The 72089-nt window shown below is 33.2% G+C and overlaps 4 protein-coding genes and 1 long non-coding RNA gene across 10 annotated transcripts; 1 reads left to right on the top strand and 4 right to left on the bottom strand.

Annotated features, from left to right (window-relative positions):
- The first annotated feature begins 17292 nt into the window (after nt 1-17292).
- Nucleotides 17293-38022, top strand: LOC128164174 (sodium- and chloride-dependent glycine transporter 2-like). The gene is made up of 14 exons (XM_052827931.1): nt 17293-17450; nt 25936-26134; nt 29334-29465; nt 29789-30095; nt 30559-30691; nt 31084-31218; nt 31533-31636; nt 31719-31843; nt 32462-32574; nt 34121-34249; nt 34356-34455; nt 34580-34680; nt 35824-35994; nt 37639-38022. Exons 1-14 carry the CDS (start codon nt 17430-17432, stop codon nt 37780-37782), a joined length of 1914 nt encoding a protein of 637 aa, XP_052683891.1. The 5' UTR covers nt 17293-17429; the 3' UTR covers nt 37783-38022.
- Nucleotides 38023-38674: 652 nt separating this feature from the next.
- LOC128164223 (myeloid differentiation primary response protein MyD88-like) lies at nt 38675-44839 on the bottom strand. Of its 2 annotated transcripts, none has more exons than XM_052827986.1 (7): nt 44683-44839; nt 43877-44370; nt 43627-43701; nt 42672-42761; nt 40463-40646; nt 40263-40354; nt 38675-40165 (listed from the first exon to the last, which is right to left on the bottom strand). In XM_052827986.1, exons 2-7 carry the CDS (start codon nt 44208-44210, stop codon nt 39864-39866), a joined length of 1077 nt encoding a protein of 358 aa, XP_052683946.1. In that variant the 5' UTR covers nt 44211-44370; nt 44683-44839; the 3' UTR covers nt 38675-39863. The 2 variants fall into 2 exon arrangements, with proteins under 2 accessions (XP_052683946.1, XP_052683955.1); XM_052827995.1 differs by having other exon boundaries at nt 43877-44283; nt 44683-44833.
- A 2253-nt stretch (nt 44840-47092) lies between these two features.
- Nucleotides 47093-50213, bottom strand: LOC128164348 (uncharacterized). The gene is made up of 3 exons (XR_008240931.1): nt 50006-50213; nt 48876-49017; nt 47093-47727 (listed from the first exon to the last, which is right to left on the bottom strand). It is a non-coding gene; the product is annotated as an uncharacterized LOC128164348 (long non-coding RNA).
- A 3960-nt stretch (nt 50214-54173) lies between these two features.
- On the bottom strand, nt 54174-60366 carry LOC128164235 (myeloid differentiation primary response protein MyD88-like). Of its 2 annotated transcripts, none has more exons than XM_052828015.1 (7): nt 60079-60366; nt 59308-59617; nt 56922-56996; nt 56517-56606; nt 54873-55056; nt 54703-54794; nt 54174-54606 (listed from the first exon to the last, which is right to left on the bottom strand). In XM_052828015.1, the coding sequence occupies exons 2-7, from the start codon at nt 59573-59575 to the stop codon at nt 54314-54316; spliced, it is 1002 nt and encodes a 333-aa protein (XP_052683975.1). In that variant the 5' UTR covers nt 59576-59617; nt 60079-60366; the 3' UTR covers nt 54174-54313. The 2 variants fall into 2 exon arrangements, with proteins under 2 accessions (XP_052683975.1, XP_052683967.1); XM_052828007.1 differs by having other exon boundaries at nt 59308-59720; nt 60079-60365.
- A 6777-nt stretch (nt 60367-67143) lies between these two features.
- Nucleotides 67144-70995, bottom strand: LOC128164305 (myeloid differentiation primary response protein MyD88-like). 4 transcript variants are annotated; one of them, XM_052828103.1, is made up of 4 exons: nt 70840-70995; nt 68716-68928; nt 67870-67961; nt 67144-67666 (listed from the first exon to the last, which is right to left on the bottom strand). In XM_052828103.1, the coding sequence occupies exons 2-4, from the start codon at nt 68892-68894 to the stop codon at nt 67419-67421; spliced, it is 519 nt and encodes a 172-aa protein (XP_052684063.1). In that variant the 5' UTR covers nt 68895-68928; nt 70840-70995; the 3' UTR covers nt 67144-67418. The 4 variants fall into 4 exon arrangements, with proteins under 4 accessions (XP_052684063.1, XP_052684070.1, XP_052684076.1 ...); XM_052828110.1 differs by lacking the exon at nt 70840-70995 and adding an exon at nt 70333-70474; XM_052828116.1 differs by lacking the exon at nt 70840-70995 and adding an exon at nt 69208-69347.
- Nucleotides 70996-72089: the final 1094 nt, after the last annotated feature.

The following is a 72089-nucleotide window of genomic DNA, read 5'->3' as shown; positions in this document are numbered from 1 at the left end:
TCGATGTTCCAACTTGTTTAAGCTCAAAAAATGTATAGATTATGAATAATCTTGGAAAGTATATAAATAACTTTAGTTTAAAATTATGAAATAAATTTTTTCCATAATTCAAGTATATAGTATGTTCTCCTGTTCCAATTGCTTATTTGTGTAAAATATTGATGGTACATACATTAATACTTAAGGGCTGTAAACCTTAAAGTACGTATATAAAGAATGGATGCAAAAGTAATGGCCATGATTTTAATTTCTCGATTTCTTTTTCATATCTTGTTTCATTTTTCTTGTTATATTGCTTAATTGTGTTTTAAAGATAAATATAATTAAAAGATAAATACATTATTTTTGATATATCAAAAAAACACTTAATGCAATATTCTTAATTTAGCTTTATTCTAATTAATTGCAAAAATGACGCTCTTTTTAAAAGTATATCATTTGCAACAAACGTTTGTTCGATTTTTAAAGAAAAATGTTTGAGAAAATTAAAAGCTTTTATTGATGTTTTATCTACCGTGAAATCATATACTAGTATACCCTAAAAAGCGAGATTACAGCATTAGTGTCTACTGGCATGGAGCACCAGAATATAGAAATTTGACAAATACAATAATCAAAATGATGAAAAATTTTATGATTCAAAATTGATATTTGTGAATTAGGTTCAGAATAAGTCTAGACATATAACGATTTTCTTTTGTTTCCTGTTCCTCAATGCTAAAGAAACTTGGTTTCTTTTGAATCAAAGAATCTTCAAGATTTTAATCGAGATACTGTTAACCACTTCTCTCAAGACATTCTCAAGTGTCTTAAAATTATCAATCCATTGTAAAAACTAGCTGTGTGAAAGCCAATGGTCAGCTGAGTGGGAGTAAACCGGAACCCTACGGAACCTCTGAAAAATAAAGGCTTGATAGCAAACCAAACCACACTGGGTAAACATAAAGACAGTGCCAGGGTGGGGTCATTGACCGAGAGTTGACGGCGTGCCTAACATTTCGACTATATCGACCCACTGATTAAATACGTGAAATACGTTGAACAAAATTTAACAAATATCAACTTGATTATTTCATATCATGAACGGACATTTCAGGTGCACTTTTATGATGAACAATTAGAGCTAAAAAAAATTTTTGTAGTTTTCAAAACGAAATCAAGTGTTTCTAAATCTTGCTAAGAACGATCTAGTAGATATCTCTGAACAGGGCATTAAGTATTCCCTTGACAATGTGATGGCTATTTAATGGCTTTAAAAAAGGAATTAACACCGCATTCATTTATAGCAAACCTCGAGGATACTGAATTTTTCCACATATACACACGTGCATTCGCCGCCAGCATAGGCTAGTAAGAGTTATATTTCGTAGAGTAAATGAAGCATTATCCGGTGGGTAAGAAAATAAGGGTCACAATAAAACAGAAAATCTCTCTGTAACAGAAGGAATATTTTGAGCTAGTTTTGATCTATATATGTTTGAAAAATTAAAAAGTATGTGACACATCTGTAGATAGAGCCAGAATCATTGTAAACTTTGATTAACTTACGCCATTGACCACTCGAGTAAGAATCATATTTGTTACATTCTACATATCTTTTTGATGGCCTCAATTCTGTTTATAACCTCAAAGTAAACACAGTACAGTCTAAAAGTATAAGACTACAAGTATACTGATCGTTCGGCGCTGTTAGATCGCACTGTTTATTCTAACTAAGGGTAAGTATATTACGTATATATGTTTTATATATATTTATTAACATTATGTATATATGTTTTGTAAAACATCACAATTTATAAGTTATTCAAATCATTGATCAAAGTAGTTATATACATTTTATTATATTTACAGTCCTAGATGAATTTCGTTTTACACTTCCCCTCGGATAAAAGCAATCACTAGCTTAATATCGTGGCTTGAAAAGATTTTAGTTTTAAAAATAATATGTTTAATGATTTTTACCTTCTCTCCTGGTCCCTTACATTGTTTTTTAAATGAGGGGGAGGGAAAGTAGACGGACCTTTGCATAATTTTGACAAGCAACAACTGAAAAGTTATAATTTTTACAGTGTACAACATAAGTGTGAGGGATGGCAGTTTGTTCAAAATTCAATAATTTTCTATACAGGGTATGTGAATTTAAGAAAAAAGAAAAGAATGTTCTGAATTAAGTGTCCCCCCGCGATGTTACGTGTCTGCTCGCTCTCTCTCTCTCTCTCTCTATCAGCGTGATGTCAGGCTATCAGACCCCCTACTGGTACTTGACTCACTAAACTTAACTCACTAATTTAGACTTTATTTACTCATTAAGAGCACTTAAAACAAGAGAATGAGATTGTTCTGATCAATGTCAACTGGAATCTGATGCCGTTTCTTGGAGTGTGTATGTGGACAGTCGGTTTAAAGAGGATGTGCGGCCATCTTGTATATTTGAGGATAAGAATGTTTAAAATTTCTTGAACTAGCTTGTTTCTGCCCGAAACTGGCCGAAAATGTTGCCAGAAGATGTAAAAGCAATAGCTATGAATTCTTACATGTCATTTTGTTTGAAAAACATGCATACAAGAACAGGACAATTTTTTAATCACTCAGAACAGCTGTCGAACTGCGCAACTACAGACTTATTTTGAAGATTTAAAAATCTGAAAAAATCTGAATAGGGTTTTTTGGTTTCCTCTCTACAACCATGAGAAAAATGTTTGCTTATTTAGGTAGTAACTTTGTCGCAAAGTTAGGTACCCTATTCTTAAAATGGGCCCCCAAAACAACAAGATATATTTGTCTGTGTCTATGGAGGTTCATTGCAGATATATTTTCATTGAAAGATGATGTATACTTTTTTAATTTAAGACTATCACTTTTTTTGGACCCCTATCCCACTTCTAAAAAGAATTTACTATAATTTATACCTTTAGAACTAAAAAAAATCCCCTTTAATGAAACATGGGACAGGTAGAGAGATGGATATCAAATTCAAAAAGGGTTGTTTTGAATTGACATTTATTTATTTTTTCTATGAAAATATAACGTCAATGTGTCTCCATAGAGCCATAAGTATAGACTGGATTTTTCTTTTTTCTAAAAATGGATCCCATGCCGACTGATAAAAATATGGTACCCTATTTTGGGTCAAAGTTACAACTTAAATGAGCAAAAATCAAACTTGTTCTCAACAATTGTTGTAGAGAGGACACCAGTGAACCTTATTCATATTTTTTCAGATTTTTAAATCCTCAAAATAAGTCTGTAGCTGCGCAGTTCGACAGCTGTTTTGAGTGATTAAAAAGCATTGTCCTGTTCTTGTATGCATGCTTTTAAAACAAAATGACAAGTAGGACTTCATATTTTTTGCTTTTATATCTTTTGGCACCATTTTTGGCCAGTTTCGGGCAGAAACAAGCCAGTTCAAGAAATGTTTACACTCATCCTCAAATGTTCAAAATGGCCGCACACCCCCTTTAAAACATAACAACTACACTGGTATTGCATACATTAACACCAGGCTGACTAGCAGCCACTACCAGCAGCCACTAACCCCGTAGAATATAGCAGCCAATAAGGAAATTCATCAAAGTACTGAGAGTACTCGAACAGAAAATTATATTACTAGATTATCGACATATTTTAATTAATATCAAAATGATTAATGTTTAATAATTTGTACGAGCATTGACGACCTCCGGAGCAGTAAAGCTCGCCTGGACAAGAGTTATAAATGCGACTTTGTTTGATAGAAATGAAATACGTCTATACGGGTCATTAGTTATGAAAATAATGTTATCCTAAGTGAATAGTCTTATTGATACAAATAGAAAAACTGTATGAAACGTATAAAGTGATATGCAAACGTATTATGATAAAAAACACATGATAAATTAAAAGGCATAAAACGATACAAATACAATAAAAACTCAAGACAATCCATTGTGGCAAGACAATTTGTTTACATCGGAGTTGAACATGTGCATGTTAAAAATTTATACCAGGGCCTTTTCACTCCCCCGGAAACAAAACAACTGAAAATTAAAAAGACATCGTATTATTACGAATATAAGACAATAAAACACTCAGCATTGTGATTTATTCTCATAAAAAAAATTATGATATGTCGCAGTCAAAAATAGCGAAAATCATCAGGTGAAATTAAGATTATTTTGTCTCAGCCATGTTTTGACGTGAACCTTCGAAGAATACAACAATGACAATGAAAAGGGTCGGTTTAGCTCACCCGAACTTTGTCATATTTTCGTTGTGAAATGCTAAAATATGACAAAGTTCGGGTTAGCTAACCGAATCCTTGTAGGTTTAATAGGTGCCCTTTTAGGCTTATTATGAATACCTCTTGAGGTCCTCTACCTAATCCAAGTGTTTTCAAGTTCTTGTGGTCAATATTAAGTCAGATATAAACCCCTGAAATGAGCCAGAACTCCTGGGAGCCACTTAGTGGTACCCCTATAGCCCAAATTAGAGACCGGGAAAAAGTAGCCCCATACGCCCCTACACTGCCCTAGTATTCGTTTGATGCACACTTCAAAGATAAGGTAGATAATGGACCACTTTTTCCCCTATATTTTTGTGAAATGCTAAAAAATGCAAATTTCGGGTGAGCTAACTGGACCCTTGCAGGGGTCATAGGTGCCCTCTTACGCTTATTATGAATACCTCCTGAGGCCCTCTACCCAATACTAGTGTTTCCAAGTTATTGTAATCACAATCAAGTCAGATATAAACTCCTGAAATGAGCCAGTAGCCCCATACCCCCTACACTGCCCTGGTATTCGTTTGATGCACATTTTAAAGATAAATTAGATAATGGACCACCTTTTACCCCTATATCATTGTGAAATGCTTAAAAAGGCAAAGTTCGGGTGAGGTAAATAGTCTCTTGTGATTTTTCTCGAAGGTTCACATGGCTGACATAAAAATAATCCTAAATTCCTCTTTGGATTTCTAACGTTTTGGTTTTCGATTGAGGGTAATTTTTTTTTATTTTTATGATTTTTGATACATGTTATTTTTTTTTTTTTAGAAAAGTAAACAGACTTGTGGATTAATTTTTAAGCATTCGAATAGACAAACACTAATATTCAATTGAATTCATTAGACACAAACGCATTGATAATTTTATCCAGGAGAGCTTTACTGCCTCTGAAGTTGTTCATGCTCAGAAAAATTATTCATGCATAAACCTTTTTGGTATTTATTAAAATAAGCCGATAATAAAGTAAAATATAATTTTCTGTTCGAGTACTCTCAGTACTTTGATGAATTTCCTTATTGGCTGCTAGGTTCTACGGGCTTGGTGTCTGCTAGCTTCAGCCTGGTAACATTAACGTCTCAATGAATATGGATAAAATATCCCCCCCCCCAAAAAAAAAAAATATTTCAATCCACGGAAAAATATATTTTTTTTTGTTCTTCTAAATATACTTAAGGATGACGTTTACTCAAAACGAAAAAAAAATCCACTGATGATAATGAAAAACCATCTATTGTGTGTTATAGACCTTTGCTTGTATTGTTATTTTTCACTTTCAGAAAAGTAGATCAATGACCTACTTTTTGAGTTAATGGCTATTGAATATTTATTGAAAAATCAAGAAAAATCCCATAAATATTAACACCATGATTGAGATTTTTTTAATTATAAAAATATTACAAATAATTAAACACTTTAAACAATAAGATACAGTTTACGAATGGTAGTGGCACTAAATAAGTACACAACATTAAGATTTCAGCATCAATTTTTTTTAAATAATTCAGTCCGAATTTCCTCTATCAGTTTTCAAATCACTACCCATTTTTGATTCAATTTTACAAAAAATTGAATGATGATAATACAAAAACACTTATGATATTGAACTACTTATATTGACCTTATTCTGTTGGCATAAAATTTATATGAGGTGAATGATCAAAATTTTGAGATATGATGTCTTTTATCGTTTTTAAGCATTTTTCAATATTATTATTATTCGTGCCATAAGATTATTTTAATGAATAAGTGAGATAAAACCAACGGAAAATATGCAAAATTACGTAGACTTAAATATAAAATCCTAACTCTTAATATTAGACTACTGCCAAAAAAACTTTTAGCAGAAGACAACATCTGCAAAATTTAGTCCGAATTTCCTCTGTTTGGCTAAAAGTCAATTTTTGTTTGAGCATAATTCCATAATAAAGTAAAACTATTGAATGTTTTTTCAATAATAATTCATTTCATAAATACTTTTTGTGTTTAGAACAAATTTTACTCATTACATTGAACTTTTTAACAATCGGAATTTGAGAACTCAAACCCTGAGTAAATAACACCCTTAATGCTGTTTTCAGATGATAACGTAATGAAACGTCTTGTTAATGGTGGATATTTGAGGAACAGTGGGGCTGGTCCTAGAAGAACTATAGAAACTGATGACGGACAAAGTACTCTCCATACTGTATTCCTCAGAATAGAAAGGTCCGTTATTCTCTCTACGTCGACTCCAAGTTAAGAAAGTTCTTCCTCTCTACAAGCAGTGTTACCATCCTTTTGTCTAGCTGTGGGAAGACAAATTATTTCGGGCCTTGTGAAATAATTGCTCTCATCCTAAAAAAACTATACTAAAGTGATTTAAACCAACCCAAAAATTGTGTCAAGGTTTTACTGATGCGGTAATTACCGACTTTGTCCATGTGTTGGAGACTCATAGATATGAGGACCATGGAGTCAATTTGTGAGATCTAGATAGCAGAGTGGAAAGCACTACATTTGTGGACCTATTTTAAGCTCTGCTAAACCTCGCACAATGACACAACCGATTTACTCTTTGCAGGAATGAATTTGTCTGTTGGGGTCATTGTAAGACATAAGAAAAATATTTGAATTGATGCAGTATCAGACTGACCTTTCATTTGCAAACTTAGAACCATTTTTACAAGACCATGAACTTTCAGTGGGACGTGGCTATCTATTTCTGGCGTCAAAACAAGTTACAACACAAGCGGTTTTAAGCGAATTATGCACCGATTGTGTAGTCTTAGCTCAAAAGCCAGACATATCGTGTTGATTTTAAAGAGCCACGTCACATTTCTGTTTGTCACAGCTACCTTCTTGTTTAAATTGTTCTGGATGTAAGCGCTGCTTCACATTCCCATACCATCACCAATTAACAGGATACCTCATTGGGTTCCGATTTTAACCGGGTTTCCCAAAGGAATAATCCAGTTGCCCAAAGGGTGTCTAATTTGTACGGATAACTCCTTCTACAGTTTTCAAGATGAAAAAAATTGTTGTTTTGTAGATGAACTGTACCAGTACATACATGTATATCAGAGAATTGCATGATAAAAAATCAAAGTACTGATAGTAGTGAAAAGCAAACCCAGCTTCTGTATGTATGTAACAGATATATGTATATAACATTTCAGCTTCTGTATATTTCCTCATCACTGCGTGGCAGCCCCAGCAATGATGCATGTAAGCCCCCTACATTAAATGCACAATACCCCGTACATTAGATTCACAATAGCCCATGCAGTTATGTGCATAAACCCCTGAAACTGGTTCCCTAACCAGTTTAAATGATGTACACTTCTGCTCATAGGAGCGATTATTCGATCCCCCGGAAGTAGAAGTCTAACGACAATAAAGGGCTGAGCTATGCTTAGCGCTTTAAAAATATCAGTTGTTTTTAAATAAAATATTGTATATTGAATAACCCATTACTGTGGATGCGTAGTTTTTATCAATTCAGGGTTGACAAATACTGTTTACACAAAAGAAAACCTGTTTTTGTTTTGTCACATTTATGGCTTTTTTATTCCTAATTACTAAATTTAGATTTTCAATAGTTTAAACGTTTTATCCATTACACGATTCGATCTTCCAATCAAATAAACCAAACCTTGGTAGCTTTAGATGGAGGTTTAGTTTTGCATTAGACGTCAACAGTCACGAGGAAAAAATGAAACAATAGTTCATCAATATGTTCATATGAAAAAAAGTACTGTTAACTTTCAAGGGTCAGAATATAGGGTTCTCTCCAACTCCGAATCTTGCTGCCTGGTGAATGTGGAGAATCATAAGATTATTGACAGGGTTCTGTGTTCAAATCTAGAGGTCAAGTGTATCTAGGTTCTCTTTTCACAGACCAAAAGATCAGTGATTGGGAAGAAAATTGGAGTGGTTAAAAAAAATGAAAGGTCTTTGCTCTGAGCGAAGATAAGGATAGCTAAGAGGGAGAACGATTAAGCTACAGTGTGAAAAGATTATTGTGTCACAGCCTTCCCCCTAATAAAAATGATGTTTACGTCTGCATTCTAAGCGAGCAACTTTAAATGAGCGATAGACGTACCCCACTTCTCCTATAAAAAGGTCGTGGAATCCTGACATCGACCTATAGCTGGAATACAAAGAATTCCTGGAAGCTTTCTTGCCTCATATAACACTTTTTTAACTTTTTCAAAATAAAATTTTATGTATTTAGACCAAATTTAAAGCATTTTGTAGATGTATTTTTAACGACGTCTTGCAAACAAAACTACATATCTGCAGTGCGTTATAGTTTAAACATATTTTATTGAATACAATTGAATACAATCAAAACTAATTGATAAAAACACACGTGTAGACCAGTGTAGAACACTGGTGCGTAAATAAACAAATAAAAGTAAATCAACAGTCATAGAATCAGTGATTATACAAAAATAAATAGTTTCATAGTTACATTACTCAATCCAAGTATACAATTCTTAAAGAACTTTGAGAAAGAAATATAGATTTATCTTTTGGGAAGTAAATTTAAAAAAACCCAACATAATACTAGACTATAATTTTTTCGTCTGAAAATAATAGACTATAATTAATAATATTTACATTTGCAGATGTTTCCCTTACATAGCACTAGTACTGTTTACGCAATCCGCTATTATTCCTGCATAACATCATTATGGGTCAACAGGTCAAAGTAGCGCATGAATAATCTAGGTCACTACTTTTTCTATGTGCTCAAACTAACCGACTTACCCCTATTGAAACAGACCTATTAGATATCGTAATGAAAACATAATTTTGGCATAAAAAAATAAACGTATTTGTATTTCGTATTTTATTCATTCATCGTCTTAAAAAATATAACATTTATTGCGGGGGATAAATGATTTATGTTAGATAGGCATGTAAACAGAATAATGTTATGGATCGACATCAATTTGAGGCGTTCTTGAAAATTACAGTCGCAATTTGTCAAAGGAGTTAATTAAAAATGCATTTCGGGCTTTATTACAAGCCTCGATCAAATCGCAAACGCAATATCACAGACCTTTCGTGTTTAGTTCATTCATGGATCACGGTCAAAATTCCTTGTGCTTCTCTGTCCATTTTATTCCATAAAAAGATCTAGAACTTAGAAGTTAAAATTGCTTTCCTCTATATAATGTCAGAGGAAAATTATCATGCTCTTGAATCTGATTCTGCGATATAGTTTGCCTTGAATATGAATAAATAGACTCTAACTCAGTTTTGTTTTCAAATTTCCAACCGCTCTGCGACTTCAGCATAAGTGGAACTATTCCGCAAAGCTTCAATCTTTTTTTCCACTTGTACAAACGAATTTTCTTTTCTGATTCACTTTATCATAATAAAAAAAATGTCGTCTTGTACAAAGTAGTGTCATATATATTTATCATCATAATCAAATACTTGCAACATTGTTGTCCTTTTTTTCGTTACGTCATCTTAATCGAAGCAGTTTCTGGGTCATCACAAAAAAGAAAGTATGGAGCATTGTTATTGTCATAACTTGCAACAAATGTTAATATAAGAAATAAGGTATCATTTTTGGAGTTCTTAAATAAAGTTATTCTTGCCGTGAAGTCAAGGAGGGAAAGAAGACTTTCTAATGGATGAGTTTGTTAAGGACTAGTTTAGATGTAACAGTAAAAAATCTATGGCCTCGAAAAACATACGGTATACGAAACGCAATTGTGGGGCTTTGAATCTCTCAATATCTTAAATGTAAAAGAAACTTCTTGAATGTGGGAAAAAACAATCTACTGTCAATTTTCATGTTTTTTTTTCACCTTCAAAACACTAGGCCAATGACCTGCTTTTTGAGTTTTTGACCTTTTAAAAAAAATATTAATCCCTCACAATTTTACACGTTGTTTTAAATTTTCTTGAATAATTAACTCTTTGAAATTGAAAAAAAAAGCAGTTGATGAAGTGTAAAAATATTTCAGTCCGAATTTCCTCTGCCAATTTTTCAAATTCATTTTTTATTCCATTTAACAAAAATGTAATTGATAATGATTGTAGAACTAAATCATTTATCTTCATTAACTATTTTCATTGACCTTATTCTTTTTGCATTAAATACATAAAATTTTAATGATCAAACGTTTGAGATTTGGTGTCTATACTATTAATCATATTTTTGAGCATTTTAAAATCTTTGCATTGCGTGCCTTCTAATAACCATAATGTATAAATGAGATAAAACAAACAAAAAATATGCAATTTTCAAAAACTGTATTGATTGACAGATAAAATCATTACTTTTATTATTTTAGAGCTGCTCAAAATGATTTCGTGGAAAACAGATTCAGAACAATGGTCCGATTTTCCTCTGTTTTTCTACAAGTATATTTTTTTGTCTGAGCCCAATCTCATAATATCATAACGGATATCGAATGTTAGGTCAAATATTATTTTGATATTATTATAAATACGTATTGTGTTTAGAAAAATTTACTCCTGACATTGACATTTATAATAATCCTATTTGACAACTCAAACCCTGAGTAAATAACATCCTAAAAGTACAAGCACATGTACCAAATGTTTTGAGTGTTTACAAAGGTTGCAAAAGACCTGAACAGTTTATCAAAGAACTAACTAGAGCAGTGTAAAATGAAAAGAAGGCTACATACTTTGTTACTCTGACCAAGTAAAACCTTTGTCGTTTTGAACTCCCATTTAATATTACAAAGGAGTTCAAGTGTCAATTGCGACCACTTCAGATATTTAAAGAATCATCCCAACAAATTACTATAAAGCAACATTAAATTTAACCTCTCGGCTATGTATAGTTTACAACATAAAAAGTATTTTTTAATGTGAAGATGCTATAAGGGCTATTTGATACAGTATGCAATGTGTATTGTAGCACAGCGTCAAAACTCTTATAGTTAGAGATATTAAGTAAAGTTTACGCGATTATGAAGGGAGCAGAGGGAGCGAAGCGACCGAGACCCTTCATAATAGCGTAAACTTTACTTAATGTGATCTAACTTACTTAGAACATAACCCACTTTTCATTGGCTGATCAAAAGTTCTACGCCAATCAGATATTATCTCTCTTTTGTTTACGGCTGCCTTAGCTGTCAAACGAAATGTGACGTCGCTTTGAATCACGAACATCACTAAGTAGAATATTTAGCGACTGCTGATTGGATGAAAAAGTGTGTTGTGTTCTAATTTTGATTAGCAACATCCAATATCTTTCAAACGATATAAACATAAGACATTAGACCTACATAGTTTCAAACGTAGAGCCAGTCGTTGACCTCTGTAAAAATGGTTGGGAAACGGGTTAAGAAATGGGTTAAGAAAAAAAAAAACAACCACAGTCATTCGGTATGAGACAGTTTGTAGGTGGAGAAAGACTTTTTCACTGACAAAGAGTCCGTCAAAGATCCAGCAAAATCTGAGCGACATGTGACCGTACCATGCCAGGCAAAAGTCTGGTAGTCAAGGAAATAACTGAACGTGATGGCACATACATGATCCATGATATGATAAAGATCGTATCATACCGTCATCGCTGGTGCATTTCATTTTGAAACGTATTTTGAAAGTATGCATCTGTTTTATTGAAACCCCTCTGTTCGGCATCACATGAAGCTATTAATAATGAAACTGTGACGAAGTAAAATTATCGAAAATATGCCTTTGGTCCCCCACTCCATCGCCGGCAAACTCAAATAATCCTCAGACCCCTCCTCCCCCGAAAAAAAAATTCTGGATCTGCACATTCACAGGTCAATTGTTTTCTGTGAATTATTTCCTGTAAGCGGGGATGCTGATTTTTGTTAAAATAGTGTTTACATCAAAACAAAGAGAAAGCAAATTAAGTGACTACATAAAAGAGTTCATTTTCATCAAATTAACTCTGAAGGTATTATTTAGTCTGCATTGAATATGTATGAACATGTAGACGACAAAGATGTTGCCTGTGCTTCTAATACACGTACATGTAGGACAAAATTGTAAATTCTGTTATATATTAGGATACTATTATTCATATATCTATTTTGCATCAAAGGAAATATGGAACGTACATTACAAGTACCAAGTGCAGACATTTAAAATTTAAAACGTTACAGTAAATAATGGGGCATATATTATTATTTTGAAATCGTAGTGCTAGGATAAAAACTTTCCTACACGCATAGACCTAAACCTTAATTATAGTATGCAATGAAATACGTAATACAATTGTGAATGTCATACTAGACTTGCTGGCTGTTGTGAATTTGCAAACAGGTGACCAAAGCAAAGCTTCAAACATATCACAGGCACGTAGCATCAGGGGGGGCCAGGAGGGGCCTGGCCCACCCACTTTTTCTCGCAGCAACAATTTTTTTAAAATTTACATAAAAAAAATGGAAATATCATAGAGTTGGCCCCCCCACTTTTTTGGGAGTATGTAAAAAATTGATATGAAAATAAGGAAATGAGAAGTGAAATTGAAGTTATATAGTAAGCCAGCTCCCCCCCCCCCCCCCCCCCCCCCCCCCCCCCCCACGGATTAGGATTTTGAAGATTTTGGAAACATAACATTTTTTTTTTTTTTTTTTTTTTTTTTTCATATTTGCTTGTCAAGATTTTTTGGATGAGTCTGGCCCCCCCACCTTCAAAAACGATGCTACGTGCCTGTATCAAACTAAATATTGTAGTTTACGGTGCGAAATAAAATCCGTGAAATTTCAAATTTGAATTCATTAAAAAGTTTCCTTTATTTATATGTGTACTCTTTAGTAATTCAAGTTCATGAACAAGACGTGCACTGGATACAATAATTTTCCTAAAGACGATCGTCCAATTGATTTCCGTTTCTCCTCTTGGATGAACATGAGTTGTTATTCTTGTGTAATGACGCTTCAGTTTTTAAGGATATTTCATAATAACCGCTTGACCACCAGATTATCGTTAACTGTTGGTCATCCTTCAAGGAAATAAGAAGTTCTTAATCTTATCAATGGGATTATTGAGTGTGATTATTACGGACTCTATATTATGGCGAATGGTGATATTACATTGGTATTATTTTGTGACCTTTTGGGGACATTTTAACTGAAAAACAAAAATCAAATTTTCATCAAACAGTTCAGTTCAGAAAAAAACAAACAACACCTCAGAAAACGATAGCAAAGGATACAGTATGTTTTGGGAATATTACAGAAAAAATTCTTCACGAAAATGCGATAAATAAACGCTCTTTTATCACATTGTCATACACAGGCAAGTGCGCGAAAAAAAATTAAATTTTAAAAATTACCAGATACTTGTTGGTAACCAATATAGATCAATTTTATTTGACTTCATTAGAAGTATTCTGCAAAAAAGATAAAAGAAAGACAATATGACAATAACAAACCGTCAACCATCTAAAAAATACATAAATCGAAATACAAATTCAAAGCAGAACAATACGGACCTTCAAATAGATAGATGTAGGATCAGGTGCCATGGAGGAGTGAGCATCCTTTGCTGACCGGTCACACCCGCCGTGTGCTCTTTGTCGTAATCGGGAAAAAAACCCGGAAAAGTTTGTACACAATTAGGTGATTAGTTATGGTCTAACAATTAGCATGAAAAACGTCAGTCAGCATTCGACCCAGAGGAAGATTGTATTTGCTGACAAGGTCGCTGTATCGACCATACAGCTTACGAAAAGATGACTTCAAACGAGACTGTTGATAGTCCTGTTTTATCAACTTGTTTGTCAGTAGCTTGCCTCGCCTTAGAAACTGTTCATACTAAGAGCATGCCCTAGTGTATCGAGTTAACTGAGAGTCAAAAACACAAAGTGTTTCTATATTCAAATTATGAATACTGTTTACATGTAGTTTGTTACTTCTGTTGTTTTTTTTGCGCAAAAACTTCAACAGCAAAACTCTTTATTTTTTTAAACACATGTAATATACTCAAACTCTAATACATTTTTGAAGTTTCAGGAAAATCTACCATCTAGTTCCTTTTGGGGGCCATTTCAATATAAAGGTATAGTTTCTATAGGAATATACAAAAAATTGACATTTTCCGCACTTGAATCAGATTAAAAGAATACTACAGTAGTATTTTTCCTCAAATTGTAATTGTGATTAGTAATATCATTTTCTACCATATATGTTAAAAAAGTAAATTATACCGTCTGGTTTTTAGTGGGGGGCATCTCATAATATGAATGAATATGCACCATAATTTGCTATACATTGCTAGTATTACAAGTGTAGATTGGTACAATAAATTCATTCAAAATTATGAAAAATAACTCTGAGGATAGCATTATTTTGTGTGTAAAAATTTCAAAGCCGTACACTTTTTACTTTTCCTTTTATATTAATTCTTATAAGGAACACCTACAAATAAAGCTTCGTTTTATCATAATATCATAAAATCACGATAGCACCACTCCCCTGAAATTTTCTTTAAAAATTCTTTGTTTTGCAAACAAGGCTCGTGCCATATTATTGTTTACATTGGCTCAGTATACCAATATACCGGTAAAAGCTCTTCTTCAAAGCTGATTATGAGGCATCCGGCAAATTTAACTATATGCGCACGCATTGCACCTTGCACTATTTTATTTATTATGCAGTGGCAGCTAAATGTAAATCTTATTTACATGTTAATTACTAAAAATAACAGTATTTTAACGTGTTTGCCTTGATAGTAATTTAAATCATATACACACTTACATGATGTTTTAAAAAAAGCCTGTTTTTCTTTACACGCCTCAGAATATTAACCGGAAGTATATTTCGCCTACTAGGAGTAGAGTTTATTTGCGCCTTGCTATTTCGGAAATCATTAAAACGTGTTTATTACATGTATCGTAATGCTTTCGCATTACATTTAGAGAGCTGTCCAATTATTTATTAATTACATGCCGATATCGGTCCTTTAAAAGGAATACTTGTTTCTCTATCTGCTAATTCATTTTGAATATAAGTTATCATTCCTTCATTTTAGGTGTAATCGTATAGTGGTTATTCTAACGTCACGGCACCAATGTAATCGTATAGTGGTTATTCTAACGTCACGGCACCAATGTAATCGTATAGTGGTTATAGCTTTTATTTATACCAAGAGTTCCATGATATTCGTAAGTCTCTAGTCGCTTAAGTTAAGTCAGTCTCAAATCCGTCTGTTATCTTAGTCTAAATCCAAGACTCCGTAATAATGAAAATGTTCTAGAAATCTATATCAACGCTCAATCACTCTGTCAAATATTTACGAGTAATTCAAAATCACACCAACTCAATTCAAGTTTCGGATACATGTAAATAAAAACACATGTTATGGATCCATAGATTTATTAATGGGCAAATGTTATATACACAAATATACAGTTATACAAACTTCCAGTTATCACCATCCTTACCAAGTTACAACGTAAATGTATATCTGCCTTAAAGTTAATTGAAAATCCAAGTAACCCAAACCTAATTCCAACCCACTTAGCACGGACTAAACGCCTAGCATGCTGCACAATGGAAATTTACGGGACAATAAACAAAACACTAAGCGAGGCAATAAACGAGACGAGAAACGGAGACTGGTACCCACCCATCTACCCGGGGAAGTGAGTTGACGCCAACTGCCGGAATAAGGCAAATGCTGACTTTATATACACTGCGCTCTGGGGGTGTGTTTCTCTTAACCAATCAGAACGAATATATGTATTTATAACTCGAACTAGCTTTTCCCCACATCATTATGAATTACACAGACACTTTCCGAATGATACTTACACAAATACAATCAATCATATTCATTGTTACGTTTTGATTAAGCTATAGACGAACATGTGCTTGACATATGACCATGCTAAATATAATCCTATCACATAGGTATAAACCTGAAATTGTCATTCAACTTTAAAAGTGTAAAGAAAAACTTTGTTACAAAACAAAGAATTGTATCTCATCGTATCTCACTTATAACTCACCAACTTAAATTTTGGTTAACTATTACTGAAGCATTCCAAACATTAAAGAGGTCCGCTCCTCTCTTTTTCGGAAACTATTTTATTTCACCTCTTATCTAAAATTTTCGCATTATATTGATTTTATTTGTATATCTATATTTAACAATGCCAAATAAACCATATTGAATAAAATTGTTAAAAGAAAATTATATTTTTACAGAGTTTAGTCAGGGATTATATTTTGTGGCGGAAGGTTTTCAAGAAGAAAATGAACAATTTTCATTCCTCAGAAGTTTTACAGTACTGTTATTTTAGCCTCCTAATTTTCAGCGCCAACTAAACTTCCAGATAGTTTGTGTATTACGATATACTCATGTTGTTCTGAAAATCATTTTTGAACAATTATTTGTTTTTCTATCGATATATTTTGGCATATTTAGCTTGTATTTCACAGAAGTCAAGAAAAAGTTAACTCCAATTTTTGCCTAAAATTAGTTTATTTCATGTCATCTCTCCATTTTTTGAGATGTGACCCCTACCTTTTTTACTTTTATATAAGACGTTAAATGTATATCTATTTGTATGCAAAGTTTTTGAACGATGGCATCACTATAATTTTTAAATCCGTTATAATTTGATGAGTCCAAAATTGTGTAACAGTCTTTACACTTGCTGTTGTATTCATTATGTACAGACATTTAAAGTCATCAGTAAAGCAAGGTTTTTAAAACTTTGACTTGAATATTACTTTATAGTCCCTACATGTGTTCAACTTCATACTTTATTGAAATCTTAACTAAAGAATAGTCCAAGCTATAAATATTTGTTTGATTATTTCAATTTCCATGCAGTTATTTCAGGAAAATAATCATTCCTGTTTTGGACCCCATATTTCCAAAAAATGGCATGTGACATGGGTAACAAATAAAATAAATGAATATTTTAGGTCCCCATCTTTATATTCAAGATGTTTTTGGATGATTGACATTACTAGTATTTCAGGTGCCAACCTCCTTAAAAGCGGAAAAAACAAGTTTTGAAAGACCCCTTTACGACCTCTATAAATACATCCGCTTGACGTGTCGGGGATGTTCTCTGTATCTCCGCCTCTCGCTGTGTGTCTCTATCTCCCACGTGGAGCGGAGGTAAAATCGGATGTAGGTCAACAGAAACCTAGCTAAGTGTTTCATTCCGATTTTAGCGGACCGAACAGCCGGGATTTGTGAAATGACTACCGGCCAAAAGGGGGTAAGATGGTTACGGTAGTGAATTTATTTTGTCCCCCGTCTTCCCTTCTTGAGATGTATTTTTTGTGTGTATTATGTTTTAACTAATATCCACCGATTTTGGTTTTTTTACTTTTAAAACAGATAGTAAATCATCCCCAAAAAATAATAACAAAAAACATTTATTTTAACAGATCACAGAAAGAGTAATAATTTGTATCCAAGTACATATTATGTATTATGGGTTATTGCCCAATGACCAAAAGACCGTATTGTCGAAGCAATGTATTAACAGCATTTTCGATTATCAATCATTTAGAGCAATTGAATACTAAGTAACAAGTTATGTACATGCTTACTCCGCGCTTATAAGTTACAAAAGATATAACTGGATATTTTTTTAAATCTAAATAAATGACTTTGTATAATTAAAAAAATCCCAGCCCTTTATTATATTTTAATTTATTCATGTATTATTTTAACAAGAATGTAAAAAACTGCTCTTCAGCTCTCTCTCTCTCTCTCTCTCTCTCTCTCTCTCTCTCTCTCTCTCTCTCTCTCTCTCTCTCTCTCCACACACACACATTTCACTATCTGACGTATAATCGTTCTGTTGCGCCCTGTGCCTGTAAAAAAAGCTTGTAAAAGTCTAATAATCATAGATTGTACGCACATCGAAATTTTCCAAGGGTCCTTCACCTTCTGTAAGTCTCCTCCTCTGGAGTAGCAGCCTGATTATATTTACAACAGTTTTGAGTTTTCAACCTATTTGTTTAAGGGGACTATTTAAAAAGTGGAATTGAATTCGAAACAGAATAGGCTGGGAATTCAGAGCATTTCCTATCAGAAAGACAAGAACTACCCGATATTTGTTGTTTGTCTGTCTGTTTGGGTGTCCGTCTAAATATCCATGGCTCTATCTGTCTGTGTATTAGTTAAAGTCAACTTGCACGATATTAAGTGGCAGCTGTACTTTGTTTTTTTTTTTGTGCAATGTGAAAAGGTTTTTTAATTTGAAGTTTATTCTTATATGTATCTGTACAGTCATGTGAAAAAAGGTTTCAAGAGTGACAGTCATTAATAACTTCTGAAATAATGTAAAATGCTCTCACAAATGAAAACATTTACAACAAGAAAATGTACAACCCCTTTGTTCACTAAAAAATCCTCACTTCAAAGGAAGGAAATACATGTAGTTGTTCCGTATGTATTGTAACAAACAAGTAGAAATATTGATCCATTCCATCTGTGATAGCATGACATATAATGGACACCACTTTCCGCACTGTAATTTGCAAACATTTGAAAAAGGTGAATAATGTGTTGTAATTAATGAAAAATTGAGTCGTATTTTAATAATTAGGTCGCCGCACATACATTGATAACTATTTACAAACTTAGGGCTAACAGGGGCGGCTCCAGAAATCGGTTAATGCCATTCCTCACACCGATGTGTCTTGAAAGTCTGCCTCTGCACCATTCTTGTTGGTTTTTTGTGTATTAAAGATTCTATGTCAAAACGTTGTGTTTTCAGCCATAATTGCTATGTTGAAAGCAAGACCCAGATTTTGTCATTATGATGATCTGCAGAGAAGAAAATGTTAAGACAAATGTGACAAATCATTAACTGGTTTTAACGGAGTACAAAGATCATATAATGTAAGGAGAAATGGATATCTTGAAGTGCGCTGGAAAAGTAATGGAGAGAAACAGGCTAGAGGAAGAGGCACGACAGCATTTTTTTTACAATTATAAAAGGCATGAAAAAATCAAAACTTTACTCACAAAAGAATAAGAGTCAACAATATCAATATGCATGTAAATTTTCACACTTCAGGAAATAAATAAAGCAGAAAGTCAACATAATCCCTTCCGGGGGACCATTTACTCAATACATATCTGATGTTTTACAACTTGACATGTACAACTTCTGTGATATGTTCCTCTCATAACCACAAGGTAAAACGAATTTGTATTCCCTCCGTTGTTATTAAAAAAAAGAACCACCCCTTAAGGAAATACAGTTTTTGTCGACATCATAGTACCATAAGAGAAGGATGATGTTAATTTTAGGTACATTTTGACGACTAGATAACATATATGTACACGTTTTGAAATAGTCGCATTCTGTATAATATTTAATGATATTAAATAGACGTTTGAATCCCAGGCTCTGCTTAAAAGCATCTGGCGTTATAATTTTTAAAATAAATACCCTATACCTAATAATACACAAGGTACCCATCGCCGCCATCTTGGATTTATTTAAAACTGTCACATCAGATGAAATGTGTTAATTCATCGGTAAAATTATTTGTCTCCCGATCGGTCAATTGTCATGTTGTAAATTTTGAATTTACCGTGTGGTAGTTAATACAAAATTTACAACATGACAAAGTTGTCATGTTGTAAATTTTGTATTTACTGCCACCCGGTAAATTCAAAATTTACAACATGACACAATCATCATCTCAGCACCCTTGACTTTGCATCTACTGCCCTAGATATGCGACAAAAGGCTGATGTATTGACGGAGTTGACATAATTGCCTCATACTTTGAGTAATTCCTAATGTTTTATTATGTATAGGGTATTTATTAGTCCTCTACCGGTTTCACCGGAGGGGACTATAGCTTTCCTCTGCGTCCATCCGTCAGTCCGTCTGTCCGTCCGTCCGTTTGTCCCAATTCAGTTTTCCACACTTTTTTTTCTTTATGCGTTTGAGGAATAATAGAAAAATTGCTGAACAGCTTTAAAATGTCAAACAACAGATCGAGTTTACACTTTTGTAGCGTCTGGTTGACATGTTTTCGAGACAATTAATTTTCTATATTCCATTTTTTTAATGTTCGGGTTCGTTATCGGGTTGGGTGTGAATTAAATAAACGAGGAAAGTATGTAGTAATAATATTGTACATAACTTGAATCCTTTTGTTGTTTCTGACAAACAAATAAGTTCTGTAAAATAGTGTCAAGCATTGTTTTGTAAATTTAGTCGACAGGTTTTTTTGTATTATTACAATCGGGTTCGTTATCGGGTTGGTCTGTTGATTCGGGGGTACAGAAGATATTCTACATAACAGTGCATTGTTTTCACAAATTCACAAAATTAACGTGCAATATAAAAAGTTTTTTTTTACCGGTATATTACCTTAAATCATACATAATCCCCTCTTTCTCTCTCTTTCACACGCACGCACATTGTATTTGATTCATTTTTACAATATTTCATATCAATATAAAAAAATCGTTTAGTTGGAATGTCTCCGTAAATCTGTAAACGCACTATATTTAGGGTGTACAATATTTGGCGGAATATAATTTTTCAAGTTAGCATGGATTTGATTTAGCGCATATCTGAATTTACGTTTTTATCTACTTATATATTTTACATTTGGCAATGTACTTGATTTTGCGCACGCCGTTTTCCGCAAAAGACGCAAAATAGAATACAGAGCCAAAGGATTAAAAAGTTTTTAATACGTTTACAGTGTAATCATCTTTAATTCTTTATATTGCAAGTTAATTTTGTCAAATTTCGACGTCTAAATTCATGCTATACATATTAAAACAATTCTTATTATATGTTAAAAACTGGTAGCCAACCAGTATACTCTAAATCACATTGTATTCGATCGTTTCATTTTAACAATATTTCAAATCGATAGAAAGAAAATCGTTGTTAGAATGTCCCCTTCAGTATCACCACCATCATCATATCTCTATCTCTCTTTCTTTCTTTCTCTCTCCCACACTTGCGTATATACTTTGCTATGTGATGTCGCTGATAAGTTTGAAGGCATCTCTCTCTCTCTCTCTCTCTCTCTCTCTCTCTCTCTCTCTCTCTAAACGTCTGAATATCATTTATATCATTTAATGAAACAAATTAGAAACATTAAAAAGTAAAGGAATGAACATCACTTATTTACATAATTATATAATTTTTGCAAATTTCGGATAATCGGCTTAAAAATTTACAGCGGCAATCTGAAACATGCAGGTAGTTATATTTTATGGTTCAAAAATTTATTTCAATAAATTTATTTTCACTTTTATGTAGTCAAAATTGATATTAGTTTTGTTTAAATTCCATTTCGTTTCGTTTCGATTTTTGGTTTCGTTTCGGTTGGTTTCGTTTCGTTTCGATTTCGTTTCGCACTTTACAGGCGCCAAGAATAAAGAGTATTAGAAGCGTTTTATCAAGGCCTTGGACTTTCAGTAGGATGTTATTATCTATTTCTTGCGTCGAAACAATTTCAAATGACGCCGGTTTCAAGCGAAATATACAGCGATTGCGTAGCATTAGCTCAAAAGCCAGACAAATCTTGTCGATTTCAAAGAGCAATGACTGAGTGGCCTACAATGCAATAAACAGGCGTACGTCACATTGCTGTTTGACACAATTACCCAAAGTCCAAGCTCCTGTTAAAATGGTTCTTATTTTACCCACTTTGTATTTAATTTCTATAACAACTATGTAAATTGAATTTCCTCTGTTCTTTTATCTCTGATTAAAGCATAACATCTCGTTTATAATAGCTTTGAAATAGATGTATGCTTCGAAGCTTTCATAGAATAATAAAAACCGGTAGGGGACGTGTATTGCTTATGCAGTACTCTCAGAATGCTTGTTTATATCGTGACAAAAATTTATAACCTCTGGTGTCTGTAGCTCTGATAGGCTAGCACTGAGTGTAACAAAGGTCACACAGTTTGCTTTACCGTGTAAACTGACCGTGAATCAGCCGACTACCAACGTGCCAATCACGCTTCGCGTCCACTTCTCTTGTATTATACATTCATGTACTGTATTTAAGGAAGAAGAAATCATTCCAAATAAAATCCAATAAAACCTGAGAGGCTGTATGGTAGTTTAGAATAATTATTATTTATTATTTAATTTAATAATTATTAATTATTATTTATAATTATTAGCTCGATTTATTTAAATATTTCTGCTCTTCCTAACTTGAATTTGGACATTTGTAAACACTGTTTTTTGCACCTCATTATATTTTTCATTGATTCGATGTATTTAGAGTACAGACCGAAATGTAAGAAAAAATAATTTGAATCTATATCCAATACCATTTGATGGCAATAAGTTTCTCACGAATGCAGCTTGATAAAAAACACAAAACATTCATTGATGACGGTATATTTCAAACTTTGATGGAAGTTCTCCGTTATCACAAATACAAGGCCGATGTTATGAGAAAAATTGCATCTAGAACTTAGGTCAAATATTACCGCATTCATGCAATACGATGTAGGGACATATTGTGATCGATCTATTGATTTGTTAAGATTCCAGGGTTATTCATTTATTCATGCTGAGCAAATTTCTGCGTACCCTGGAGGATATTACAATTAATTGGATATGAAAGAATTATCATATTCTTAATTTATAAATGAAATGAATGAATGGTGTAAGCTAATGTCAAATTAATATTTATTCATTTTGAAATTAAAGTACTAGTATTATTTATATATATACAATAAAAAATGTTCAAATCAAAATACATGTACATACACAGCAATGTAGATTTTGTTGCTGGTAAATAATGCCATCTGCAAGATCAGAATACGTATGTACAATGTATTATTATCTGCACGCAAAAACCTCTGTATTAGCAATGAATTAACTAGTTCTACGTCTCTTTTGAAGAGAATATTTGACGTATATATACTGCTGTCTGAAAATATGTTATGATATCATCTTGAACTAGTATATTTTTAAAAGTTTGAATAATACAAAAAATTAAAAAACCAAATCAGATTTCCAGACATTCGATATGTATACAAAACATTAGTTTTCCCAATATCTGATGAACAGTAATCAATGTCCCTTAGAATATGTGTAAACGGCATCATACTATCCTGGTCATTTTTGTACAATATGTTCGCACGCCTCATTGATCAGAAGATTTGTTTTGAAAATTGAAATTAATCCTGAAATCACTTTGTCTTTTTTCATTTGTTGATTACTCATTAGTTCTGGATAAACAACAAAATGTAAAATTGCTGCAGATCTTTTCGCAATCTGCTCCCACTGTAAATATTAATGGTTAATATATTGCTAATTCAAATTTTAAATGTTAGGCGAGAACATTTTATATATCAGGAGAGAAGATATATTGGCATAGTGCAAGCTGTTCAATCCTTTTCAATGTATCTTTATATACTTAGATAAAATCTATACTTTTAAATTAAGACTTTTTGCCAATAAGCTAAAAAATGCCCGCACCAGCGCAATTGCTTACACCTTTGGTATTTCAACACGTGCTATAGTTGAAATTTACCTGATAAGTAATTAATGTAAAATTAATCAAAAACCTACTTTCATTTTCGATAAACCAGCTCGAAATAGCAAATATGTGAGTAAGGTGGTGGACACGCTTTGGCGGGTCCAAGTCAGGGGTAGTTTGCATCAAAACATATACTTGCAATGAAATTATACTAAATGATTACGTAAACAGTGAATATATTTATTAGGAACTTACGTCTTTGTTTAACGTCCACCCAAAACTCAGAAAGCTATCTTTCTATCAGGAAAAAAAACCAAAGAAAAGAAAAAAACACAACTTTAAAAGTTCAACAAAATAAAATTTGTTATATATTTTGAAATATTTTCTTCACTTTGTAACAAAAATAACAAATACCTACTATATGATTTCCATTATGAATGTTGTTATATATGATTTCTGATCTGGATTTAAAAATGCGATCCTCAGCCCGACATTCAAAAATGCGATCTAATTTCATGAACAAAAATTGTGGTTTTTTTTTCTTTTTACATCTCAAAACCAATCCGTCCGCGGACGCTAAGCGGACGCTAAGCATAGAAAAAACTTGGTATGGCCTAAGCGATTTTAAGTTAGAATGTATAGAACTTTCGAGAACAGGGTAACCAAGAACGCGGTTTGACTAATTAACGTCATGGCGAAAAGTGTAGGACGGGTTCATCATGTATCACAGAGAGATATTCACATTTTGGATGGGACATCTTTGGTTAATACAAAAAAGTTAATAAATAAAATGGAAAATTTGATGCGTTTTTAGTTTTGATCGAAAGAATTTATTTTCCAGACGGGATGCCCAGGAACGCGCTTTGACTAATTTATACAATGGTGGAAAGTGTAGGCGAGATATGTTTTGGATATAACAACTTTTGTGCAAAATATGCAAGCTTATATGCATACACTAGCGTTTTCCCCTTCAAATTTCATACATTTAATACCACGACGGATTAGTAGTTAACTTTATACATTAATTTGTAAACAAGGAACATATTGTGTTATCAAACGGGGAAGCATTACATTAGCGGAACTTTTTTACACCTTTGAGCTAAGGCATATGTAACGAAGTTACTTCTTTTCTTTCCATACGCCTAATTCTAAAAGGACGTCCTAAATACTAACTCACTGTTTTTAAAAAAAAAATCATTGTAATCATTTTCCATTAAGCTGCAAAAAAAAAAAAAAAATAAAAAAAAAAAATAAAGCCGTGTTCGTGTATATATCATCCAATTCAATTTGAATTTTACATTCCTTTTCTAAATATCCAGCTATATATGCAGCTTTTTTTTAAATTTATTTCAACTATAGAGAATAGATTAAGAAAACAAAACTGAAACAATTCAGACACGAAAATTCAGACTTTAAAAGAAATGATTCAACATTATAGCAGTATGTCATTCATTTGTTAAGTGTTAATGCCCGCACTTGCGCGGGTTATCTGATTATGATAAAGCATGATGAGTGAAAGAAGTAAGCAAGTCAAATTATAGTTGAAAAATATTCATTTTTTGGTAACAGTTTGATTTTTAAAATTTAGATCAGTATAAATGAACAAAAGGCCCAAGCAGATTCGATACATAATTGATTTGATAATTTGATAAATTAAAACATTTAAATCGTCATTTTGTGGGGTAGGGCCTTAAGAAGTATGTCTTGATATCGTGAGATGCCTTGTAACTTGAGACTATTCCTTTTTACATGTAGATATCATAACTACATTGTTTTATTATTGTCCCTTATCTTTGCAGCTTGGTATAATAGTGTCTTTTACTAAATAACAATTTTTAATTCTCAATGAGTCCATGACTATGGACTCATTGGGAATTAAAAATTGTTAATTAGTAAAAGACAATAGTATGTTTATCATCATTCAGACCAATAAGAACAAATTTTCCCCCCAAAAGCACGACTTTTACGACCTTATTTTCCTTTGAAAGCACGTTTTTTGTGCTCTTGAATACGTAACAATATCTAAATATTTACTAAATATAGAACATTAATTCGAAAAACAGGTCAACAAATTCATGCGTACTCATAGATACACTGTTGAAAAAGAAGCATGTTCAAAGTTTATCTACCCCTTGTAGTTATTCTGTTTCAGAAACTAAGTTATGGCACACAAGGAGAAAATGATTTCTGAAACTGGTCTAAACCTGTCTATCCCCTATATAATCTCAATGACATTGAGTCTAACATTTGTTTATCCAGATGGAGATGTACGCTGAGTGCGCCGTGGAGGAACCGTTGTCGGACGACCAATCGTCGAACGACATTGAAAGCAACCAACCGGAAGTAGAGAGGGGACGATGGAGCGCCAAGCTGGACTACATGCTGTCCATGATCGGCTACTGTGTGGGGCTGGGTAACATCTGGCGATTTCCATACTTGTGTATGAGAAATGGAGGGGGTAAGTGTTCGCCGAGAATTCTTGTAGTATACAACCGCCGATCATAGCTTATGCAGTTAGTGCTAACATAAAACTTATAATAAAATCCCCTGTTGCATTGTCTTTGCCGAGAAAACTATGCACCTAAAAATATAAAGCCTTCTGAGAAGGCCGAGCTAATATCTTAAACGCTTTATTTTTCTTGTTGACTCTTTTTTGCAATGATTAATTTTTTTTTTATAAAGAACTCTACAATCTAAATTAGATTGACAATTTATTGTTGATCAGCAATATCATTTTTATTGCTGCAAGTTTGCGACACAGTTGCACCTCGCTTTAACACTTGACGATCACTGGTTAAAGAGTAAATCGAATTGCTCCAATAAAAAAGCAGTAAATCCCTTTTAAAAGTTTGAAATTCAAACAACGTTTTTATTGATTGACACACAGTGTTTTTTTTTTTCTATGTTATACCAGTATACAACGAACGAATAAAATCATCGTAATTTTAAGTAGATAAATCCGAAAAACGCAATCCTTCAGGTTAACCTTGCAACTACACTGCAATTCTAATCTAAGGGTTATTAAAAAAATATAGCTAATTGTTGATGTTAAATTGAATGCATATCATCAATTGTTATAAATAATGTCAATCTCGATACACTTTAAAGATTACACTCTTTGCTAATTTTAACGATTTTCGAGGCAAGTAAAAACAATAAGCATGCATTTGAATCACAGAGTGGCACCAAACTTCCGATTAAGAATTCGAATAAAAAAAGCAAATATAAAAGAATTGCTTTTAAAAAATTGCCTTTTCTATACTATAATTATTTTTCTTTAAAAGCATTCGTATTTTAACCCCCTCTTTCTGTTTAATATTTGTAGAAGCCTTCCTGATCCCCTTCCTGTTTTGTATTTGTAGAAGCCTTCCTGATCCCCTTCCTGTTTTGTATTTGTAAGAGCCTTCCTGATCCCCTTCCTGTTTAATATTTGTAAGAGCCTTCCTGATCCCCTTCCTGTTTAATATTTGTAAGAGCCTTCCTGATCCCCTTCCTGTTTTGTATTTGTAAGGGCCTTCCTGATCCCCTTCCTGATTTGTATTTGTAGAAGCCTTCCTGATCCCCTTCCTGTTTTGTATTTGTAAGAGCATTCCTGATCCCCTTTCTGTTTTGTTTTTGTAAGAGCCTTCCTGATCCCCTTCCTGTTTTGTATTTGTAAGAGCCTTCCTGATCCCCTTCCTGTTTAATATTTGTAGAAGCCTTCCTGATCCCCTTCCTGTTTAATATTTGTAGAAGCCTCCCTGATCCCCTTCCTGTTTTGTATTTGTAAGAGCCTTCCTGATCCCCTTCCTGTTTTGTATTTGTAAGAGCCTTCCTGATCCCCTTCCTACTTTGTATTTTTAGGGGATCTATTCACAAAAAATCGTACGACTACGATTACACTTTAAACTTACGACAAACATACGTTTACGTTTATGGTGCTATTCACAAAAGTTGTCGTAAGATAATAACGTTGTCGTACGTCTGTAACAGTCGTAAGTGCGTCTAAGTTCTTAGTTACCGACAATGCTCATGCGCAGTTGGCATTGTGGAAAACTGACGTCACATTAGCGGAACTTTTTTACGCCTTTGAGCTAAGGCATATGTAACGAAGTTACTTCTTTTCTTTCCATACGCCTATTCTAATGTAATCATAAATGTTTACAATTGTCGACAGAAAAGAAAATCAAAATGTGCCTGAATGTGCATTAGAAATGTTTCTTATTATAATAAGATAATTCCCTGTTTTTAATACATGTAGTGTTATTATATTCCTGGAAATAATTTTGTTACAAAAAGAAATATTTTTAACGTCAGACGCATGTGAGAATTTTTTTTCTGTATGAAATTTATTTCATGTTTTAAACTTCCAAAAAAAAAAACTACAGCAGAATTTGTAATAAAACGTGGCATACTTCAAAATGCTGTCAGAAAATATTGTCAGTTTATCGCTACATGTAAATTCTAAATACACTGTATGTTGTTTTTTGTGTGTGTGTGTTTTTTGTTTTGTTTTGTTTTTTTTTTTTTTTGGGGGGGGGGGGGTGTCCGTTTCAGCGATAATATAGTAACTAAGTATTATCACCCACGTTGGCATGTCCAATGATAACTTTCCTTTCGATATTGTGAATTTTTTTAAAGGTCGTCTGGAGAATAAATGAAATATATATATTTTTTAATTTTTCTATAAAAAATTAATAAGAATTAATTAAGTAAATGGCTATCATTTGATTATTTTTTTAAATAATGACCTAACACAATGAATTTTTGTGCATAATTTAATAAATTTTGAGATCATGCTTCATTGTATTAATATTTGGCGGCTGGACCTTGTGAGCTTAAAAGAATTGTGCAAAGGTATTTTAGTCTTTTTAATGAGTTTAAAAAAAATTGGTTAGACACAGATTCCTTAAAGGTTGGGTCTACCTTAAATAATGAAGTTTTTTAGGGGGACCAGACTGAGCCCGGGCCCCCACTTCTAGATCCGTCCATGATATGCAGTACGTTGAGTACATTACATACTGATAGTTAATTAGTGTGTTTGCATATGACTATCGTTTTACTGATTAAATGCATTTGTAGGAATAAAAGAAAACGCCTATATTATCATATAATTTTCGTAGTTTTACCTAACACTCATTCGATATACCGGAATTGATGGCGCGTAATATATCTCGTTTCCTCTATGTGTAGGATTTGTAATTGTGATTATCTATTGTATGCTTGAATGATTATAATTGTGCTTCAAATATGATTAAGAAAAATAAACTACAACCACCCTTTATAAGTTTTGCAACACGAGATACAAAAGGAGCTATGGCACTGTCGTTTCAAGATAAACCATAGCGCGTTATCAAATAGGAGTTTCATCTCTTAATTTTGCTAACGACAAAATGGAGGTAGTCCCTAGAACTGCCATAACTCAACTATAAACATATCAATCATAGACTTACGTCAACCAAGTAGTAGACGTAAACTTACGACTTTTTTTGACGTAACGTCACACGTACGACATTTTGTGAATAACAAAAGTCTTACAAAAAAATCTTACGTCAAACTTACGTCTAAGATTAAACGTACAATTTTTTGTGAATAGATTCCCAGAAGCCTTCCTGATCCCCTTTTTGTTTTATATTTGTAGGAGCCTTCCTGATCCCCTTTTTGTTTTATATTTGTAGGAGCCTTCCTGATCCCCTTCCTCTTCTTCCTGCTGGCTGCCGGTCTGCCGTTATACTTTATGGAGGTGTCGCTGGGACAGTTCACCGGGAGGGGCTGCTTTCATGTCTGGGAGGCTAGTCCTATATTTAAAGGTATAAATTATCAAAAGTAGTCTTCATCATTGTGGTACACTGAGTCAATACAAAAATTGTATATCTCATTCATGCCAATGACCCTTCGAGTTTACAGTTATCTTTTATGTTTTTGTGCTTGACACTTTTAAAAGACTGGTAATTGCATGTTGTATTTAAGTATTTCGTGGTATAGGTATTTCTGTTAAAAATTGTTTGTTTTATACGTGGGTACCAGTATTTTCTATGAGACTGTATATCCAGCGGCAACTATATTCTGCTGAATGTAAACAGATAAAGCTCGGTTGAAGGTACTATAGCCACCACGTGTCATATCTCTGTAGGTATCGGGGTCGGTATGTTCAATGTCCTCTTTGTCGTTACCTTGTACTACAACATCATCAACACCTGGACACTTTACTACCTTGGCAGCTCTTTCATCTCGCCGCTTCCGTGGACGGGATGCGACAATGACTGGAACACACCGAGATGTTTCCACAGATCGTCAATCATGACCCAGCGGATCGACAACGACACTGGTTACGACTTGTACAACGCGTCGTCTACGATCTTACAAGATCATAATGCGACCGTATCATCTGTCATTAAGGCTTCATCAAACAGCACCACGAGTCAGGAGGAGTTCTGGTTGTACGTATCAAACGCTCCCCAAAGTACTTTAACAAGGCCTTAGCATGTAGTTATGAACAGGCGTTAGCACACGAGCATTCTTAAGATATAAGGATAAACAATGATACGACTAAAAATATCAGTAATACATGTACTTGATTCTTTGCTGCTGAAAAAAGATGTAAAAATATACCTTTACGAGTAAAGGTATCAACATTTCAGATTTTTTTCTCCCAAAAATACGGATAAGAATTGCAATATAAGCACCCGCCTTTCGGTCGGGGATTCTTTCCCATCGTAATCCTTAAATTCTATTGAAATCATGTATCACTTTGGATGTCAACTGTTTCGATTGTTTTCATCGTTTTGTTTGTTTTTTCTATTTTTTGGATATGAAATTGAAAAAAAAAACCTTATTTAAAATCTTTTTTTATTTTTACTATTATACACTTAGTGATCCCATCATTGGGTTTCTTTATTGCAGCCACCGAGTGCTGACCATATCCCGGGGTCTGGATGAGGTGGGGGGTCTGAACTGGCAGCTCACCCTCTGTTTCCTCGGCGCCTGGCTGGTGGTCTTTCTCTGTCTTATAAAGGGAGTTAAATCTCTCGGAAAGGTATGCTGGCAATAATGCTTCTATCGAGGTAATTCTGTTAAATCATTACTGATGAGTTACATTCTGTGTGGTATTTTTCTGAGATAAGTACTTAATAATAAATTACTAGAAATTCAGTGATATTGAATTGTAGAAAATATTGATATGGCACGGGATTCCGCAGCATTTCCGAATTTGAGACTGAAATAACACGTCTTTTCAAACGTAATAACATTCAGACAGAGGTGAAGTTTGATTAACATTCTGGCGTGACTAATAAAATAGATATTCACAAAATATTGCCGACGCCAAAAATTACTGAAATCTGTGTAAATACACATTATCGTACATCTGTCGAGCAATAAACGTCACTCACTTTGTGATGCGCTGTGTACCGTCATGTGTGTTGACAGGTTGTGTATGTGACCGCCACCCTGCCTTACCTACTTCTGGCGGTGATCCTCATCAAGGGCCTGACACTTCCGGGAGCAGTAGATGGTATCCTGTTCTACATCCGCCCGGACTTCAATAAACTTGCCAACGTTCAGGTAGTGGAAAACTACCGAGCGATTCCAAATGTCTAAAAATAACTCTATACGTTAGTTATTGCGATGAACTACAAAAACAACGTTATACTTAATTCAATCTGTAGACTGATATTTTGTTTGGAGAATATCAATAATTACAAATACTGCTTTAAATAAAAACAAAAATGCTAGTTGAGATGGAGAATATCAATAATTACAAATACTGCATTAACCAAAAAACCCCAAAACTATTGGTTGAAATTATATATGCGTTTTATTATTAGTCTTGTTTATAGAAGATTATTAATTAATAACGGTGTTGTACCTTTTTACAGGTGTGGTTAGAAGCTGGACTGCAGGTGTTTTACTCACTAGGGCCGGGATGGGGTCCCCTCATTACCATGGCTAGTTACAATAAATTCCGTAACAATTGTTACAGGTAACTACAAACAGATACTCGTTATTTATTCAACGTTTTAACCTTTTGCAATGTCAATTTACCTAAAGGATTCACCCCACAGGGACGCCGTGACTTTGACGTTTATTAGCGAGGGCACCAGTATATTTGGGGGGTTTGCCATCTTTACTATCGTCGGATTTATGGCTCACCAAGCGGGAAAACCAGTCGATGAAGTGGTGCAAGCGGGTAACTCAACTATATATCGAAGGCTTTAGATCAAAATGCTTATGTCTCATTGGAGGAGTTTGGGAAGGCTAAGAACCCAAGCGATTTTTCAAACCTTAACGATAAATACATTAAGAGTGCATAATGTACATGGAACTTATTTCTGTACATTATTGTTAATAGACATATTTCTTTAAATCATGAATGAACATTATATACGTATTAGTCATTTATAATGTATCCATACTAAGTACAAGATAGATGGACTTGGATTCACATTCGTCCCACTTAGTTCTGTTGAGGGCTTGGGTTCTTGAAGAAAACTGTGAATTGCCCTTTGTTGCAGACACTAAAACTTTTTATCTTGCTTAAAAAGTAAACCCCAAATATCAGTTATTTGTTGTAATTCATCGAATTGTATAGATCTATGATCTGTTGTATAGGAGTGTGCTCTATTCTCTTTTAACTTTTGTAATTAACATATATCAAACCAACTGATTTGTGGACTATATAACCTGTTTTATCATTATACCAAGACATACTGGAAAGCTTGTAAGAATTTGATTGCTAGCAGTGAAAGAATTAAACCGGTTTGGCTGTTGACGCTTGTATCTGTAGCTGTTGATGATTTACCTGTAGGTCCGGGTCTGGCTTACCTGGTGTACCCTGAGGCGCTGTCCCAGCTACCATTCCCCAATCTGTGGGCGGTGGTTTTCTTTGTCATGCTTTTTACGGTCGGGTTAGATAGTCAGGTAATGTGTACTTTACCATTGCAAAAGAAAATCAGGTTACGACATTCAGTCGCAACTTCCAGGGCCTTTCCGGCAGAGTTCGGAAAAACACTGCGAATTTATTACGTAGGCGTCCATGACAACTCTCCTTTTTATTAAACTGGATATTAAGGACGATGTTTACTTGAGTTTGAGGTCTCAAATTCGGATTGTTATAAAGTTCAATGTCATGAGTAAAATTTGATCTATTAACACTAAAACTATCTATGAAATGAATTATTATTGATAAACCATTCGATATTTTTACTATATTATGGAATTGGGCCTAAACAAAGTTGAACTTTTAGCAAATCAGAGAAAATTCGAACTTAAATTTTTAGATTTTGTTTTTCACTGAAATATTTTTAATAGTACTGTAATATTCAAAGTTAAGATTTTATCTGTTAGTCAACTAAATTTTGCATATTTACTGTTGGTATTATCTCACTTTTTCGTTTATATATTCGAATGGCACACACTGCAAAAATATTGACAAATGTTTAAAAACGATAAAAGACACCATATCTCAAAATTTTGAACATTGACCTCATATAATTTTTATGCCTGCTGGGTTAAGTCAAGATACCTAGTTTAATGCTATAATTTTTTTAGCATTATCATCATTCAGTTTTATGGAACATTGAATCAAAAAAGGGTATGAATTAGAAAACTGATTGAGGAAATTCGGACTGGAATATTTATTAAAATTGTGAATGAAAACTTGATGCTTTGTGTCTGTTAAGTGTCACTGCCTTTCATAAACTGTATTGAATTTTTAAAAGAATTTAGCAATTATTATTATATTCACAATTAAGAGAATCTCAATCATAGTGAAATCTTTTTGAGCCTTTCCTGAATTTTCAAAAAATATTCAATGGCCATTTTCTCAAAAAGTAGGTCACTGACCTACGTTTTTGAAAAATGAAAAATATCACTACCATGATAGGTCTTTACACACAATAAATGGTTTTTCATTATCATCAGTAGATTTTTTTTTTTCATTCTGAGTAAACGTATACCTTAATACAGCAAATTTTACGATCAGTTTAAATATAGTCTATGATATGTACCTTAAAATATACCACAGAAGCGACATACAATGCTGTCTGGCCGAAACTTATTATAATGCGAAGCGACTACATTTTGTTTAAAATTCAAACATCCGATAATGTTATTACCCTTGAGGGGTTTTTCCGAGCCTGCCGCAGAAGCCCTAGAAGCTCTGATTGTACGACAATCAGAGTGTATGCTGGGACGTTTTTAATTATTAAATGCCATGATTTTGCAGATAAAATGAAATGCTCATGTATAGATCATTACATATTTTTGCCTATTTAAATTCATTCAGAGAACTATATACATCGTATATTAAGAAATTATGGCAAGACCTGAATTAATTTTTGAATATTCACTTCTTTCGACTCAGGTGTGATACAATGATTGCCCTTATTAAGTAATAACTTTAATCATCTTTTATGAATGAGATATTGTCATTTTGTCGCCATTTGTTTTTTTTTTTATTTTTTAGTTTGCGACAGTGGAAGCATGTATGACGGCAGTCAGCGATATTGTACCGAGCATGCGCAGACGCAAAGCACTCCTTGCTTTTCTAACTTGCTCATTTTTTGTTCTCACTGGATTGATACTGTGTACAAAAGTAAGAGTCTGTAAAAATGTAAACAGAAATTAACATGAAATAAATATTACTGTACTATATACGTAATATGTATGAGTTTAACCCATTCATGTTGTGCTTTTTCCAGAGTGGACTCTATATATTCCAACTTTTAGACTGGTACATCGCTGCCTTCAGTCTCCCCGTCTTCGCTTTGCTGGAATGCATCGTGTTCGGATGGATTTATGGTATAAATCAAGTCCACAGTCATTGCATGCATTCATTTTATATATATGATATATAGATGTGAGAAATTTTATCAAATGTCACACAAGGATATGGGATTTTAGATTAAGATATTTTATCTTACAGGGGCTGACAATTTGTCACGTGATATAGAGATGATGCTGGGGAGAGGTGTCCCTGTTTATATGAGGATCATGTGGTGTATTGTCACACCTGTGATCTTAACGGTGAGAGCTTTTCAGGGAAAAATTGTAATTCGAATCACGCTAATCTTATAATAACAATATATGATTGTTGAGTTTCATATATACATTAATTTTTACGGTGACTCGCTTCACCTTGAAATAATTTCTCAAATCGGCACAATATTACCTGATAATGATAGATAGTATGATTGATAAGAAGTTTACAAATCAAATAGGCAAAAATATGAAATTTTGGATAAAAAAATTTATAAACCCCCCCCCCCCAAAAAAAGGATTCAGTAAATATGAAAAAGGATAATCAGCTTTGTCGAGTTTTTCTGAACAATGAATGTAGAAGATTTCAAATGCAAACACATGGGAAAATATACACTGATAAGACCATATGTCAAAAAAAGTAACTGTGTGCATAATATTATGCCGAGGTGGCATTTTTGCAACCATCTAAGGTGCAGTTATGCATGCATTAGTTTGAACGGGGCATGTTCACGATTTTGGTCAAATTCTATTTTTATGTGTTTATTATTTACAATGCTTTAGTAATGCAATTCTAATGATCAAATAAAATTTGAGAGTCATTTGAAGAGTTATTAGCAAAATACAGGGCTCACAATTCTTTGTCATGTAAACAAGGCTCGTGCCCTGTTTTTGTTTACATAGGTTCAATATACCGGTAAAAAAAATTCCAGCGTATTTGTCTATCTTTTTATTTATTTTAAGCATGGATAAACAGTTCCTAACGTTTAACACATTCGTTTTAGGTTTTAAACTGAAATTTTCACTTCAGCGTTCAAAATGTAAACAAACGCTTTGTTTACATAGCGAAGATTTTTAAGCTCTTTAACTTGCTTATAACTCCACAAATGACACTCAAATTTCGGTTGCCTATTAAAAATGCTTTCAGAAGCATTGTAAATATTAAAATCGGAAAAATAATTTTGAACCAAAATCGTGACCATGCCCTTTAAAGGGAAAATAGTTCACATGTCAGCTGAAATTACTAATAATTAGTTGCATGATTTATAAGCAATGGCGTATTATAATTATTGCATATAAGAATTGTTCTAAAAGCTAGACTTAAGATGGTTGTAAAAGCGGCACTTTGGCAATGGCGCAATTATCATTCAAACGCTCTGCGATGAAAGAATTGTTCTCTCTATCTTTCAGTTGCTGCTTATATCCACCATATATACATATCGTCCACCAATGGTCGGTGATTACACATACCCGTTGTATGCCAGAGCCATTGGATGGCTAGTCGCAGCTCTTCCTCTTATTCCTATACCTGTCTGTGCTTTACATGCTGTGAGAAAATCCCCAGGAAACACGTGGTTCCAGGTAAAAACGATTAACTCCGACTTTTTATATTGATACGTTGTTTTTACGTTATTCAGAATAGAAACTTAGCTGCATATTTGGAAAAATAAGTTCCTACGGTGGTCAGTGCTTGATAGTGTTTTCTCGCAGCGCCATGTGTAACCGAGCAGAAAGGAAATGTTCAACGGATTTATCAAACGTTTTAAAGCATTGTCCTATAAACAAAGGAAAAATACATTAGACAAAATACAATCTTGTATGTACGTAATTACTATGGCAAGTTTACGTGCAAAAATACGATAAAGTATAAACCTTGCAATTAAAATAATATGCCCTAGTATCATGGTAGTAAGGAATTACATAAGTAAATATGATATTATCATACCACAAGATGCAGCTGATAAACACTGGATTGTCCGACGTCGTTGAAAATGAAATACTGCCCAATTTTACTTCGTTTGAACGGTTACTGATACTAATTGAGACATCTATTGGGTAATAATATGAACCAATGAAATTAAAGAATCATACGCGCGAAATAAAATTAAACTTCAACTGAATAGTGTTTAAGAATAAATTGCACTAAACGAAAATAGAAAAATCCAAAAACGAATAATTATATACATATGAAATAAATAGAAATAAATCTGTTCTACCACATCATAAAATTTGTATATAAACCCTTATCGCTTGCAAAACCCTCTTTTACCAGAGAAATATCAGGGATTTATTTAAATTGTCATATACATATGTAGTGCTGAAATTTTCGGGGAAATACTGTAGTAATACAGAAAGTTACTATTGATGCGCATTATATCAGTGGTAGCAATAAATTGGCGTGCACGATTTATGCCCTATGCTAGTTAGCCATTAATAAGGTCACAGCAAGTCACTGAAGTTCAGATTAGAATCATGCATTTGGACATTTTTGACACTACATATAAAACCTTATTGTTAAATCTAGGATTTTAAAAGGGAATGTTACAATTACATCTGATAGGACACTTTCGTCACGCCGAACACTTATATAGGGCATTGCTAGAAGCAGACAAAAAGTTCACAGTGTCATATGAAAACAGATTGATTTGTTCTTAAAGTGCTTTATTATAAGGCAACCTTGGGAGTGAAAAACAAAGAGCATCTTTTAAAATCAACCATTTATTCAATTTGATTTGTTTTGCAAAACATTAATAAACTACATTTTTATTAATTGCAACATATTTAACATCAGAATCCTCTGAATTAAGAATAAATAAATTAGTTACATGAATATAGTTATTATTTTAATGTTAAAAATTAAATCCTTCTCCTAGCCATGAAGGCACATAAGGCCGGTGCTTATCCCCGGTTTCTGTGGTGCTAAACGTCCCATCGTAGGTAAACTCCCAGCGTAAACCGGTATCCAATTTCATTGGGGTGGACTGAGAAAAATAAAGATAATTTGTCTTGTCTTCGTACACAATACTCAACATCACTTTGGGGTTTGAACCAGCGACCTTTGGGTTACAGTCTAACGCCTATAACCATTGAGTCATGTGCTCCAATTTCAGTTCGTGCACATGTTCAATTATTGTGATTTAGTCGTCATAAGGAAAATAAACATAATATATATATGACTTTAAAAAGGTAATGATTGAGTACTAATCATTAATATTGTTTCTGTAGAGATTTTACTCCTCCTTCCAACCCTCTGACAAATGGAAACCAATCTCAGCGAGAGCGTGCGAGAAATACAAAGTGGATAACAAACTTTTCAGGGGAGGCTTTAAGGCAGTAGTCCTGCGGAATCTTTTGGGGAAAAATTCATAAGCCAATTATAGAAATAGCAAATACTTAGCTGTTTTTCTGTGTTCAAGTTAGATTTTATACTACTTTTTATAAATTTTTACCGGTTACCTTGATATTCTATGTTAACGGAATTAAACATTTGACATTAATTAATGTTAGATGTGTAATGAGCTCTCAATATTTGAGAAATTTATTAGGCTTATTTATGTTTTCATCTCAAAATGTAATACTGCTATTAGTTTAAATAAAATGTCAATTCTGTTTAAGTATATTTATTATTTAGAATTGATAATGGCAAACTTGTACAGTTGTCTGGAAAAAATATACGTAGCCCTAAATGCATAATTTTCTGTCTTGAAGAGAAGGTTGACAGATGACATCCAAAAATAAACATTCAATGCCTAAATTTTGAATAAATAAATTTCAATTTTACGTGTTCCACAAGACTGCTTTGCCATACATGTAAGTTGTATCTAAAACAACCCTGAAATCTCCGGAAATCAAGCTACAGCCTCCTGTATTTTGTGAGGCCAACGATGTCATTTGTGACGGGAAAGAATCGGTTAGGACGCACAGAAAGGGTATAATTGGCGTGTTCAAATAGACAAGTTTACCCGCAGAACAAAATACGGAAATTCACTTTAATTTGAGTGTGACTGTATGGTTTCAGATTGAAAACCGAAGGGTTTATTTACATTTCATTTTCCTTACAAAGAGTCGGATTTCTTTCTTTTCTATAAATTATATTATTCAAAAAGATTTTAATAGCCTTTTCTTCCTATTATAAATTATATTTTTCAGTAAGATTTTAATAGCGTTTTCTTCCTATTTTTCAAATTTTAAGGATAAATAACCCGCTAGACTCTGTTTGATACCTTTACCAAGACTTGATATACAAACAATAAACACAACAACAAATTATAAAACCTATTTTATTTTTATTTGAACATATTTCATTATGTCATTTAACCATGATTAGTTTTTTTTCTTATTGAGTATTTGCAACACATATTTTAACAGCTATGAACGGTAATTTTGAATTTCATAAATGAAATCATGACAACCCAATTACCGTTTTCATGAAGCATTCTACAAAACCTCGTAAATGACACGACTTTGAACATGTTGGGACTATATACTCACTATTCGATCTATTAGGAACCCACTATTGCCCTTTCGTCTGAACCCCGACCCAGGAGCTCTGAATTTCATAATTTAAGTAGAAGACTTCATGGACATTATAACCAGGCATTTAGTTTTTCTCAAATAAACATTGTAGTAGGGAAGAAGATTTTCTAAGATTTAATACATTTTCAATATATGGCCACAAAGTCCAATCCACACTTTGCAAAAGTTGTTTACCTTTGCCGGTCAACCCAAAGGTCAAAAGGGAAAAACCAACTTTTTCCCAAGTTTTTGGGCGTCCTGTGATAAAATCTTTTGGAATCTTAAAATCTTGGGGCAATCAAATTACGGAACGGGAACGGATTTTTAATGTCAAATGACAAAGTTATAAACCTTTAAACTAAAAAGGCTACTGTGAGAAATCTACGCGTTTCCCCCAAAGATAGCGTCCAAGGAACATAGCTTTTATAAAGTGTGGATTAGTCATTTGGCCACACCTTAGGTCCTGAACCCCTGGCCCCCAGGAGTCATGGATTTCACAAGTTTAGTAGTTTCATGGACATATTAACCATGCATTTAGTATTTTCCAAAATTTGTTGGTGAAGAGAAGATTTTTGAACATTTGGTCATTATGCATATATGTCCCCGCCCATGAGGCCTACGAGTGGTAAATTATTAAATTACACAATCTACATTCCTTCTACCCTTGAGATTCCAATAATGGTAACAAATGGCCATATAGTTTTAAAGAAGTTAAAAAATGAAAAATTGTTAATTCACGATGACGTAATTTAATTACGAATGTTTTCTTTCTGAAACATTGTTACAAATAATATGTCTTTTGGAGAACCTAACAAAATAGGTTTGATCAGGTTGCAATATACAAAGTTGATATATCAACTCGGTATTCAATAACGTTACAATGGGATTAATGTGTTGCATTACTCCATACATTTCACGAGAACTACTAGCCACCCTCAGCCGTTGTATGGAGTGTTGTCCTCGGATTCTTCAGGGAAGTTCATTGTTAGGACACCAGTGGAGTACCACATTCTCTTTGTAATCACCCCAGCGTTCAGTTTTAATTCTTCAAGTTCGGCCTCACTCATGTAATCCCGGGGGTCGGGATTTAGGGGGCACCGTAATACAGCGTTAAGGCGGGGCCAGTTCCAGTCTCTTAATCCGGGGTTCGTGAAATCAACGAAAGACACTGCTCGAAGAATATCCGGCATTTTACACGGAGCGGAAAATACGGGGACCACTTTTTTACTCCTTGCACCTGTTGAAAAAATTAAAATTAAAAAAAAAACCCAGATATTTTTTCCTTTCTCTAAAACTGTTTCCAAGATGAATGGAAGGTTCTAAAGATATTTTACCTGGTGACAAACAGTGGGCAAATTTGAGCTGAAAATCGGCCGCAGCACTTTTTAAGAAATCTGAAGACAAGATTACCAGTGTTCTTCGACACCTGAAAGAACAAACCATACACGCCATTGTCTAGGCAAATTTTGAATTGATATAGAGTCTCTGTAATCTTCATACATATTATGTCTGTAGAAAACCAAACATCTCATACCGTGTAGCAATCATGTGGGCAGAGACTTCATAACGAGAGCCTCCAGGCAGATCGTCTCTCCAGGGGATGCAGAATTTTAGATTGTAAGGCGGGGACTCCATTTTCCCCGCGAGCTCCTTCACGAACTCCAAGTCCTTCCCCACAGGGTTGTATATCACAAAGGCGTCGTAATAGAGCGTGTCACCTAAAAATCCAGTAAAAGTGTTTGATTATTAAATGCACATGTTCACCCATTGTTATTGAAATAATTGTAGAATAAATGTCACAAGCACATTACAAACACACGCGGGGATCCAGAAAATTTTTCAAAAGGGGGGGGGGGTCCAAAGGATAATTTAGTTTTCCGGGAGGGGTCCGAGGCCTATTTTCTTGACCTTTTAGTGTGTCAATTTAATAAATTTACCCCCTCCCCCTTCAGCACATGCAAACATTAGTAGTTAGTAGCTTGGCTTTACGGCAAGGTAGTATAAGGACAATTCATGAGTAAAAGTTTAATTTTACTAAGAGAATGAGTGCGAGGACATAAATAGGCACTGTCTGTTGTCAAATACCCCATTATGTGTTTATTTTTATGCATAATATAATATTGTTTAAATAAAAGAGTGACGTGTCGTCAGTTGAATTTTCCTAACAACAAAACGTTAATCACTTTCACTTTCGCGCTGACATCATTGTTTGAAGCTGCATGGTTAGATTGTACCTATTTAACGTTCAATGTAAAACGTTTTGGCTTGTCAATTATATTTTTGGCTTGTTGATTATATTTTTATGCAATACAAGAACATTTTTGTTTGTTTGGGTTTTGCATTTAACTTAATATTGCTTTGCCCCAACAAAAATTCGTCCCGAAGCGGGTGTTATCATATAGCATATATTTTTGCAAATAAAAACTAGAGGTACTGTGAGCAAGCTCACAATTGATACCCCCCGCTAAGAAAAAAATCATAACGCGTGTATTTTTGCTATTATAGAAAATATTGGATGAATCTATTTCACTGTCCATTTTCTATAAATAACAACTGCTTTATTTTTGTCAAAATAACTGGTAATTTTTAGCTTCTAATATTTCCATTAATACAAGACATGACACAGACAGAATTTAGCTTTTTTGAAACAATGACCTTGAACTTTCTCAATTGACCTTGGGCTAAGGTCATGACACATCCTTTAATCATAAGCAATCTTTGTGTGAAGTAAGAACTTCCAATGTTTCCCCATAAGAAAGATATGGACCGGACACGAATTTTGCATTTTTTCTGCCAGTGACCTTGATCTTGCCCAACTGACCTTGGGTCAAGGTCATGACACACCCTTAGGTCATAAGCAATCTTTGTGTGAAGTAAGAACTTCCAATGTTTCCCCATAAGAAAGATATGGACCGGACACGAATTTTGCACTTTTTCTGCCAGTGACCTTGACCTTGCCCGAATGACCTTGGGTCAAGGTCGTGACACACCCTTAGGTCATAAGCAATTTTTGTGTGAAGTAAGAACTTCCAATGTTTCTTCATAAGAAAGATATGGACCGGACATGAATTTTGCACTTTTTCTGCCAGTGACCTTGACCTTGCCCGAATGACCTTGGGTCAAGGTCGTGACACACCCTTAGGTCATAAGAAATCTTTGTGTGAAGTAAGAACTTCCAATGTTTCTCCATAAGAAAGATATGGACCGGACACGAATTTTGCAGTTTTTCTGCCAGTGACCTTGCCCGAATGACCTTGGGTCAAGGTCATGACACACCCTTAGGTCATAAGCAATCTTTGTGTGAAGTAAGAACTTCCAATGTTTCTCCATAAGAAAGATATGGACCGGACACGATTGCACAGACAGACGGACAGACAGACAGACAGACAGACGGACGGACGGACAAGGTGATTCCTATACTGCAGTATACCCCCCCAAACTTTGTTTGCGGGGGGTATAAAAACCCCTAGATGTACATTTTTTTTCTTCAAATTGTCTACAGTTTGTATGTGTAATCAAGGTAAAATAAAATGGACTAAATCAACTCAAGCAGTAAAGGGACAAAACCAAACGAGTTCCCTTACATTAATTATTTTCTTGTTTTGAATAAGACCCATTCTGTATATATTAAATAGCCTACGTGAAAATGTGAAATTTTCTAGGATAATTTGTATGAAAAAAAAATAATTGTACCAAGAAGCTTTAAATATTCAGCTGAAAAAATCGAGAGAAATGTCTTTTACCTTTCTCTTTGACGTCATCAATGGTGACTAGACCTAACTTGTCACTCTCGGGAACATAGTCACAGGACGGTCGGTTTGGTCCTTGAGAAACTGTAAACATCTCAAAACATTAAAAATTTATCATTTCAATCCTGATTTCCTATGTTGTTTTTTTTTATACGTTTTTGGTTGTATATTCATTTTGATGGATAAATTTATTTTCTTCGCGTAAAGATTTTGTCCAAATGTTATATAGCAGTTATAATATTACTGATATAAATCACTCTTATAGCGTATGTATCTATTTCTACGTTTTATAAAGGTTTTCGTTGATGACTATTCATTTCATTTCAAAATAATTAAACCTCTGAAAATGACATTTTTGGTCAAATTAAAGATAAGGTTTGTAATTGAATTTTGCTAGTTTGGCTAAAATCCATTGTATCATTGTATAGTTATATTCACACTGTATCGTATACGTGTATTAGCAAGCTTGTTTATCCTTGGCTATACAACATATCTGAACGTTGAATATTCCTGTATCTATACCTTACATGTACATATTATAATATAAAACATTCTGTCCTTGAGTATACAGAATATCCTATCATTGGAGATAAATCTAGACTTATCGAATTCCTGGATTTAAATGTAGACTTATCTAAATATTAAACCTATAGTTTTCTTGTACATAAACATGTACATGTATTTATTAAAAATGCGCCAAAGTTCTCCTTGGATATAATCCTATCCATTTCTAGGATTTATATCGAATCATATCCTGATAAATAAATCCTATGTATTCTTTGGATGTACATCTAATCATACATGTATCCTTGAATATAAACTCTATATCATATATCCTAAGGAAAAATACAAGTTCCATAGATATACACCTATGTATGCCATGCCTTGGAATCTATTAACGCTATCTAAACCAACGTAATGACAGGAGGTCTATTGTTTCTCAACTCACCACTAGGGTCCTGAATCATATCTTTTGAGCCCGTAATGTCTTTGTGGCATTGCTTATATCGATCCACATCTTTCTCTGGAAGTTATAACGACCACATTGTCAAAACATGTGTTTATGCAAACAAATAAAAGACACTTAAACAAGAATGATAATGATACTATTGATCTAGTATTAGTTTTATATTGTTCGTCAACGACTTGCAAACAGTACGTATAATCTATTCATTTAAGATTTGAATTGTGATTCTTACTTATCAAATGGGCGCATTCTGTTATAACGTCATCTGATCTCCCTATCGTCTGCAAATGTTTTATGAGATTGTCGACCGTTGGTGAAAGTTCTGGTCTCGTTCCCCATTGATAGAGCATCTCCTGAGTCGGTTTACTCTGTCTCTGGAAGTTTGTAATGTCTTGGAAAGTGAAACCGATAACCTCGGCCAGCCCTTGGTAATCGTTGGAGTAGTCTCCCGTTACAAAACCCTCCGGATCTAGGTAAGTTCCTAGTTTTGATCTGACGGACATGTTAAGGGCGTGAAGAGGGACATTTTTTCCCTCGACAATCAACTGTTCCGATGTGATCGACATTTTTATTGCGATGTATAGTCAGATATTCACAGATTTAATCCATCAGTAAACAGGGTACTATGAAATTCATTACCTGTCATTTAAATAAAAGATTCCATTCAGTAACACGAAGAAACAATCCATACACGAGAGTTGTATCCACAAAGCCGTTAGTTAAAATCTAAAAATAAGGAAGCACTTGACTATCATTTGAAGTGGGGGAAATAATTGTACATGCTGTGTTTCATAGCGATAACACCATTTTACAAAGTAATGATGCAGTTACAATAAGCGAATCCTAAATTAAATTCAAACTGTTAACATTATACAGCGATTGTAGTTTATGCTGCAAAAAGAGAGCAAGCGTTTCTAGCCCAAATAACTCAACATCTGACAAAAACTTTCAAAAAACCTATACATGTTCCAACAAATACCCGATTCAAAGAGAAAGCGAAAGCAAAGTACAGAAGCCATAGTGTGGGATAGTATGTACCTGCCCATGGCTCCCTATGTCCGAGAATACAGTGTTTCCGATGGGAAATATCGGTGAGTGGAGGATCTGGGTCGTCAGTGAGGTTGTTCGCCCCTTATCTAAACTTCCTCGTTATTTGCCGGGAATACCCATGGCTTTTGTGACGTAAATAATTTATTTTAAACCCTCATAGTTAAAGTCTCCCGTCTTTAAATAACCGAGACACACTTGACATACATTTACCTTTTGACAGTATCACAAGAAAATGACCGGGTAATTTTGTAATTCGATGTTTCAGATCAAACTTATTTAAAGATATGCAATTCAACAAAATGTTAATGACACAAAGGTTTTCCAATTTGATCTTTAGGTATTCATACACAATAAAGTCTACAGTTAAGTAAAATATAAGCATTTTTTGGTTGATTGGAAATCTGACCTGGTTTTGGGGTACTCGGAAGGACACAAAAAAGTTACGGGATGCAACTCGTTTCATAAATCTAATTTTATTAATGTTATATGCATGTAACACATGCCTCATGATAATACAACTTGATGATATTTTATGGGTTTAAGTAATTAGGGGTAAGAGAAAGCTGTGACTATAAGCAGCGTTTGGTGTTGTGGATTTTAAAAGACCCCCATATCAGGGGCCAACTTCCTTGTATGGAGATCGGCGATTGGTTGAAGTTTTAAACACCCGTACCCCTATCAAAATCGTCCTGGTACACAGCCAAGAGAATTAAGATTGAAAATAAAGTATGAGTGTTCTGAACTCTTTGTTGTTTCGTTATTGAGGTAATTTTTTTTATACAATGCAGAATGCAAACCAACCAGACTATTTGTAAAAAGTTTAAGCTGATAAATATAGATGCGACAAGGTAAATTTACTTCCACTTGGTATTTTTGTCCTTTTTTGGTTGTAAAATAAATCGATTATAATTATATTCCTCCATTAAGTATGCCTCTATTTCTTGCGGTAACTTATTGTAGTTCATAGCTTTGTAAATTCTGACAGGACTGACATATGTATGCCCCGTTTATTCATTGGTCGAAACCTTCAGCAACGTTAGAAAAATATCGAACTGCACATAAAAATTATGATAATGTCAGACTCAAATTCTCATAGAAGGCGATGCAGCTGTTACTTTTAGCTAACGATATCATGTAGATTAACAGTAATTTTGTTAATTTTACATACTTTTTACTTTATGTGAATATTAACAATAAAATTCTTTCTTTGATGATTCATATGGGTTATGAGCGTAGCAATTGTTGCAGAAAATAATTACCTAACCTGCTCACGCGGATTATGTATTTTCCGTCAATACTGCCACCTTCATATACCGCATAAATCACCAAAGTAAGCATTTTATTGTCTTAGTAATTCATATTGTAACTTACAAAACTGGAATCTAGTGAAAGCATTAAATAACAAAATGAATAAAGATAAAATTCCTAGTTGCAGATCTGCAAATTCCAGTTTAAATTGTTTTTCAAACTGGAAGATACAGACCTGCAGCTACATAACTTCCAAAAATCCATCACGTCAAAATTTCAAGCATATACAATCATAACAACAAAATTCTTCATTGAAAAGAAAAATTATCGTTCAGAATCTACACATTGTGTCCCAAATACATAAAATGTTCCACCAATTGATGTTCCACGGTTTTATATATTATGCCGACACACTGGTCATTTTATATTTATGGCAACAATTCTAAATTGAAATGCAGGGTTATGATGTCCCTGAAGTCTTCTTCACAAATTGTGAAATTCAAGACCCCTCGGACAGTGGTTCAGGCCCTACGGCTAATGAAAACTTTCTATTGGCTATCATATATCATTTAAATGAACAAAAGTAATACTTTTGTATGACATCAAAGTTCTTTAGAATGATGAGCGTAACAAAAATAATAGGATGACCGTAATCTTACGTAATTTTTTCAAGAACGTGGTAGGTTAAAGTGAAAGTACGAATTATTAGTGAAACGTGCTTAAAAGGATTCTTTTCATAACCCCCCTCCCATCTTGAAGCAAATAAAACCTTTAAAACACGAAGAGTTGATTTTAAACAAGATAGATTGCATTTAACATAATTTTGTACACAGATTACGGCCATTTAGATTATTGTTTTACGGTCATCATCTGTTTGTTGTGTTTGTTATTATCATTCTTAGAATGTTATTTTTTTTATTTAATGTCGATTAGCAGCTTTATTTTCTTAAATACAAGTAAGTTGTTATAGCCAATAGCAAGATTTCATAAGTGTACAATTTATGATGTCTATGAGGCCTTGTACCTGAATTGTTCATGGTTTCACTTTTTTCAAGCATTATGATTTTTTTTGATGCTCTAAATTGTTGCATTAAAGTAAATAATTATTAAAAATGTCAATTTGAACAAAATCAGTTTTTTATTCATTTTTTATTTATCATTTTATTATGTCATTACAGCATGATATCAATGCCACAACACAGGGTCATTATCACAACGGCACTAAATTTAATTAGAATCATCCTACAATTCTTATTAAAGCATATATTATATTAAAATACATGTAGAACATAACTCTTAAATCCATGTGACTGTGTTAAAACAGATTTGGCATTGCAAGTTGCCTTTTAAAAAATATCATAAATAAGTGTCCAGTAATCAAAATTGATTTGTCATTGATCACTTGAAACAAGTTGGCCATGTATTATAACAAAATATCGACTACAGTGCAGTATTTTAATGTAATTTATTAATATAAACTCGCAAATTACAATGTTTTATTTAATTCTTCAGTGATAAAGTGATAAATTTTGTGGCTATTATGACTGTACCTCAGCTTCTCCAACTTCATATTTTTGTCTCCGTGTACATATAGCAAACTTTCGTCAATGCTAAGAGCTGATACTTAATCACAAAAACATACTGCATACTGAGACAAACCAGTTGTAATATAATGTCTGAATGCATTAATTATTTCCGAAAATTTGGAATAGTCAACTGCTGGTCAAGTTAGAGAATTACCCATCCTTTGAGCCTGGAATGTCTTATACTGATCCACGTCTTTTTCTGGAAGTAAAAGAGACACTTGAATAGAATAAGGATGATATTTATACCAGTAATCTAGTATATTATTAGTCCCCTACCGGTTTTCACCGGAAGGGACTATAGCTTTCCTCTGCGTCCGTCAGTCCGTCCGTCCGTCTGTCCCACTTCAGTTTTCACACCTTTTTTCTTAATGCGTTTGAAATTTGCTGAACAGCTTCAAAATGTCAAACTACAGATCAAGTTTACACTTTTGTAGCTTCTGGTTGACATATTTTCGAGAAAATTATTTTTTTATATTCCAAATTTTTAATGTTCGGGTTCGTTATCGGGCTCGGTGTGTATTGAATAAGCGAGGAAAGTATGTAGTCAGAAATAATATCGTGCATAACTTGGACCATTCCTTTTATTGTTTCTGACAAACAAATAAGTTCTGTAAAATAGTGTCATAAATGTGTTGTAAATTTAATCGACAGGTATTTTGGTATTATTACAACCGGGGTCGTTATCGGGTTGGTCTGTTGATTCGGGGTACAGAAGACGATAAGAGTGATATTCTGCATAACAGTGCATTGTTTTCTCAAATTTCTACAAACCGGTAGGGGACGTGTATTGCTTATGCAATACTCTCAGAATGCTTGTTTATTTTCGATTTTTCGTCAACAAAATACAGATGACCTCTGTATCAACTATTTGAAGACTTGTATAAATATTCTGGTTGACATATTTTCGAGAAAATTATTTTTTTATATTTCAATTTTTTAATGTTCGGATTCGTGATCAGGCTCGGTGTGTATTTAATAAACGAGGAAAGTATGTAGTCAGTAATAATATCATGCATTACTTGGACCATTCCTTTTATTGTTTCTGACAAACAAATAAGTTCTGTAAAATAGTGTCAAGCAATGTGTTGTAAATTAAATCGACAGGTTTTTTGGTATTATTACAACCGGGGTCGTTATCGGGTTGTTCTGTTGATTCGGGGTACAGAAGACGGTAAGAGTGATATTCTGCATAACAGTGCATTGTTTTCTCAAATTTCTACAAACCGGTAGGGGACGTGTATTGCTTATGCAATACTCTCAGAATGCTTGTTTATTTTCGATTTTTCGTCAACAAAATACAGATGACATCTGTATCAACTATTTGAAAACTTGTATTAATATTCTTACTTATCAAATGGGCGCATTCTGTTATAACGTCATCTGATCTCCCTATCGTCTGCAAATGTTTTATGAGATTGTCGACCGTTGGAGAAACTTCTGGTCTCGTTCCCCATTGATAGAGCATATCCTGAGTCGGTTTTCCCTGTCTCTGGAAGTGAAAAGTGTCTTCGACGGTAAAACCGATAACCTCAGCCAGTACCCGGTAATCTTTGACGTAGTCTGCCTTCTCGGGGTCTAGGTAAGCTCCAAGTTTTGATATGACAGTCATGTTTAAAGCAATATGTGCTGTATTTTTTAGAATTTTATTAAAATGCAAAAACCTGCTAGTATGATAATTCTGCATGTAAATTAAACTCTTATGATAAAAAAGGTTTGAAAGAATCACTAATTTTCGTTAGAAGAAAGATTTCTCTTTTAATTATAAGGAATATATAGCAGATCAATTTTTGTACAGGAATTCAATTTTGCTTCATTTAGGGCTTCTTTACGGCTTTTCCAATTAAATATGGATAACAGAACTTTAAAAACAATGATATTTTTGTCGATATAGTAGAAAATAACACTTTTCGTAAAAAGAAATTTCAGCATGAAAATTGCAGCTCATATTGCTTTAAGGCGTAAACTGGGACATTTTTTCCATCGGCGATCAACTGTTCCGATGTGATCGACATTTTTAATTTGTTGCGATGTATAACCAGATGTTCACCGACTTATCTTTAATTTATCAGTACTATACAGGGTCATATGAAATCCGCTACCTGTCCGTTGAATAAAAGATTCCATTTAGTAACATGAAGAAACACCCATACAAGCTGGTTATGTTTACAAAGCCGTTAAGTAAAATCCAAATATAGGGATGCACTTGTAATTGACTATCATCTTAAGAGGGGTAAATAATAACATGCCATGTTTCATGGCGATAACGACTATTACATAGCATTGATGCAGTTACAATGAGCGAATCCTAAATTGAATTCAACTTATCAACATCAAACAGCGTTTGTAACTTATGCGGCAGACAGAGAGCAAGCGTGTCCTGCATAAATAACTCCACATCTAACGATTACTCGCCAAATATCCAATATGTGTGAAAGCAAAGTACAGAACAACCCATATATATTGTGGGATAGATGAACCTTGTCATTGCTCCCTATGTTCAAGAGTCCAGTGTTTTCGATAGGAAATATCTGTGACGGTAGGAGCTGGGTCGATTTGATGTTTTGAGCCTTTCTCCAGATCCTACCTGTCATTTTTTCAGAGGTTCAGTGTTTGCTCTGCTCCTGATTTATATTTTTTTTTTACTTTTGATTTTGATCACTGTTATCACCACATCTCATTGGTAACTTCCTCGTTATTTGCCGGGAATACCCCAAAATGACTAGATAATTTTACAAGGGACACAGAGCAAAATAATTAAAATTTTATAATTTCAATGGATTAAAGCTGCTTGGTCCGATTTTTTTGTAATTACAGTATCAAATTTTTTTTCCATACCAATCATTTATCTTAGAAAGTTATGGACTTTCTCCTATTTACACCAGCAGAATCAGTCTCCTTTCAAAGTAAATAAAATGATTTCTCTTTGGGCAAACGAAAAAAACCAAACCAAAATGCATCACGGGAATGTTTAGAAAAGGAAACCGCTTGGTTTCGTCCCCCGAATGATTGGGGTTATTCAACCAGCATGCTTTGCATCGATTGTAAAGAAAGTAGACTTTTGAAATATTAGCAAACAAAACGTACACATGTATATTTGTAATTTGTCTGATCATTTCGACCTTTATTTGAAGCGATGTCAAAGTCGTAATACAACCATACCCGTCGTCAGGGTGAAATATAACATGAGGCGAAATAACGCGGTACCTTTTAATGTCGTTTGTTTTGTTAGCAAATTTTGTACGTATTTTTCTTCATTGAAATTTGGCATCATTGACGGGTCTATTATTATACATATACTAAGCATTGCCATCGTTAAAAAGCGTGCATAAAATTTGATATAAAATCGGACCAAGCAGCTTTAAGCTAGACCCAAATTGATCTTCTGGAAATCATAAGGCCGTCTACATTTACGTAAAAAGAATCATTCACTTCTTTGTTTGGTAAACGTACCTCATTTAGGGTACTCGTAAGACAAAAATAAAGTTACGGAGACAAATGCAATGCGTTTCACAAATCTAATGTCATGAATTGTTTTTAATTATTATTAGATTATAAAAATATTGCCTTATAAGAAAATATAATTGATATATACTACAATAAACAAGGGTTGGTGCGGTGGATATCACAAGACCTCCACATCAGGGGCCAACTTCCTTGTATTGGAGATTGGCGATTGGCCAAAGTTTTAAACACCCGTACCCCTATCAAAATCGTCCTGGTACACAGCCAAGAGAGTTAATTTTAAGTTAAAGTCTGTGTGACTGGAATTCATTTGTTGTTCATTATTAAGGTAATTTTTTTACACAATGCAGAATACAAAATACCCAGCCTATTTGTACAACGATTTGGCTGATATGTCGGTATCGCAAGGTGACCTCTCCGTGAAGTTGCTCATCACTTATCATTCAATTAATTATCACTTGGTATTTTTTTTAATAAAATAAACCGATTGTAATTCATATTGAAACATTAAAGATTGAAATGTAGTTAAAGTCTTACGCGGGTTATGTATTTTTTTTTCAGTGATATCTACCTTCACACCCACATGAGTTACCAAATTCATTCATTCATCCGGGATATGTAGGAAGCGACATTGCAGGAAAAATACATAACCCGCGTTTTAGCAGGTTATGTAAATGTTTCCTGCAATGATCGCTACCTTCATAACCCGAATGAACTATCAAAGAAAGCATGTCAATTTCAGTCCTATCACTTTCAGCCGCTGTAAATTTCGACCAATCGATAAATAGGGCGTGTAGATTTCAGTCTGGCTGTTTCTATAGAGCTATGAATTAACTATAAGTTTCCGTAAGAAATAGAGGAAATTATGCTTGGTAGATGTAAATATATATACATGTACTCTTGGTACGTATTCAAATGTTGAAGTACATATTAGTGTAGGTTTTAGTCATCCACATAAATTAACCACCTTTAATAAACAGGCCTTTACCACAGTTAAAATGCCTCCCATATACTGGTAATGTAGCAAAAAATTGTAGAATCGCTCCAAAACGATTTTGGAGACAATTAATGAAGCTGCATTAAAAATAACAGTCAAATGTCAAATTATCCATAACAAACTTTTTTGAGGCTGTAAATACCTTTCATCTAAAAATAAATTCATGTTTTTGAAGAATTCAACACTTATTACCAACTTTTTTTAAACGCTTCGTTGACATTCGGAACTCTCGGGACTTTTTATTATTAAATGCACTGAGTTAGAATTATCTTCCGCGTTTCCTCTGATGAACAGAATATTTGACATATTTTCAATTAAAATTTACACGTATTTGTAAAATCGTTTCTGAGTTTATCCATGCAAATGTGATATGTGGAAACAAAAACTACAGAGCCTGATTAAGCGTGAATGTAATCCACATGCGCAGGATTGTAAAATCCAAAAAATTCAGATGATTTCCGTATTTTTAAAGGAATTTTCGTTGATTATTAATTAGCGAAGCTTGATTGAGAAAAAATGAAAAAGAAATTGGTAATCTTCAAGTACCAATGATGTTTAAAACATAAATAACAGAAGACAGTACTCTTCTGATTTTTCTATATTAAAGCCCAAGAATTCGAGTCTATTATTTTAATATAGTAGTATAGATAACTCCTAGCTGCAGTTCTGTAACTTCAGGTCTAATTTTTTTTCAGAACGGCAGCTGCAGCTACATAACTCTCCTAAAAAATCATCACATTAAAACTTAAAGCATTTACAACGACAAAAAAGTAATCTTTCACATTTCTCTTAAATGCTCATGGATAAAGAAATTAACTCAAGGCTACAAATCATGTATGGACTTTTATTTTTATCAAAATATGGTAACGATTTTGCCAAAAAAAAAATACTGATTGATTTCTGTGATGATTTTCCATCAGACATGGTTGTTCAAAGAAATAATTTTTTTTTTGGCAAGATGTTTTTAATTCTTGGATTACTAAGAAAATTATTAAAAGCTCATTAAAGCTGAACACCGCTCGTAAATAGGCATTGTGCGCCATATTTCTCTTTCAGCAGCGCTCTCCCTACAACCCCTATATAAGCCATATAACTCTTAACAGTTCAAAGTATTTCGCTATAGAGGTCTCACCGGTGTGGACGTACATCTTGCCTCGCCGTGTTACTCGGTCGCGATGAAATTATCAAGATTTACGCACTTTTTTCAAACTAGGAGAGTACTTACATCAAAATAACTGGTCAATGCATTATTTAGAAAAGAGAATTTTTGTGTGGTGGTGCCTTTTTACGAGCGATGTTCAGCTTTAAACGCCAAAAATATTGTTCATATTTCTGTGCGATACAACCTGAACATGAAAATCATATGTACATTTGTATTTTTTAAAGATTGGTATGTGAAAGGGGTTTAAATTAATGAAGAGTTTTTGAATGAAAATGGAAGCATATTTTCAAGAATATATTTTCGTGAAAGATTCCATTTGCACTTAATATACTTAAATATGAGAAATACCACAACGATGTTAGTATTGAGGTTTGTAATGTACTATTTAGTGTTCATCCCCTTAACGGGGAACTCACAAATTCAAACTTGGTAATCTTACATGTATATACAAAACAAAATATATATATATTTTTATGTTTAAAATAAATAAGGATGCCAATATTTTTAGAACTCTTACACTATTCAAATCAAAGACACAAGATTGAAAATATATTTGTATTCAATATCCGATATTGAGGAATTCGAAAAAGCATGGTCTTCATAGAATGATTGTATTAATCTTCTGGCAGTTTTAGATGTGACAAAAGTACAATAATACATCACTTTAGTATTTCTCTTTTTGCATGGATTGGAGTTTTACTGCTGATTAAGATATTCTGTTTCATAATTATCTCAAGCACCTACCTCACTCTCTATTACTATAAATATTTCAATATGGGATGAAAATATGAGTATGCGAGAAGTGAGAGTGATGATATTATAATAAAACTTATATATATTATGCACAGTCACAACCTTTGTTCTTAATATAAAAAAAACTATAGATGAATATGGTCGGGAAGACCTTTATGATAAATCTGCATAAATAAAGGCAGATTAACTAATCAGAAAGGTCAAAGTTAAATGAAAACGTCCCTGTTAAGGCGAATGGCGCAGACACTGCGAGTGGTATAAAATCATGCCAGAACATTAACATTTTTTTATTTGTTTTTGAAACATTGTTACTAGAATATGTTTATGTTTGAATAGATTGCAATAGATAGAGTTGATATATCAGCATGGTATGCAATAACGTTACAATGGAACTAGCCACCCTCAGCTGTTCTATGGAGTGTTGTCCTCGGATTCTTCAGGGAAGTTCATTGTTAGGACACCAGTGGAGTACCACATTCTCGTTGTAATCACCCCAGCGTTCAGTTTTAATTCCTCCAGTTCTGCCTCACTCATATAATCCCGGGGATCGGGATTAAGGGGGCACTGTAAAACAGCGTTAAGGCGGGGCCAGTTCCAGTCTCTTAATCCGGGGTTTGTGAAATCAACGAAAGATAATGCTCGAAGAATATCCGGCATTTTACACGGAGCGGAAAATACGGGGACCACTTTTTTACTCCTTGCACCTGTTGAAAAATTGAAGCAATTTTAAAAAAAGCGGACGACGTTTTTTTTCTTTAAAATTGTTTCTAAGATCGGCGGAAGTTCTAGTGGTAATTTACCTGGTGACAAACAGTGGGCAAATTTGAGCTGAAAATCGGCTGCAGCACTTTTTAAAAAGTCTGGAGACAAGATAACCAGTGTTCTTCGACACCTGAAAGAACAACCCATACATGCTATTGACAAGTCAAATTTTAATAAATTGATAAGAGTCTTTATAATCGTCTCATACCGTGTAGCAATCATGTGGGCAGAGACTTCATAACGAGAGGGTCCCGGTAGATCGTCTCTCCAGGGAATGCAGAATTTCAGATTGTAAGGCGGGGCTTCCATTTTCCCCGAGAGCTCCTTCACGAACTCCAAGTCCTTCCCCACAGGGTTGTATATCACAAAGGCGTCATAATAGAGCGTGTCACCTAAAAATCCAGTAAATCTACGTATTTATTTCAAAAATACACGATGATAAATTTAACTCTGGAAATTGAAGTAAAGGCAACATGCATTAAGGTGGCAGGGGACAGTTTTTTAAAAATACAATTCACGGGTGAGGTGTGTCTTTGGAACTCTGTATTCTGTAGAGTTTCCTCAGTTCCCATTCAGCACAAATACCTTTAATTTACTCCTTGCAAGGCCAACCACCAATTTTTGAGGAAAATTACTAGTCAGAACGTGCATAATTTTCTACATAATGTTTATCTGAGATTACGATCATTTCATATTTCACCCATTATTCATGATTTTTTAGTTTCTTAGACATCCCCATCTAATTCCGTACCGTGTGTATGCTGCAACACCACAAGTCAAGAACTTACTGGTGTATAGTTTACTGTGTTCCATTCACCTGCTATTCGTGTTTTTTTTACTTTCCGTCTATAACTTGCAATATCAGTGTGTAAAGTCAACACAGCAGTCATATCCGCTAGTTTCGCATTTAACTTCTGATTCTCATGTACTTAAGAATGAGTACCTACATTTTGCATATCAAAGTCAACAAGAGACATCACTCTAACTAACAATAACAAGTAAAGACCATTTCAAGAATTTTAGCAACATTTATAAGCCTTCAAGTAGCAACTCTAAATTTTACAAAAATATTGACGGGTATTTTATCCGAAACTGTCCCTTGTTACTTAAACAGATATCAATACATAGTATCAGATTATACAACAAGGTGGTATCCTTTAACAATATGACAGTTCATGAGGAATCTTTTATTTTTTCTTAGAGTATGAGCACCCAGACCCCCTAACCCTCTCTAGATCTGCGCATGCTTAAGCACCTCATGTGTTGTCCAATTTCTTTATGTGTTTAATTTGATGCATCAAAAAATATATTGTTTTATAAATGAGTGGCATGTCGTAAGTTGAATTTTTGAAATACTTTTGGGTTAGTATCTTAAATTTAAAGTACGCAGTTAAACGTTTATGCTTATTAATCATATCATTATGCAATACAATTTTTTTTAACAGTATTAAACTTAAAAATGTAACGCGTGATTTACCCCGCCCCTCTATAAGAATTCGCACAGTATTATATTGATAAATATGTTCTCGGAAATAAAAGCTTAAACACGAACAACCTTTTTTCTAATTGTTTAAAGTTTGTATTTGTTTTAAGAGTAAAACAAAGTTAGGACGTAATAAACGGAAGCAGTAAAAGAACATCAACAAACAAGATGTCTTACATGGCTTTCAGCTTTGTATATCTGTGTAATTCAACCTTAATTATTTTAAACTTGGAATGTTTCTACCTTATTAGAAAGACCGATTCTGAGTATATAAATACGTAAAAGTGTTAAAGAGAATTCGTTGGTATGAAAAGGAAGGACATTGTTAAATATCGAATCAAGCAGGATATAGAAATAAATGCCTTTTACCTTTCTCTTTGACGTCATCAATGGTGACTAAACCTAACTTGTTACTCTCGGGAATATAGTCACAGGACGGTCGGTTTGGTCCTTGAGAAACTGTAAACATCTCAAAACATAAAAAAAGCACGGATTCATATCATTTTAATTTTGATTTCCTACGAACCCTTTTTAACGGGTTGGTTGAATACTTTGAATTTGCATGTTTTCTTTGTCTAAAGATTTTATCTTTTTGTTACATACCAATTGTGATATCATTGATTCTAATCAATCAGTATGACGTAGATATCTATTCCTACATTTTATAGAGGTTGACATACAAGTTCCGTAGATATACACCTATCTATGCATTGGAATCTATTAACGCTATCTAAACCAACGTAATGACAGGAGGTCCATTGTTTCTCAACTCACCACTTGGGTCCTGAATCATATCTTTTGAGCCCGTAATGTCTTTGTGGCATTGCTTATACCGATCCACATCTTTCTCTGGCAGTTATAACGACCACATTGTCAGGATATGTGTTTATGCAAACAATTATAGACACACTTGAATAAAGATAAAAATGATTTTGATACTAGTGATTTAGTTATTACAAACGATATATATTTATACTTATAAATTAAAGGGGAAGGAAACTGAAAATATGTCGTATAATAAATCAATTAATTATCATCTACTATAAATGTTAATCGTATTTATTTTCATTTAGAACCCTCGGAACAATGAATGAATAAAAAAGTCAATCGCTTATTTTAAATTTCCCGCCGATATGGCAGCTGTACATTGTATATGTAAACGAAACCGGAATAGATAGTGTGACGTCAAGATAAATGTTTTTTTTTCAGTTCTACATCATGTCAGCCTCCAGTAAACACGATTTCTCTTACTTCAAACTTGCATATTTTGAAAACAGCATGACAACATGTGATAAATTAAACTACCTTATTAATATAAATAAAATATTTGTTTGACTTTCTTTCCCCTTTATGGAGGCCGACTTTAGTACTATTGCGCAAGTTTATGCGCATTCTTGTAGTATATACGGTGTTTTTATAATTTTCATGATTTTTTTTTCGATATCATTGATAAAATTAAACAAAATACGGATAAAAATATTGGATTTATGAGGAAAATTTTATATTTTAAACGATTTTTCTAATGCACGCTACATGTAGGTGAGCTTTGTCATTGTGCTTTTATGCCGGTATGATAAAGATGAAGCTGTGTAAGAATGCCTTATAAGAAATAACATAAAAGAAAAAGTAAAAATCGTACGATGTTCAAAATCTATACACAGAATAATGATGTTCTCATTTTTTAATGAATCCATCATTCCAATCTGAATTTTTAATGCTCCAAATAAAGGACAAAAATTGGTCCATTTTAATATTTTAAGATGGCCCCCACTGAAAACCAGACTGTAAAATTTAATATTTTATATTTAAGGTAGAAAATTATATTACTAATCACATATTACAGTTTGATAAAAAACCTATTGACGTATTTTTTTTAAATCTGCATCGAACTGCGGAAAATGACGATATAGTAAAAGTATCTGTGTTTTGAGATGGCCCCTAAAGAGAACCAGGCGGTCGTTTTCTTGAAACTTCGCAGATAAACTAGAGTTTGTTTAAGGTATCCGATCCATAATAGCCTCAGATTCAATGAATTTGGATGCATAACAGCTATGTATGGGCTGTATACTCAGTATACTTGAACATAATTTTCCTATTTAAGTATCAATATGTAAGAGTGGAATGTGTCCTTTTTAATGACCTTTTCTTTTTTTGAAGAGTTGTCCCCCTTTGCTAATATTCTATAAAAATTAATTCTAAAACAATCTACACGGTATAAAATTTAATTTCAATATTTTTTGTATTCCTTATGATAAAATACATCTTTCCACCGAAGCATTTTTTGATATTCCTAGTAATTACTTTTTATTTACAAAAATGTGATAGTTTCCATAGACCTTAATGCAATCTTCATTAATTAATTACTGCTTAGTCAATAATATTTTTGAAAATTTCTCTCGGTAAATCTTTTTCTACTCGTAAATGCTTCAAATAAATATCAAAGTATTTAATACATGATGGATATTCAAGGTTAATTGGAAAAACTTGGTCCTAATATGGATCGAATACCTTAAATTACATATAGTTAAAAAATGAAGAATTTTGCTATTGTAGATTTTCCGCAAAACACCCAAATCGGCCTCCTTAAGACATTTGGCAAATAAACTACGAAACGCCTGCACCAGAGTAGCTGCTTTTAATTTTGGTATTTCAGCACGTGTGATATGATGTCCGTAAGCTATAATTGAATTTTACATGATGAATATTTATTAAGAAATAAATTAAAAACCTACTTTCATTTTTTATAAACAAGCCCAAAAATCTTATTTGGAACAGTGATAGAAAATATGGTTAAATTTGAAATAAGAACAAAATTGCGGAATCTGACGCACTAAATACCGGCTCACTGGTTTGTAATTAAAAATAAAAAGTTTGCAAAACACGTGCATGTATACATCATCCATTTAAGTTTATATTTTTCATCCCTGCCTGCTCCTCTAAGTTCTGTCTGTTTTTAAATTCAGTTTTAAAAAATATGTTTAAAAAAAGAAATTAAGAAAAAAATAGACACAGTATAATTATACCAAATGAACAAACAAATATGGCTCTACATATTTTAAAGCATTGTATCATTTAAATGTGTAAAATGTTCATTCCGCGCTATCGCGGGATAACATCTAGTGTTAAATAATTTACTCAAGATTTGTAAAGTGATTCTCACTTATCAAATTGGCGCATTCTGTTATGACGTCAAATCTCCCTATCGTCTGCAAATGTTTGATGAGATTGTCGACCGTTGATGAAAGTGCTGGTCTCGTTCCCCATTGATAAAGCATCTCCTGAGTCGGTTTGCTCTGTCTCTGGAACTGTTTGATGTCTTCGGAAGTAAAATGGATAACTTCGGCCAGTCCCTGGTAATTGTTGAGGTAGTCTCCCATTAAAAGGCCCTCGGGGTCTAGGTAAGTTCCAAGCTTTGATCTGACGGACATGTTGAGGGCGTGAAGGGGCACATTTTTTCCTTCGACAATCAACTGTTCCGATGTGATCGACATTTTTGATGCAATGTTTAGTAAGATACTCTCCGATTTAACTTTAATCCATTAGCATACGGATATATATAATGGAATTCTTTACCTGTCGGTTAAATAAAAGATTCTATTTAGTAACATGAAGAAACAACCCATACACGTGAGTTGTATCTACAAAGCCGTTTGATTGGGGAAATAATTGTACATGCTATGTTTCATACCGATAAAGCCAGTTACATAGTTATAATACAGTAACAATGAGCGAATACTAAATTATATTCAAAATATCAACGTCAAACATCGCTCGAGTTTATGCAGCAGACAAAGAGCAAGCGAATCTCGCTTAATAACTCAACATCAAAAGATAACTAATCAAAACCCAATTCGTGTACCGACGGATACCCGATTTAAAGAGAAAGTGAAAGTAAAGTACAGAACAACCCGTAGTGTGGGATAGTATGTACCTGGTCATTGCTTTCTATGTCCGAGAATCCAGTGTTTCCGATGAGGAAATATCCGTGAGTTGAGGATCTGGGTCGTCAGTGAGGTTGTACGCCTCTCACCTAAACATCCTCGTTATTAGCCGGGAATACCCTGACTTTTGTGACGTTAATAGTTTATTTTAAACACTCATAGTTAAAGTCTCCCGTTTTTTAATAACCGAGGCACCATTAGTATACATTTAACTTTTGAGAGTAAAGTGAGGTAAATGTATATTATTCAATAGATTTAAATGGGACAAATATGACCCCATCTGATCTTCTGGTATTCATTCATAAGGCGGTTTTCATTTATGTAAAGTAGAACATTCAGCTCGTTAATTGGTAAACTTACCTGGTTCTGGGGTATTCGGAAGGTAAACAATTAATTTACGGGGACCAGTGCGTTTCACAAACTAATAAATGTTTTTTAAATGATCAAATTATTGCATAATAAGAAATTATAATTGATATTTACTACTATAAGAAGGGTTTTTTTGGGGATATTACAACTTCCTTATATCGGATAACGGCGATTGGTTGAAGTTTTAAACACCCGTACCCCTATCAAAATTGTCTTGGTAAACAGCCAATAGAATTGAAGTTGAGTTTTGAAATAGTATATGTGTAGTTCATTATTGGGACATTTTTTCACACAGCGCAGTATACAAAATCTCATCTAGCGTATTTTTACAAAGTCATGTCAGTTTCAAAGGGTGACGTCTGCTATAGCTTTAAGTTGTTAACCATTGATCCTTAAACTTACTTCCACTGGGTATTTTAACTCTTCTTTTTTTATAGTAATAAATCAATTAAAAAATTATTGCAATTCATACAGAAATTGACAAGGTTGATATCTATGTCATCAAATGAACCGCTTACACGGGTTATTTAATTTTCCTACAATGGTAGCTAACATTTTTATAGTTTGTGTGTGTGTGTGTATATATATATATATATATATATATATATATATATATATATATATATATATATATATATATATATATTTTTTTTTTTTTTTTTTTTTTTTCAAACATATATTCATACATTTTCTTGTGTCCGTGTTGTGTTCTTTTATTACCAAAATGTGTTGTGATTGGTATAATAAAAGTAAGACATTTGGTCTTTTAGTTTTTTTTTTATAATACATGTTCTTTATTTTAAGCCGAGTTAAAATAACATTTGTAATAATTAATAATTCTGATTTGGATCTGATCAATGTTGAATTGATAAACTTTTGGTCTGTATTCAAATATGAATAATACATATAAGAGTAGGATTAATCCTAGATATGATTAGAGAAGACTAAAATTTAGATAACTGAATATCAATTTGCTTTAAATTTTATTTGACGTTTAAAAATACCATTCTTCTCATTATAAAGGTTATCATAAACTACGTGCATATTGATAATATAAAATTATTAGCTTCATAGAGGTAGTAACTCGCAATAAATGAAAGGAAAAAAACAAACCCATAACCAGCGGTCCCAATACTTGATGAAACACGGTATTACACAAAATAAGTGACAGTGAGCATTAATACGTAAAAATAAATAAAATAGGGATATATAACCCCCAACACATCATCAAACCTTTAAGCATATATCCACATCTATACTTTTGTCTTTATAAGTACATAACAGGAACATAATTCAAAATTAAAAGAAAAATAAACTATCATATCTATACAAACATTGTGTCTTATTACTTATACCACTGCGCCAAATTCTGTGAAGCGGTTTCAGCGGATTTGCCCTGACAAACTGTTCATTACTATATTAAATGTATGCAAAATTTCTAATGCAAAATGGATCGAACTCCCAGATAAATGGAATAAGAATTTCCTGCCAATTCCTGGCAATTTGCATTGTGACCTAAATGCCCACAGAGTATTACGAAATTCTGTGTAGAGGTTTTATATTAGGTGAGTTTCGCTTACAAACTATTCATTTCTACGAGCAAGAGCTTGGGCTTTGGGTAATTGTGACAAACAGCAATGTGACATAGGCCTGTCTTTCATCGCTGGGCACTCAGCCATGGTTCTTTGAAATCAGCAAAATTTGACAAGCTTTTTTGTAGATCAAGTTTTGTTAAATGTTGTTAAGATTGATGGTCATAGATGATGAAAATGTTAATTTTAAAGGGTTCGTTTCCCAGTATAATTATTGGTAAGGGAATATCGCTTTTTTCTTTTCTGCAATTCAAAGCTGGTTTCAGAATCATGCTAGCAAACCTTTCAATGGTTTTTAGCTCACTTGAGCTGATAGCTCAAGTGAGCTTTTCTGATCGCAATTTGTCCGTCGTCCGTCTGATCGTCTGTAAACGTTTTTACATTTTGAACTTCTTCTCTAAAACCACTTATCCAATTTCAACCAAATTTGGCACAAAGCATCTTTATGGTAAGGCAAATAAAAATTGCAGAAATGAAAGACCTATCTTTATTCAAAGCTGAGAAAACCTCGAAAATGTAGAAAAAGGGGGGTGCATTTTTAAATATCTTCTTCTCAAGAACAACTGAGGAAAATTCAACGTAATCGGTAATTCGGTATCATCTTTTGCGTAATGGTAGAATAATGCAATATGTTTTGTTGAGATGCTCGGCATTTTCTCGAATTTATTCAATTTAAATAGAGTTTAATAACGCTGACGGAAATATTTAGGTATATACATGTATATGATTCATTTTGAAAAAATAAATTGTGTTCTTTATTTGTTATAGTGCATGTTTCTTGTGTTTAATTGTTTACAATTTCTATTTACTTACCATATTTGAGTGTTAAGCTTCGAATTATAAGCAAGATACAGAGATTTGCTCACAATTCTATGTTTGTACACATATCTGAGGCCATTCATTTTTTTCCATTTTAAATGCCGAATAGGAAATACCAAGTTAAAAATCTTAAGCTGAATGTAATAAACTCATGTAAACAAAAATATGACTCAAACCTAGCAAAATTTTGAGCTCATCTTGCTTATAATTCTACGATTGACGCTGAAATTGTTGTTGATCATTAGAAATTCTATATGAATTAGAGTATGTTAAATACTTGTACACAAAAAAATTAAAGAATGATATGCTGTATATAACTACTCTCTGGGGCCCCCTCTTTATACAATGAATAATGTGAAATGTGAGTAAATAAAAACGACATCGTTAAAACAGTTTCCATAGTTCTGACACATTTCTGTTGCGGGGATAAAAGAATTATCGCTATTCCTAAGAAAATATAACAGCGGAAAATTATCCTGGTTTGTAGCCATTTGTTATTTTTGAATAAAAATGAAAATAATGGGTGGGCCATAGTAAATTAGAGTGATCTGCCTGTCAATACGGTAACATTGATTTTTATAGCTCTTTAACATGTCACGTGACAACATTTTTTATTCCAGTGTATTCATCAATCAAGTGTGAGTAAAGTTATAAAAGTCACGAGTTTACGCGAGGTAAACAACAGTCATTTAATTATAATGGAGAAGACAAATTAAATTGTTGAATATTTTTAATTTGAGAAATTGAGCGCATTGAGGTGCAATTTTCTTCTTCACATATATACATGTAGGATTTTTTTGATAAAATACAATAACTATTATAATATTTAAAAAAAATACAATAACTAGTAAGTAGTTGAGGAAGAAAATGTACCTATATGCTCTCATATATTTTGATCGCTTTACAAAGTGGGGGGGGGGGGGGCAGACGAAAATACAGGGAATTAGAAGTTTTATAACACTGTACCCCTACCAAATATTTAGTTCTATATCTTGCGTAGGATTTTCTTATTCTGTGTAAAAACAGTATTTCATGAAGGTACAATGTCAAAGATTAAGTGTATGCAAAAATAAGTGTAAAATTCGAATACTTTACAATATTTATTTTTTTGTTATTCTACCGAGGGCCATATGGCACAGTATCTTTTGAACGCCCATTGTTGCTCAGGTGACTTTTTTCTGGTGTCTCTTGTGACCTGTTCCTTGCCTGTGGTACAGTCCTCCATTTAGTTTGCGGCCCCTTTGAGTGGTGACCAAAAGTTTGATAGATTCCAAACAGTGGTTTTCGTATCTTTAGTCCTCTAGTTATGCTGACGATTTTGCAAGATTTGCATTTTGTAACAGTACTGTTCAAATTTCCAACATTGTAAAATTAACATTTGTGATAAGTGTCAAATCTGACCCCCATAATTCAACTTTTGAAAACCTGATTCAGGTGTATATACGATTGAGTTGTCATTTTGTAGAAAAAGGTTGATAAACGATACATATTTCATTCATTACTCTCAATTATTTGCATGAACTGAAAGTTTATGACGTCAGAAGTGGAGCTGCTTTTACAAATAAATCAATATCATTCGAATTATGCATTTTTATAAGCTTTATTAAATGGAAAACATAGAGCGCAACTTTAAAAAATGCAGATTTTTCTGTCAGTTACTAGTCTTTGGCAAGTAAATAAATATTTTTCTCTCAAAGTTATAATAAAAGTCTAAACAAAGTTTACATATATGCATTTGTACTGAAAAACGTATGATATTTACTTTAGGGGTCCTATTTGGTCCTATCTTATTTTATGTAGTTTTTTTGTGACCCTTGCGTGGAGGTTTTACGTTTTTATGTCTGGCTGGGGAAAATACATTTTTCGTTCACATATTGTTTTCAAATATATGTCAAAACCATTTGATTAGGAAATGTATTAACTTTGAACCATTAAGAAGAAGGCTTACATAGGCATTGCCTGCTGCTATATTCATAAATGTATATTTGCATAATAAAATATGTTCAAATCAAATCAACTTTGAACCATGTTTGATGCTTTTAGGTGTTATAAACCCCTATGATCTGGTTAATCAAGTTACATATAATTTGAAAAGTGTTCAGTTATTATATCACTCGTTATTATAGAATGTGAATCAAAGATGTTGAAAACTTAAGAATACCACTTCCATTTATTTTCTTTATCAACCCGTGAATCTTGTAAGTAAATTTGCTTATATTTTTTTTTAAAATCGCATAGTTTTGGTGAATCATATACTGAATTTAATTATACTTAGGTAACCGTCATGGCCGAACGTGTGTTTGCTTACGTATCGGTAAATTTCTTTCCTGTCGACTTATATAACTTGACATAATCATACATCCGGAAGTTTAAATTGACTCAAACTTCACAATCGGAGAATCGTTAGCAGTATAGACAGGTTCATGTCGCTGTAGACATGTTCCTTCCTTGTTGTATCACACAGCTACTGGTTCATAAAAAATCGAAATAACCCAGTTTTATGTATTTTCATCTTAATTATCGCCATGAAATAACGGTAAAAAACGTGGCCAAATTTGGCTTTAAATGCGCATTCTTTTGTACATTCTTGCATCGTACAATGTATTTTCACCTCAGAAACGTTTTGATACTATTTATTAAATCAGACACGATTAAATATAATGGAATTTCACGAAAATTTTATTATGTATACAATTTTCCATCGTTGGGTAGGTAAACGCTGTTTATGACATTGTGACAAAATTGAGGTTTTTTAAAGAATAAGTAAAAAAAAAATTGACGCTAAAAAAAAGAAATAAGGAAAAAAGTGTACGTTTCCAAAACAGGACTACAATGAAGCCTTTGATATATATATATATATATATATATATATATATATATATATATATATATATATATATATATATATATAAAAATTTGTCTTTTTAAATACGTTCTACGTTTTGTAAACGTAAGAATTTTGTTTTGTGATAAAAAAAGAAGAAACAAAGATATTAATGCTTGGACATGTAGTTAATATAACAAAAGACTTATTTTTTTTGTATATTCATACTTATAAAATATGACATTTTGCCAATTAACCACTAAATATTTACCTGTACTAAAGATTTAAAGGTATCCATTTACTTACGGTTGTTTGTGATATATGACCGATACAGAATCGACCAAGAAAGACATTATTGGAATCTGTTTAAGTTAAATATACGGAGATAACTTTTCAAGACACTCCCTCTCTCTCTGTCTAGAAAAAATACATAGCTATCAGCTTCAATTTGACACTGGAAATTCTATCAATAAGAAGTGTCAATATGTTGTAAATGGAATGCCGTAAATAAAATCTTAACAGGAATTATAGGTGTAAAACGCATGAAGTGTTGCATTTTATTACGAGATGAAATGGTTATTCGGTTTATATATATATATATATATATATATATATATATATATATATATATATATATATATATATATATATATATATATAAAAGCACTAAGAATAACCAACGACACGAACAATAAAGTAAAATATTTTCAAATTTTCGGGACAACCCGTCCCTTCTTCAGGACAACAAAATAAAAACTACATAAGAAAGAAGAAAAACATCTACAAAACTAGCACTACACTAAACTAAATAATATATAAAAACTAGATAATGTTTAAACACCGGATTCTTCACAGACCGTCCGCTGCGTCGGACGGGATTTTTCTTTCTCGGGCTCGAATTCTTAAATATAAAGATGTAGCTGCCACGTTTTGATCCGGTGTTTAAACATTATCTAGTTTTTATATATTATTTAGTTTAGTTTAGTGCTAGTTTTGTAGATGTTTTTTTTTCTTTCTTATGTAGTTTTTATTTTGTTGTCCTGAAGAAGGGACGGGTTGTCCCGAAAATTTGACAATATTTTACTTTATTGTTCGTGTCGTTGGTTATTCTTAGTGCTTTTTTATATCTCATCTTATAACCTTGTATCTTTTGATCCGACACTTTAGATAACGAGTGTTGTTGGTTTGCTAGTGCTTCTTATATATATATATATATATATATATATATATATATATATATATATATATATATATATATATATATATATATATATATATAAAGCTTATACATATAAAATCTTTGTCTTCATTCATGGTTTTCTTTGAAGTGTGCTTACTTTTAACATTTTGGCGACGAAAGAGTATTCAATTCTGTGTATTTATGAAGATTTAAGATTCCTAAGCGTCTGTGAAAACCATATAATATTTTTTGGTACCATATGAATCAACTATAAAAGGGTAAAATATTTTAATTAACAAAAATATATAAAGCTTATATTTATGCACTTTCTCTATATGAGGTAGTTATAATACAATCATCAAATAACACAAAAACATGTAAAACAATGACGTCCAAAGTGTAAACGGACATTTAACTTTCTTTTCTTTTTTTTTTCACAAAGTACCGGTATATATAAAATTCATTAATTAAGAACGGGTTTGGTTTTCAACTGCAGATCTTCAAATTAATGTTCATATTTTGTCACGGTTAAGTGGTGTCCGAACGTTAGGTCACGGACCAGTGGTGTTTGATCTTTCTACAGGAAGTGTCGAGTATGATATCTGGTAAGTTGACCCCCTCTTTCACCTGTTGATCCGCCTCTCTGTCGTGTTTTAAGAATGCCTTATACAATCTCTGCCAGAACCAGGGTCTGGTGTCTGTTTTATAATACTGTAAGGTGCACGTGAATCGTAGAACCTCGGGAATGTCGCATTTCTCTATACAAACAGGAACCACACGGTTTTGAAGGTTGGCTACCAAGTAAAAATACAATTAAGTTATGAGAAAAAAATGTACAAGTGATCAAAATGTTAATAATGGAGACAAGGGCTTGATATAACACAAATTTTCAGAAATCAATTAACGAGGGTCTCCATTTGGGTTTTGGTGAAAGATTAGGTGACGTTATTGATTGCCAGAGATATTTATGATTGTTGATATCTATTAGCTGACCTACCTGGGGAGAGTGAGGTGGCATACTTAAGCTGGAATTCCGCCATCTCGCTGTTAGCAAAGTTATTGGACAATACTACTATGCACTTCCGGCATCTAAGGAAGGAACAAAATTTATTTGAACAAATGTTCAAATTTAAGTCTATTTCAATTGGTGTTTATCATCGATTGTATTTTTGTAATAATTGAAAAAATTGGAAATGCGTGGGTACCAAAATGTAGTATGTGTAAAATATTAAAAGAATTTTGTTAAATTGACCTACAATTGGATATTCCATCAAGGAGATCGCCAACATGAAAAGACTTAATTATTACATCACTTGTATTCATTAATACAGTTTATTAATAAATATAATCTTATCTAAATAGGTTAGAAGACCGAAGCCATTTTCGACCATTTAAACCTTCTAGAAAAGAAGAATTCAAATAATACTGAATGCATGGTAAAGTTAAAACGTTTTGATGAATGAATGCTCTACTATAAGTACATGATAAGTACGAGAAGCACACTTAAACTTTATAGTGGGTCTGATTATTAATATGATAACCACAAAGCCTCCCGATTGCCTCTTTAATTTATCTTTTCCTGTTGGAGGTTTCCCCCCGAAGCCCGAATCCTTTCATACAAAAATGTATATACATCATTTGATCAACATGTTTTTATATATATATATATATATAAAACACTGCGTGGTTTCCTAACACATAATTGAATTTATGGTATATATATATATCAAAATAGAATTGAGATATACGCTACAAAAGAGAGAAAAACTTCCCCCTTTTAATGACGTAGCATCTAACAATGATTTGTGTACATCTAATTGAGAGTAATAGAGTCTTAGTTTACTTGTTCTGAATGAGGTCAGCAGACACATAGTGGTCCTCTCGGGCATGGTCACGCCAGGGGACAAACAGTCTCAGGCTGTAGGGTGGGGCTTCCATCACACTGACCAGCAGCTTCACGAAGTCCAGGTCATCTCCCACGGGATTGTAAATCACAAAGGCATCGTAGTCCATCCGAGTCATCTCGCTCTGTGTGGTATCGACACTTCTACCCAAACTATCGAAAGAGAAAAACAAATACCCGTGTCTGCTTTTTGACGTAAAGTAAATCGAATTTTAAGGAATATCCACCGATACTCAAGTGTGCATGCCACGTTGATCGAATGCAATGTAATATTACCCGTTCTCTATTTATTTAAGTTCGATTAATGAAGGAAGTATTTCTGGGTGGTTTTTTTTCTAAGCTTTAACTTATTGTTTTAATTCAAGCAGATAATGAATATACCGTATCACCATTTTCTCTCTGATTCTATTGCTCGTAGTACTTTACACTAACCTTCAAGAAAATATCAAGATGGTTTCTTCTTGGAAGGGTTTAAATTCAACAAAGCCTTTCACAGTAAATGAATATGTCTACACAAAAGTCAGTGATATACATACAAACATTACGATGGCTATGAAAAGTTTCAGTGTCGTTCCTAGAAATCAACTGGTGTGTAAATTTTCATTTTCATTTGTTCTCCCTAATAATTGGATGGCGTTCTGTCATAAGAGGGCGCTTTTGTCACTCAAAACCTCTCACGTCATAGAGTATTTTTTTTTCAGATTTGCTGTGAAATTCTAATGACCTTTTCCCCACAGTTTTATCTATACTGTCAATAAATTCAAATGTGAACATAATATTGACATTTAAAAAAATATAATCTCTATAATATCTAACAAAATTATTCACAGAATTATTTAAATCTTGATGTGCATGAAGGAATTTAATTATCATGTTGGGAATATTAAATTTAACGGACGGCAGAAAGTAAGAAATTGACAATTGTTGTAAATGTTTTATTTACTACCACCCGTAAAATTCAAAATTTACAGCATGACATTATATTTACGATTTGTATTACCAAGTATTAGAAACCCTATCGGTAATATTACACTGTAATGTTTTATAAGTTTAAGGAAACAAAACTGTACCTTTTTACCTTTTGTGCCTCTCGGATATTTCCTGGAAACATTACTTTTAGAAAACGGGAATGTGTGTCTTGTTTAAACCGAATCTATCTCATTGCTCCGGGTCAATTGATTGGTATTCATTTCATGACAAAAATATGACTACCTGACTTAATAGTAACAATTAAATGTCATGTACATGTATCGTTTATCAAATTGTAATGAGAATGCGAGATAAATGAAAATATTCACATTAAGCATGAAATTATCTGATGTTTATGTACGTTTTACTTATAACTTTAGGTAAAAAATTATTTTAAAAACTGGTTTAAGTGTCGTAATCAAAATCTCAAGTGTTGATCGTATCGGAGTTTGATAAGAAATGATTTTACATTTTTTTTTTCAATAGGCTTAAATCTTAAACCGTCGCCAGTAAATCCCTACATGCACTATAAGATAAAGATGCGCTATATCAATACAACAATGCCGGTAAAGTACAAGTCAGACTTACTGTTTAACAATTATATGATTCCAGTAGTAAATGAGAAAACTTTAAATAGAACACATGACTGTTAACACGTGATGAGACCGCTCCCCGGCTTCTACAAGTGTAACAGTTACACCCCACTGACGAGCCACGGAACATAAACACTTTGACATACTTACCTATCTTCAGGGTCAACTTCGCAGATAAAATATATTTTTTATGCGATACCTTATCTTAAGAAGTATTATCCCAAATTTGTAAGGTGATATATTACAGTATAGAGAAAACCCCACAATGTTGTTGGTTTTCTTTTTAATAAATCAAAATAAAATCAGTTAATATTTATTTAGTAAACATTCGCGCACAAAAGCACTTTCACATCCCTTTTCTGCAGAACACCATAAAAGATTATAGTCTTTGCAGGTAATAAAATCGCATTGCATTGCTTTGGAAAAAGTTTTTTTTTTACATTGTTCTAGAATAAACAATGCGTGATTTGTCTTAACTTAACCTTCAATTATGTTTTCTGACCTTTATGTAAGTAACCTCGAACTCTCCGCCTGATTGAAAATCACCCACGAATTATTCACTTTCAGACTTTTAAACTATTTGTTTATAGTTTTATCAACTATTCATTGATAAAACGAATTGCCGATGTTTTACATCTCCAAACGGAAAGTAGACTTCCAGGAATACACATTAATTTTCAGAAATGCTAAAGTAGCATGAAAAACGGACGAATATTAATTCATTTTACGTCGCAAGATCTGAAAAACAATATTAAAATTTTTCATCAAGGAAGGTTTACATTTACGTGTATAAATTTAGTGTAATCTTATTAAACAAAATAAAAACATTTGATATTGATCGCGAGTGTCTTTGTTTTCTGTGCGTGTTAATAAATGAGGAAGTTGAAACTATTTCAAGTCGCTTTGTTCGTAACAGCTGCTGGTATTTGATGTTGAGAAATGTTGTTACCAGGTAAAGGCCGTGAAATATTTCGGAATGCGACAAATGAACATGATCTAAATGTGACACACGAATGGTATAGTACTTGACTACATAAAAATAAAAATTTACAAATTAAGTTTCCGAAAAAGTTATGTCCTCCAATACTCACTCCTTCTCAAAAAAAAAACCCGCACCAAAACCAGCTTCCCCCCTTGCATAAACAAAAAGGCGAAAATTTGACGGAAAATAATCAGAAGTTCGTTGATTTTTGTAATGCAACAAAAATATAAATTAGCGAGTTTGTTTATGTGATGAGAAAAGAGACACGGTTGATACAGAGTGTGATATCCTAACTGATGTAAACAAGTTGAATACTTTTAACATTAATATTGATAGAAAAAGTTGTGATAAAAAACTCATTTTTTGGAAATCAGCTGTTGGAATTTTGTAAAACAAATAGTTTAAATATAACGAATGGAAGAGTTCACGGAGATGCAGACATCTGTACTATTATCCTCAGCCAAGACCACTTTTGGTAAATTTACTGCGTTATAACGAAAACAAAACAAAACAATGTTTTAGTGCTGATTGTTTTATAACAAGAAGAAATTGTAGGAAAATTATACGCAAATATTAGTTTATGGAACCAGCGTGTTTAAATCCGAACTGCAAGGAGCACAGAAAAAAAATAAGCGCATATTAAATAAATCTTACAAAGTTTATAGAAATAACCTACAGCGTACAAATGTAACATTAAAGCATTAAGAAGAATACTGGAAACTCGTAAATGATAAAAGCAGTAACGAATCTAGCGATATTAACATAGTAGA

Source organism: Crassostrea angulata, chromosome 1 (assembly GCF_025612915.1).
Source record: "Crassostrea angulata isolate pt1a10 chromosome 1, ASM2561291v2, whole genome shotgun sequence".
NCBI lineage: Eukaryota > Metazoa > Mollusca > Bivalvia > Ostreida > Ostreidae > Magallana > Magallana angulata.
This window is presented reverse-complemented; position numbering and strand designations above follow the sequence as displayed.

Bases quoted from the DNA above. Each gene is read 5' to 3' on its own strand.
- LOC128164174 (XM_052827931.1), top strand. From the start codon at position 17,430: ATGACTACCGGCCAAAAGGGG. The intron at 17,451-25,935 runs GTAAGATGGTTA...TTGTTTATCCAG, and splicing joins TGACTACCGGCCAAAAGGGG to ATGGAGATGTACGCTGAGTG. The intron at 31,637-31,718 runs GTAACTACAAAC...TTCACCCCACAG, and splicing joins TTCCGTAACAATTGTTACAG to GGACGCCGTGACTTTGACGT.
- LOC128164223 (XM_052827986.1), bottom strand. From the start codon at position 44,210: ATGTCGATCACATCGGAACAGTTGATTGTCGAGGGAAAAAATGTCCCT. The intron at 43,702-43,876 runs GTAAGAATCACA...TATAACTTCCAG, and splicing joins AGAATGCGCCCATTTGATAA to AGAAAGATGTGGATCGATAT. The intron at 40,647-42,671 runs GTAAAAGACATT...CTGGATTTTTAG, and splicing joins TGATGACGTCAAAGAGAAAG to GTGACACGCTCTATTACGAC.
- LOC128164235 (XM_052828007.1), bottom strand. From the start codon at position 59,638: ATGTCGATCACATCGGAACAGTTGATTGTCGAAGGAAAAAATGTGCCC. The intron at 55,057-56,516 runs GTAAAAGGCATT...CTGGATTTTTAG, and splicing joins TGATGACGTCAAAGAGAAAG to GTGACACGCTCTATTATGAC. The intron at 54,795-54,872 runs GTATGAGACGAT...TTGTTCTTTCAG, and splicing joins GCCCACATGATTGCTACACG to GTGTCGAAGAACACTGGTTA.
- LOC128164305 (XM_052828095.1), bottom strand. The intron at 67,962-68,715 runs GTAAACTAAGAC...TTCCTTCCTTAG, and splicing joins GCTGACCTCATTCAGAACAA to ATGCCGGAAGTGCATAGTAG. The intron at 67,667-67,869 runs GTAGGTCAGCTA...TTTACTTGGTAG, and splicing joins TGCCACCTCACTCTCCCCAG to CCAACCTTCAAAACCGTGTG.